We start from the raw sequence: 68,156 nt of genomic DNA on the forward strand, positions 1-68,156 counted from the left end.
TACCATCCAACTCTATGGTTCTGTGATCCTGTGGGTATAAGCAGGCTGATAATCAAGGTACATGAGGAATTTAGACATTCCTTCAAAACTACATGGAAATTTCTTTCCATTCTTGAAGTCAAGTTATTTCAATTTTCCCTCACCCCCCAAATGAATGAAAGGCTGGAATCTGGGCTCTTTTCTCTCTATCTCAACTTTGTTTTTAAAAAATTAACAGTTTTTGTTCTTTAAGAAGATCCCTCCACTTCCATTAATTAGCTAAGCAAAAGCCTCTTTGCTCTTTTGACACCCCCATCGTTCAGCTCCAGCTCTGATGGCCTTCTGGCAGTCCCCTCCCTGTGAGAAGTGAGGTTACAGGGAACCAGGCAGAGGGCCTTCTCGGCGGTGGCACCCACTCTGCAGAACACTCTCCCACCAGATGTCAAGAAAATAAACAACTACCTGACTTTTTAAAGACGTCGGAAGGCAGCCCTGTTTAGGGAAGTTTTTAATGTTTGAAGTTTTACCATGTTTTTAATATTCTGTTGTGTGCTGTCCAGAGTGGCTGGGGAAACCCAGCCAAATGGGTGGGGAATAATAATAATAATAATAATAATAATAATAATAATAATAATAATAATAATAATAATGGGACATCACGATGGGCAAGGCAATGGAGAAGCGTAACTCTTCAGTTACCAGAAGAAGCCTATCAGACCACACAAGAAGAGGGCATTCTTGGACTGCAGGGATTGCAGCGCCACACCCTCCTGTGTTTAACAGGTGAGACAGACAGGTTGCAATACACCTGTTTGGCAGGCAGCCCCACGGAAGTCGATGGGACTCCCAAGTAGACATGCCTAGAATTGCACCACATGCTACTTGCAACATCCTCGTTACTCTCACTCTTCCAATATTTATTGAGTGACTGTGCTAGTACATGGGTTTTATACTTAACAAGCCCAGAGCTAGCCCTGGTCTGAAAGCAAAACAGGGTGCTTGTCCTTTGATCCCAAAGAACCCTTTTGAGCTCTTGCGATTCCATGTATCAAATCTCACGCCAGCAAGCGGGGGGTGAAGCCAGAGGAAGGAGAACTCCAGAAACTCACACCAACGTTGAAACAACCCCTATGGCCTCTGCAGAAATCAAAGTGGGCCAGGCAATTGGGATTCCACCCCAGGAAAAAGAAAACGTGGGGCTGCTGCCCATCACGTGGCTGTTAAGAGCTGGCAAAAGAGCAGCAGCCCCATGTTGCGCTTTGATCGCACCATTTGCACAAAATGAACACTCTGCAGCTCTATAGGCTGCTGCTGGCATAGGCTGAGATTGGAGGCAGGCAGAGCGGAGCTGCCGAAGGACCACACTGCCCCCTAGTGCGCACGAGCGGAAGTCACAGCTTACCCCACAATTTAGGAACTTGGCAGGGCTGCTTTCTGATGGCTTCCGTGGCAGAAGCAGTAAAAGGCAAAAGGGAGGGCATTAAGAGTAGGTCCAGCTCAACCAACGAGAAGGTCCCTGGGGGCTTCAGTCCACAATTATCCACAAGCTGTGTGCAAACTGGCCCTCCAGCAAGGCGCTCCCTTTGCAAATGAAGCTGCACAGCGTACAGATCAGATGTGTAACAAAATCAGCAGTTATGGTTTGCAAAGTGCAGTGATGCAATGCTGCCTTGCATTAAGCCGTTTGAGAAGCCTTTTTACACTTGCTCTTCCTTGCAGGATTTACACTGTGCTGAGCCAAGACCCTTTCTCCTTGGAGAAAAAAGAAAGTGTTGTACAGGACTGGGGGAAATACGCATTTTCCTTTCGTTGAAGGACACAGGTCATTCAGCCCTATGGAATTTGGGAGCACAAACCCATCCATTTAGGAAGGGATTAGACCAGGGTTTCCCAAACTTGGGTCTCCCAATGGTTTTTTGGACCACAACTCCCATCATCCCTGACCACTGACCCTGCTAGCTAGGGATGATGGGAACTGTAGTCCAAAAAAACAGCGGGAGACCCAAGTTTGGGAAACCCTGGATAAGACAAATGAACGGAGGATAAGGCTACTACCCCTGGGTGCTTGTCAAGACGCCCCTGCATTTCCTCCATGATCTGAAGTAGCACACTTGCAAATACTAGGCGAGGAACATGGGCAGGAGGAGGCTATTCTCCTCCAGTCCTGCTTGGGGGCTTCCCATAGGCAGCGGGGAACAGGACAACTGGCAAGCAAAATGTTGTGAATGACAAAGGATGTTTTCGGAAGGAATGTTTGAATGGTCTTCCTCAGCTGCAGTCGTATACAATAATACATGCTTGGGAGCAAGCCCCAGTGGACTCGATGGGGTTTACCTTTGAGTGTATAGGACTGTACTGCTCACCTGTGTGGCGCCTATTGCATTGTACGCATGTTCCAAAGTTAGTGTCCACTCACTGCTTTTACAATGAGAAGTCATTCCTCAGACGAGGAAAACATTCAGCATTCAGTTCTTCAAAATAAAAGATCAGGCTAGTATTCCGGCTTTGATCCAGGCCTTGCTGCATAAAACAAGATTTTACAGTGGTGCCTCGCAAGACGAAATTAATCCGTTCCGCGAGTCTCTTCGTCTAGTGGTTTTTTCATCTTGCGAAGCAACCCTATTAGCGGCTTAGCGGACTAGCGCTTTTAGCGGTTTAGCGGCTATTAAAGGCTTAGCGGCTTAGCAGCTAAAAGGCTATTAGCGGCTTAGAAAAAGGGGGGAAGCGAAAAAAATCGCAAGACTCGCAAGACTTTTTCGTTTTGCGAAGCAAGCCCATAGGGAAATGCATCTTGCGAAGCGCATCGAAAAACGGAAAACCCTTTCGTCTAGCGGGTTTTTCGTCTTGCGAGGCATTCGTCTTGCGGGGCACCACTGTAATGTGTGACTGGTTCCAGAAAAACACAGGTGGTGGCGTGCAAAGCAGAATCCACAAGGAAGGGGTAACAGGCATAAGCCTGGACAGCTCAGTTGGTTAGAGATGGTGCTGATAGCGCCAAGATTGCAGGTTCGATCCCCGCATGGGACAGCTGCATATTGCAGGGGGTAGGACTTAGATGATCCTCAGGGTCCTTTCCAACCCTACGGTTCTATGATCTAACTCTGCCTCTGTTTATGAATCTAGATCAGGCCCACTCCGTTGAACGACAACATTGCTAGGGTCCACCAAGTGATTCTTAATTGCCTTCCTTGCTGCCTATACTATCACAATCCTATTTACAATTTTACAGAACAGGAGCAGAATTTTCTCCCTCAAGAGGCGGTGAGGACCACCAACTCCTCCACATGCAGCTGCTGGGTGACCTTGGGCCAGTCACACTTCTCTGAAGTCTCTCAGCCTCACTCACCTCACAGAGTGTTTGTTATGGGGGAGGAAGGGAAAGGAGAATGTTAGCCGCTTTGAGACTCCTTAGGGTAGTGATAAAGCGGGATATCAAATCCAAACTCCTCTTCTTCTTCTTCCTAGCAGGAGCCACATAGATTTCAATGCTGGCCTCTTCCCCTCCCTTCACAACTTCAAGTGGTAAAAAACTCTCATCCTTTTAAGAACACACAGTATTTTTCTTCTGCACTGTGTCTGGAAGAATTGGCTGCAGCAAGAGATATTTATGGCTCGAGGGAGAAGGAGCTATACTTGCTGGCGAGACCATTCGAGAAGTCTTCATTTTCTTCAACAGCGGTGGAGCTCCTTGTGTGGACATTTGTCTCAAGGAGACTGGGAGATAAATGGGTATGACACATGCCATCTCCTATCCCTAGGACGTTGCTCATATGAGCTCCCCAGATCATTGGATTCTATGAAGCTATACCACTTATTTGTCAAAGCCCCTCCAAGCCAGAAATTCAGGGGATCTCAGCCTGTCAGATGCAAAGTGGGGTTCGCTGCGCTGGCTGTGAACTTTTCCTACAGGTGAGCAGGGGAGAGGCTCTGAAGCCAGCAGTAAAAGTTCATTCCCCTGCTCTACACCATATCTATTAGAAATTCATAGCGTGGCTTGAACACACTCAACAGCAAGATGTATACTGCGCAAGCTGTGTTCAGAAAAATAATTATGCAGCACAACTTCCTCGCCCCTCCAAACAACTGTTTGTTCAGTTTCAGCACTGGAAACTGAATGAACATAACACAGCACAGAATGCCTGCTTCCATAAATTGCAATCTTTTTCCTGGCCTCCTCTGAGTCGACAGAGGAATGAAATGAACTAAGACTGCCCTGCTGGCCTGGTCCATTTCATCCCCAAGGAAGAGGAAAGGAAAAAGAGAAGAATGGTTTGAGTCCATCTTTTGCCGAGAAGTGGAGAGCAGCGTTGCCCTTTATCGTCTATTTTTAAGAAGCGGACATGAGCAGCCATGAGTCCCCTTGAGCACTACATGGGGGGGGGTGAGCTACTGTTCTATTATTGCAGCACTTGCAATCTCGTGCTGAGAATACAAGCAGGGCTTGCAGAGTTTGTTTTTTGTTTACTTTGTCCAGGAAAGCACAAGTGGAAAATAAGAGCAGCTCTGATGGATCAGGTCTCTAGCTGAGCACACAGTTCTCACGGGGCCCAAGCAGATGCTTATGGGGAGCCTTAAAAAAGCACCTGAGGGCAAGCAGACTTTCTCTCCACCCCCAATTCCCAGCCGCTGGCATTCAGAAGCAACACGGGCCCCGTCAGAGAAGGGAGAACATTGCCATCATGGAAAGAGAACTGATCTCCCTGGGCGCAGTCAGGGCCTCTAAAAGCGCAGCTCTTCTCTGTGGCTAAGCACTGGGCTTGTTGAGAAAAAAGAACCATTATCTATGTTCCTCCTAAATACTCAATTCTGCGACGAATGAACGATCCAGAGAGAACGGGCAAGAGGGAGCCGCTGAAATAAGCTCATTTCGTTTCGCACACAAGAGACAGCGGCAAACAACTTCTGCATAAAAGGTTATTGACTGAAAACTTTAAAAGCAATTTCAGCAAACTGAAATGGGGGAAAAAACAAAACACCAGACCCGGCTAGAACACAGTCTATCTACATAGGTGTTTGGAACAGTGGCACCACCTGGTGGCAAGCAGGAACACTACAACCAACTAATAAAAGATGTCATATAGCTTCGTATTTTTGAATTATGGTGCTGGAGGAGACTCTTGAGAGTCCCATGGACTGCAAGAAGATCAAACCTATCCATTCTTAAGGAAATCAGCCCTGAGTGCTCACTGGAAGGACAGATCCTGAAGCTGAGGCTCCAATACTTTGGCCACCTCATGAGAAGAGAAGACTCCCTGGAAAAGACCCTTACGTTGGGAAAGATGGAGGGCACAAGGAGAAGGGGACAACAGAGGACGAGATGGTTGGACAGTGTTCTCGAAGCTACCAGCATGAGTTTGACCAAACTGCGGGAGGCAGTGGAAGACAGGAGTGCCTGGCGTGCTCTGGTCCATGGGGTCACAAAGAGTTGGACACAACTAAATGACTGAACAACAACAACAGCTTCGTATAGAATGCTAGGACTGTAGTTATGTTATCGTTTATTTATATAATCAAAATCTAGGCAACCTCCAGGAGCTTACAGTAGAAATTTCATCCATGCATAAAGGCAACAGAGGAAGGAAAGGGAAAGGGTATCAGGGGATACATATAAGCAAATGCAGATGTGTTCAAAATCTGTGATTCTGTATGCGTGAGAGAGAGAGAACGTAGGGGTTTTTTTGTGAGAAGTGGCAAGACAGGGAGAGGAAACCCCACCACCACCAGATGTTGTCAGGCTAACTCCCATCATCCTTGATCACTGGATCCTTGACATGCTGACTGGGGCTGATGGGAGCTGGAGTCTTAACAACCTCAGGAGAGCCGGAGGTTCCCCTTCCCAGGGGGGCACAGAGGACAACTGCCGAGCGGAGTCTACAGAAAAGGTGGGTTTAGAAAAAGAACTGACAGAAGACAGGTGGAAACAGCACACAGGGGTTTGCAGGAGAGAGCTCAAGGGAAACAGGGGGTGTTTTGATGCTCGAGTGAGATTTGGAGAAGCGAAGAACACAGCGAGGTGCATGATGGGAAACGAGGGCAAAAGGTTCAGCCCTACTGAAATCAGCCAAGGAAAGCTGATTTCAAGCCCACCCATAAGCATGGGTCACTGGCCCAATAATATAGGCCTAAGGGCTTGATGCCTTTTGCCGCCCCCTTTGGTTCTCACACTGCCTTCCCAAAGCCAGCTCAGGAGGCAGTGGGCTTTGGGAAGGAGGCCTGAGGTCTCTGACAGGTACCTAGAGTTCTCCTTCCTCCTTCCCAAAGCCTAGTTATCGCTTTCCAAGCTTTGGGAAGGAGGTGGAAGGGCTCTAGGACTCTGACGCCTTGTTTAGCCAGCTTTGGGAAGGCAACACGAGGGCCGGAGGGGGGTGTATGTGTGTCAAATTTAGGCCTTTCTCCCCTCACCGGCATGACAAGGCAATGTGTGGCCTACAAGCACTTTTTGCGGCCTACCTCGTCTGAGAAGTTGGACCGCCCTGATCTAGCTATAGCTCAGCCAGGGCATGGATAAACAATGCTTTTCTTCTCTCTTCTGAAGTTCTTCAGAGCTTGCTGAGCGGTCCCTCCACAGGCTCTCTTTGGAGTCTCCACACAACCTGGATCTTGTGGCTCACCCTGTCAAGTTCCCGGAAGCCGCGCAGGCTTCTGCTATGAAGGTATTCCAAGAGGGCCGGCTGCAGAACGGTGATGGGAATGCTGAAGTTCAGGTGAGGGTACGTCACTCCTATGCTGTTATCCCTTGTGTTGCTGGCAACGATACCTGCCATTGGGGAAAAAATATTAGGTATTCCCAAACATCTGGAGAACCCAAAATCAAATTGCAAAGAAGTGGCTACTTAAACAAGTATTTGAGCAAGGAAGCGGGTGGAGAGGACCTTGAGGAAATCTTGTGCAACTAGAGTCTGTTATTTAAAAAGGGGATTTCATAATTCAGAGGAATAAAAGAGCTTCATCCTGCAGAGCTGCAACCTCTCGATTGCACATGGTTGAAATCGAGAGATAAAATCAACCCACAACAAACCTGCCTCCGTGATCAGATACGGTTGGCAAGAATAAAAACCTATCAAGAGCGTTGCTACACACAACCAATTATCAAAGGCTCAGTGCATGTGCGTGAGAAAGTTGTGTAATGTACTTTGGCTTGGCAAAGACAAATGAGGATTATGAATCACGCCATACCCAGGCATGCATCATTGGGGTAAAGACCCCAGCTCCTCCTTGCATTTGATTTATGTGGCCTTTTCTGTAGCTGGTCCTAGACTCTGGAAAGTCTCTACCACGAGAGACCCATTTGGCCCAGTCCAATTCCCTGGTCTCCACTACCCAAAGACATTTCCTTTTTGCGGGCATTCGGCCTATTGAACTGCTGCCTTTAACCTGCTGGGCATGTAAAAAGGGTTGTGTGAGCTCACATCTTTCTCTTCCCCTTCCTAAAACCCTCTGCAGAGGGTTAGAAGGCGCCCCCTCAACAGTGAGGAGATGCATTGTATGGGGCTGCACGGGGAATTCTCTAAAATTGGGTGGTGGGATTTCGCTCCACCCTCCTCGCCTTGCAGCCACCATGATGTTCCCTCCAAAATCTACTAGTCCCCCCACACTCCAGAGAAGATTTTGAGGGTGGGTGAGGGCTGTAAGTGGGAAGAGAGGAAGGTTCTCCACTAGCAGAAATCCATCCCACATACACAGAGACAGTTTTGAAGACCAATTTTGTTTAAATGCTAGCAGCCTTGAACAAGATTTCACCAAGTACTGCTTCCACGCTTAACCCAGCTCATTGCACACTAAGGACTAGGAACTTGCTTTCCTCACAGCAGCAAGTATGAGATTACAGGATTCCATACTTGGACCAATCCCTACACCTACATAGTGAGATCATGGGAGAGCAAGGAACAAGGAGAAAGAGGCTGTACCTAGGAGTTTCCCACTGTGCGTGGAGAAGAGGGCTCCCCCGCTGGAGCCACCATGAACTGCACAGGTTGCCTGAAGCATCACAGGCTCATCTCCCACAGTGATGACTGCTGACAGGATCCCAGATGTTACTGATGCGCCGCAGGCCTGGCCAAAGACGCCGAAACCAACGATACTCACATCTTCTCCTGCATGAAGAGAACAAACCAAAGCAATGAAAAACTGCACGAAAAGTCCAGTTTGTGTATCACAGAGAGATGGCAAAGCTCCCAAGTCTCTCCAAGGAAGAAGACCCACAAATCGCCCTTACCACCTAACGGAAGTTCCTGTTTCTTTGCAACGTGAGAAGCAGTTCTGAGATGCACAGTTCCCAGTGGGGAGAAACAAGACTAAATCCTACAAGAACCCTCAACAATAACTCCAGGAGAGCTCAGAAGCAAGCCACAACGGAAGCCAGCAAAAGACTCGCCATCAACACTTCATCCCCATCTTCCTTGGAGACCGTGATCCATGGTGCAACATTAGACTAAATCTCTTTCCAATCTGTTTCCAGTGACTTCCTAGACTTCCCAAAACAGGAGCATTATATTGCAAATCAGAGTTTAATTTAATAATTAATTGAATAACATTTAATAAAAAATGAATGAAGTACAGAAATCAACGGCCCTGCTTGCCACAGGCAACATATTGTATTGATTTTGGTCAGATTTAATTCGGACCATAGCTGGGATCTGGGGATGGAATCGAACGCTGATTTCAGATCCATGAAGGCCACGAAGAGTTTACCCTGTAGAGGCCTGGTATACTTCTTGGCTAGAAAGGGCAACATTAGACAGTGGTCTGATGTTGAATGGTTCTCGCCCAGGCTGCCTGGGCTTATGTTCATTTAGAAAAGTTGTCAGTTTGCTACTGAGGAATCGGGCATAGAGCTTCCCAATTATTGAAAGCAGGTTAATTGGCCTATAATTGGAGGGTACATTTGGGTGGCCTCTCTTAAAGATTGGGACTACTATAGCATGCAAGAACCAATGATCCCTATCTTTAAGTCTGAACAAAATGCTTGTTTAACCTGGAGGTAGACTGTCTGAATTGTGCATTGCTTTGTAACGATTTGTTGGGTCTCTGGACCATAATAAAGATTGACTGATTGATTTTGGTCACTTGAACTGAATCCACCATCTAATTCAACTATTCACAGAATTACAGAATCATAGAATTGTAGAGATGGAAGGGACCACAAGGGCCACGTAGTCTTAACCCGCTAAAATGTAGGAATCTTTTGCCCACTGTAGGGCCCGAACCCACGACCGTGACATTAAGAGTCTCGTGCTCTACTGACTGAGCTATCCCAGCTGTCCCTGTGTGGGAGGGGGGAGGCACAACGGGGACATATTCACACCCCAAAATGGTTTCAAAGCTTAGACTTTGTACTTGCTCAGCAGAGGTTACTCAGGGGAAGGAGTCTAGCAAGATTTTTTTTAATACCACTTTCAATAGAACAGCCCATATCAAAATGATTTAGTAGGCAGAATGTTATATGGCCTTTGGTTTATTCCCCACAATAAAACCACAAGACCCAATGGGCAGTGACCCAAAGGAGATGGGCGGAGTGTCCGGTTCTCACCTTTGTAAAACTCTGACGCCAGGGCGGGCTCTGTGGAAGTGGGCAGGTCATCTTCTAATTCTACCAGTGCCACATCATAGGGAGAAGAGTCCTTGGTAGCAAATACCACTTTCCCTTTAGCTGCAGAACTCCTAGGAGCAAACAGAAGGAAGCATTAGGGAGACAGCAGATACAGATACTTGCAATAAGCCAGGATTTTTGGCATTGCTCAACTGGCCTAACTTTTAAGATGATGCAATCCTTTGGGAAGGTCTCTTAAACAAGCGCTGTCAGCATAAATGAGAGCCACGCCACTATGTTTTTCATGATGCCCTGTGAAGTGTGTTAGAAACAAGTCTCACTGAGTTATCCACATGTGGGCGGATCTGCACATTCAGAAATAGTCAACTTACCTAGTGGCAAACATACATTTCCCACAACATGGACAATCCTGACTCCCCAGAGTGCATATACAGGGGTACCTCGGGTTACAGACGCTTCAGGTTACAGACTCTGCTAACCCAGAAATATTACCTTCGGTTAAGAACTTTGCTTCAGGATGAGAACAGAAATCGTGCAGCGACAGCACAGCAGCAGGAGGCCCCATTAGCTAAAGTGGTGCTTCAGGTTAAGAACAGTTTCAGCTTAAGAACAGACATCCAGAACAAATTAAGTTCTTAACCCGAGGTACCACTGTACTTGGAAGATGCACACTGCTGGAAATATGACTTAGCCATGTATGAAAGCATCGGCGTTATGGGCACACAAAAAGTGCCCCGCGTGGCTCTGTAAAAATATGAAGCAAAGAGAATTCCTTTTTAAAGGATGTGTCCACTGTATTGACACTCAAGTTTATTATCTCTTTCCAATTCACAGGTGATGGTTTCTCAATTTCTAATATAGTGCACTGAATGGGGATTCTAGGTGCTATGTGATTTGCTTCTCTACAAGATCAACATCTGGCATATACCCAGACTGCTCACCCCTGTGGCTCCAGCCCATTAAGAAACCCAGGTCTACCCTGTTGACTGAGCACCGCAGGTTTGAATGCTCAAGTGTCAAATCTTGCAGAGACTAGAAGATGCAGCAAAGCAAACAGAACTGGACCTCAGCATCTCTCAATACAGGCAAGAATCCAAACATACTTTCCGTGGCTGGGCTGCAACCTAACGCAGACACTTGTTGTGCCGTTGGCCACGTGTCGACAGGTCAACACCAGTCTTGAGTTCACGATCACGCCAGATCCCCAGGTGAGGCCCCGTTCCACCAGAACCACAGCAGCCAGCATTTGCTGATGTGGTCCGTCTCTGGCCACCATCTTTCCGTGAGACTTGGCCACAAGTTCCAAGGGGTTCAGCCACGTTTTCAGAGCCCGGTGAGGCCCAGAAAGGGCGCTCTGGATGCAATGTAGAATACTGTTGACGGCACAAACCAGAGTTAGACCAACCCATTCGCTGGATTTCCAGCAAAGCGGAGCTACGATTATCCCGACCAAGTGAAGGCCAGTTTCTGATAGCGCATAGACGCCGCCCCCTTCGGTGCCGGGCAAACAGCGAGCGTCGGTCAGGATTAGGGCGTTGCTTTCTCCGGATGTGTTGCTCACGATCCCTTTGCTGAGGGTGTTCATGAAGATGTCCGGGCAAAAGGAGCCAAACGGGGAGCCACAGGCAAAGACAGGGTCTCCCTTCCTCAGTGTTTCGGCCGCCACGCAGCTCACCCCGCCCACACCATGGGAATTGCCATCCAAGATTCTCAGCAGGGCAAACCAGGGCAGGGAACGCGCCTCGTCTTCCGGGGCGCTGGATTCCTCTTCAACCTCCATCTCTGTGCCAAAACGCCACTGTTCAGTGGAGTTGAAGAGTTTGGAGAAAGCATCCTGGAATGGCACACAGGTGAGCATCATGATGAGTTCGGCCTTGTGGCAGCGGAGGCCGCTGGGTGTCTCGTGCCAATTTGAAAGTGGGTTGAATTTCAAGGCTGGGGTGTTCCCCACCAGATCTCCACCTAGCCAGCTCCTATTGGGAGCTTTAAGACTGCATTCTGCTGGCCTAAGCACTTGGATCTGGATGTCCGGGGGGAAGCTATCAGGGAGCAGAAATCGGCTCTGGGCCCAGTTTTGGTGCTCGGCTGGCAGGAGGAAAGGAGAGAAGACGGAGCCATGGCAGAGGACAATGGCCGGGTCTGGCGTCAAAAGGACGCCGCTGCCACTCCAGGGTCCTTGGGGCACAGATCCGCGCGCGTGAGAAACACGGACGACACAGCCAGCTTTCTCTGCTATCAACCGCAGAGCCTCGGCCATTGCGGGGAGGAAGAACGCGTTTCCTTAGCAGCACCGGGAGAGAAATCCACTCGGCATGGTGCAAGAAGTAAGAGCAGCTTAGGAGGGGGACCAGAGTCTTGCAGAGGGAGGGCGAAGCTTCGAAGTTGTGCAAGAGAACTCGGGCGAAGGAGGCACGCGGGGACTGCCCCGGGATGATCCCCACACACCCCTGGGATCTGTTCGCTTAGCTGGAAAGAGCAGGTGCAAAACTCACGGAGATCCCCGTCTCCTGTGCGCCCTGCGTAAACATGGCTCTGCCCGGCGCAGCTCGAGGGGGCAAAGTCCTAAGGTTTCGAAAGCGCGCGAGTCAGCGGCCGCAGCCGGAATTAGTACGGAGCCGAGCGAGCAAGGTCAGGTGGGGCAAAGATCCCGCTCCTATTGGCCGCTCTGCTCGGGCAAGCGAGCTGCAGTTGGCTGCAGCGGCTCGTGCTGCGGACGTCCTCCGCGATTGGCTGCCTGCGGCTCAGCAGGAAGATTTCCTGGCAGGATCGGAAGCTGGTTTGCCTGCTCAAGGGCGGGGGCGGAGCTAGGGGAGAGCCTCCCAAGTAAAGCGAAGCTCGCCGCGGCACAAAGCCAGGATTTCGTAGGATTGGGGAGTTGGGTGGGACCCGCAGGGGTCATTTAGTCCAACCCCCTGCAACGCAGGAATTTTTTACTCAGGAGTAAAAAAAGCACATATATTTGCCATGCCCTTAAAGCCTTCTTGTTCCTTGTGTCACAAATGGGTTAAGTCAAGGGGGAGGGAGATTTAACTGGCTGCCTTTCCTCTCTTATGGGAGAGGCTGGATGGCAGCCTATCACGGCTGCAGCAGTGAGGTTTCTGCCTTGCAGAAGGCTGGACTAGAAGACCCTCAGAGGTTCCTCCCCTCCAACTCTGCGATTCTGCCATCATCCCACAGGTGGTGCAAGTAGACTTAAACTACTCTTGAATTTGTTGAAAATAAATTAAATTTATAATCATACGCAGGTTTATTTAATATTTTTTTCTAAATATTCTCCAGAAATTTTTAATGGTTTAGTTAAGCATGCTATCCTTGAGTAAACGTTTGTCTTTTCATAGAATTGTAGAGTTGGAAGGGGCCCTGAGGATTGTCTAGTCCAGGGGTCTGCAACCCGCGGCTCCGGAGCTGCATGTGGCTCTTTTACACCTTTGCCGCGGCTCCAGGGCGGATACTAGCGAGGGGAGGAGGCGCATTGTGCGCCCCGACACTCCCCACTGTGGCGGGTGCTGTTCTGGCTGTGATGTCGCATGGGGGCAGTGCATGCGTTAGTCACACACCGTCCCGACGTCATCTTCCCGCCCACCCGCTACATTGTAAGGGGCATGTACGCTGGTCACTGTATTGAAAGGGGGCATGTATGCTGGTCACTGTTTTGAAGGGGAGTGAAGAACACACACACACACAAAAAGGTAACTTGTTAATTTAATGTTTATTTCTATGAGGAGGAGTAATTCTGAGGGGTCAAACAAAGAAATAATAAAAAAGTGACAAAAAAGTTATTTTTTTATTGACGGTTTTTGCCGCTCCCAGGTTTTTTTTCTTCGGAAACGGGTCCAAGTGGCTCTTTTTGTCTTAAAGGTTGCAGACCCCTGGTCTAGTCCAACCGCCTGCAATGCTGGAATATGCAGCTGCCGCATATGGGGTTCGAACCAGCAACCTTAGCATTAGCACCACGCTCTAACCAACTGAGCTATCCAGCCATCAGATTTAGATTCTTTCTACCCCTTTAATTTTACAGAAAACAGGCTATAGGGACGCGGGTGGCGCTGTGGGTAAAAGCCTCAGTGCCTAGGTGTGGTTCGAATCCCCGTGGCGGGGTGAGCTCCCGTCTTCGGTCCCAGCTCCTGCCCACCTAGCAGTTCGAAAGCACCCTTAAGTGCAAGTAGATAAATAGGTACCGCTCTGGCAGGAGGGTAAACGGTGTTTCCGTGTGCTGCGCTGGTGCTGGCTCGCCAGATGCAGCTTTGTCACGCTGGCCACGTGACCCGGAAGTGTCTCTGGACAGCGCTGGCCCCTGGCCTCTTAAGTGAGATGGGCACACAACCCTAGAGTCGGACACGACTGGCCCAGGGGTACCTTTACCTTTTTACTGATAATGTTTAAAGCAGCACAACAGTTGTAACAATATGTTAAAGGGTAAGTAGAAATTTATCAGTTTCAGAGTCAGACCCATAAGTAGTAGCAGTTGCCAGGACATCACCATTTTTGCCTCTACATAGCTTCAGACATTATTGAAATATCGCAATGTTTATTTTGATGTTGAAAAGCAGGTATTGCCCAGCCCTAGTACTGATACATTGCCCGGGCCTAACAGCCACGATTCCCTCCTCAGGGACAATATTCAGCAGTCCTTTCCTCTTCACAAATTCTCTGGCCACACCTGCATCCCAGGAAGTTCCCTTGCTCACATCCACTGTCGACTGACGCTTCCCTGATGTTGATCCTTGAGAGCCAAGAACACAGTGGGTGGGGTTGAATCTACCAGTGCTGTAGGACAGCTCCCCGCGCAACAGCTTTCTGACTGTCAAACACAATAAATCGAGTGCGAGCTGTTGCGGGGTCCAGCATCACATTCTCATTTATCCACTTTTGTTCAGTCAAAGTCTCTCTCAACTTCCTTAGAATTCCTGATGCACTGCACTGAGCTCTGAAGAACTGGGTGGAGCTGGAAACTGAAATTTGCCCCTAATGCACCTGTTATTTCCAATATCCTGCAGCAGCCCAGCTAGAAACTCCTGACACTTCGGCTCCAGCTCATTGACTAGGGTGCTGATAGGGGAAATCTCAAAAGAGACGCCAGTGGCGCTGTGGGTTAAACCACAGAGCCTAGGACTTGCCGATCAGAAGGTTGGCGGTTTGAATCCCCATGACGGGGTGAGCTGCCATTGCTAGGTCCCTGCTCCTGCCAACCTAGCAGTTCAAAAGCACGTCAAAGTGCAAGTAGATACCCAGCGGGAAGGTAAATGGCATTTCCGTGTGCTGCTCTGGTTCGCCAGAAGTGGCTTAGTCATGCTGGCCACATGACCCGGAAGCTGTACGCCGGCTCCCTCGGCCAGTAAAGCGAGATGAGCGCCGCAATCCCAGAGTCGGCCATGACTGGACCTAATGGTCAGGGTTCCCTTTACCTTTACCTAGGGGAAATCTCAGAAAATTGCTCTTCCTCCTCCTTCCCAATCCAGCTGGGTTAACAGTTGTTTTTCTTTCTCAAGAAACTGGTGGAGCTTCTCCAATTCCAACACAAGCTTTTGCTTCTCAGCTTCGGTTTTTGCCAGAAGATCCTAACTTGGCTTCCCTACATCTAATTTAAATGACAAAACCTTGTGTCTCTCTTCTTCCAGAGTTTGCAAACAGTGATGTATATTCTCCTGGTGAACTGGAGCAGCTTTCTCTATAGGAATCATGCTGTGACCTTTATGAACCCTGGACCTGTTGCAAACCACACAGATGGATGTTTGATCGTTTTTCGCAGAGCTTCAGGGGTTCCTGGTTTCTCTTGCACAGCTTTTGTTCTCCTTTGCTTGCCGCATGCCGCACTGCATGGCCAACTCTTTGATATTACACAGGTGCCTGGTGGGCTGGAAGTTCTGCCAGGGAAAGCGCTTTCTGCAATGTAGACAGGCAGGCAGAACACATTTGCACTAGGCCTTTCGCAGCACTGGGCAATGCGGTCCCAGCAGAAATTGCGCCCGCAGTCTATGGCCATCATTGGGTTCTGAAAACAGATGGAGGCAGATGGAGCAGGTGGCTTCTCATTTCAGGTGTTCATGTTTATTTTACTTCAGAGGCTCATGCAGTGTCTTGAGAGAGGGGGAGATAGCTCAGTCGTAGAGCGCGAGGCTCAATCTCGGGGTTGTGGGTTCGAGCCCCACTTTGGGTTAAAAATTCCTGCATTGCAGGGGATTGGGACTAGATGAGCTTTGTGGTCCCTTCCACTTCTATGAGTCTATGAAATATAGACATTAGCTGCGGAGGTACTCTGAATCCACTCCCCATTTTAGGAAGAACTTGCTTTAGAGGCTTTAAGTCAAAAAGACTGTGTTTTATGTTTCCTCCCTGCATGCCTGTCAAACTGTTTTTACTCACCTCCCATAAATTCTCCTCCCCATCTCCTTTCATACTTGTATTTTTATCCCTTGCCTTGAAACTGTCACATTTCCCTGCCATTATTTAGTTCAGTTGCTAATTGTCTTATTAAAAATTATTTTATCTCTCTATACGTAATTCCTTTCAATGCCTCTGCTGAACCCCCTTTTTTTTGCAGAGAAGGGAGACCTCTCTGCCTCCTGACTTCTCCGACTCCATTACTCACCCATGCTGGCAGCGGGTCCAGCTGCAAAATTACAGCCCAGCCAGGCTGTTGCTAGGCAACACTGGTTTGCACCAAGCACGTGCACAACTTTCCTTATCCCCTGCATTGCCAAGCATTAGCTGAAAAAAACAAACAATTTCCTAATTTAAAAAAAATGCAAGATGTCACACTACTACTAGGAAATTAGAGCAGTAGACTCTATTCAAGATTCGCATAAACATGTCCTTTCTTGCATTTCCTCTTGCTCTAAGATATGCATGCTTTCAAGCAGCAGAGCAGGTTGGGTAATCTGTGTGCCATATCTGCCACAACAGAATATAAGGAGCTGCTTGAGGTTGCAAAACGTTACCGCAGTCTCTTTACCCATCAAGTTAGTTAAGGTTGGGGCAGGGAGATTCTTGTGCCAGCCTTCCCCCAATATGGCCTGGGAGAAAATGCAAAACTTTTAAAGAAATGCACAGAATGAGATGGTCGCAAGGATCTTACTCAAATAACATGTATGCGAGGAAGACAATGGCCTATTTAGACAGGTGATCAACTCTTTTCCTTGCTTTTTTACTAGGGGCTGTGCTCCTGCTTGCTCCCCCCCCCCATGCAACTACCAAGCTCTCTTTTCACCTTCCCTGCCATTTCCAGGCACCCTCCCCTCTCTTGTGCAACCCACACCCAGTACACAAAACAACTGGCATCATCAACTCCTGATCTTCCTCCCGCCCCCTCGGCTGCAGCTACTAAGCACTTTTTTCACCTTCCACCCAGTTATGAAAGGATGTATATCTAAGAGCAAAAGCTGCAAGAAAGAATACTTTTTTTGCATATCTTAAATAGAATCTACTTTAATTTTCATTTTTATTCAAATGGCCACTTAAGTAATAGCAACTAACTGAAATATACAAACAGAAACTGTACCAGTTATACGCTTGTTCAGGCTCTACTTCTGTGTTAACTTCTGAATCGGGCTTTAACCTGTTAATGAATTTTCAATCACGTTCTTTTTAAGCAACTCCACATGCAGAAAGGGCTTCCTTTTCCTTTATAGGTTTTCTTCTGAACCAACCAGCTAACTTAAACATGCTTCAGAGCTTCACATGCCAGAAAATATATTAACTCCTTCAGTTACGTAACTAAACATATTTGGTGGCTAACACTACTATGTGACATACTTTCTACTACCTTTAAGTCACATTTTTTTAAATTAAAACCATTTATCTAAAATGCCATTATAAATCAGGAACTGTACACCTTTTATCACTAGTTTATTTTGTGAGCATATGAACTTCTAACGTACTAGGATTATGGCCAGACTCAGTCCACTAAGTGTGATGGGTTGTTCTTGTTGTTTTTTTATTAAAAAAACTTTATTAAAATGTTTTGGATACAGACAAACCTTCTCTGCAAACATGCTTCACGTTTCCAGAAATGGGAAGTTAAAACATTTTGCTAACAGAATGACATGTTCTCTCGCCTTCCAATCTGTAATCCAGTTTCTAAAGTATATATTAAACTTTATATCCATACATTGCAAGGAGTTAAGACTTGTCTAATGAAATACATGGCAAGGCGGAGGGGGGAAAAGGTCAGAGCTATTCACAAGTACTTTCTCCAGTGGTTGAGACACCACCTTCATAGAAAACTATGCCTCTACTGGGCACAAATTCTATAGCTCTGTTCACTGGGGTCTTCCCTTTAAGCATGGAACTGGAGTATGTCACTTCTGGTAAGGGGTTACCAGGTTGCATATTGTTTCAAGAACAATTCCATTAGCATTCCTTGAATGTAACATCGAACAGGAGAACTCTAGGTGGTCAATACTGGAGATTCAAATAATGTAGTAACTGATCGGTTAAAGTCAAGTGTGTTTGCATGACCACTGTAGTTTGACGTGGTTCTATACACCTCCTTGGCCACACAGTCATAGGCACGGTGGCCTGGGGAGATATTTACAGATTGAAAAGCTTCTGTAAAATCAAAAGGCTTCACAGAGACAAGATTAAAAGAGAAATCAATGACGATGCTATATGCAGCCATTTTTGGTGAAGACACTGCAAACAGGTCAAGAATTACAAGTATTCTATAAGTGGAAAGAGAGCCTTATTGATCCTGATCAAACTTCTAGTTATGCTTTTCAGGAATAGTTTACTGTCACACGCTTCTTTCTAATGATGGTTCAGCTTAAACTACTCTGGGAGTACCCCAACTGTATTAAGCTTTACAAGTCAGATGCATCAACCGGTGCAATTTAAGTGTACCATGTTAGCAATACATTCTGTTCCTCTTGCTGGCAGAGAAAGTGTAAATTTTCCTGTCTTTACAGCTGCATTACATGCTTCAGTGGAATCCATTAAGTGTTTGGGTAAATAGCAACACATTTTGACACGCCCGAGCGCTGAGTGAATGTGGCAAAACTCAGAAGTTTTTTTTTAAAAAAAATTCACACCACCAGCACAAGAAACTGGAATTCCAAACTATTAATGGCTATGTTAAGGACTTATTTCCCTTTCAAAGATTTTGATGCAGAGACAAAAGGTGCTAGATCACAGGAACTAACAATCAAGTTTACCTAAAGTCCTAGCAACAGAGTGCACCTTTCAGCAGAAAAAGTGCCTATGGCACAAAAACAAGAGTTCTTCTGGTGTTTTGCCATTTTGCATTTCATCTTCTGTAACAAAATTTAGCACACAAGTCACCCCAAGAGTTTTCAGACTCTGAGCCACCAATCTCTTGCATCTATCAGTGAAATACACTGCCAGCGAGTACTAAAATAATTTCAGCTAAAGCCCCATCATACTCCTTTAAAGGAGACGGATGTCTACTTGTGGTTTCTTTAAAATGGAAAATGAAGATGTCTAGGCAAGTAATGAAATTTCAAACACAAGCTCTGTTGAATATAAAAGAAACAGGGTTAGTTTACATTAACAGCATTATGATATGCATTTGGTGGAAAAATTTAATGCTACAATAACCCAACAAAATAAACTCATGATTTCTACTGCATTTTTTCCAGCAGTTGCCTGCAATGTAGAACAAACCATATCACAAGCCTGAGACAACTGTTCCACTGCTGCTGCAGAGAAGGGGGATAAGAAGACTGCCGACAAAGGAAGTGGTGGTAACTTTGAGAGGTGGGCTAAGGTGATTAACCGCATTTCAGACTCCTATGCATAATGACATGGAAAGCTAGAACAAGTGTGTCTGCATGTGCGTTCCATTTCCCTCCCCAACTAAAACCCCTGTAAATTAAAGAAAACAAATCATTGCACAAGTCAGTCCCAATAGCACCATCTTCATGATCAAACAGTGTGACAGCACAACCATCTTACAGGGCAACTGAGCCCATCTTTCTGTTCACTAAGGATTATTAATATCATGATAGCTGGTTCAGTAATTTGGGATCTCTCTATCTAAATAACATTTAAATAGATTAATAAAAACCCTATCGAATTCTGGCCCAAACAAGATGAATGCTAACTTAAGAAATCTAAAGGGACACCGTTTACATTAAACACTTTCTTTAAAAAATAGAATTGCTTTTTCCAAAGTCAATTGGCCACAGTGGTGAGACAGGTTCTCTTTTCCAGCCATTCAGAGTGTTGTGTGCAGTTTTGCATTCCAACTCACCAGCCCCATTGTAACTGAAAGCCATGGTTTCCATGGGAAACAATGGCAACTGGAAGTGACAACAACCTGCACCAGTGTGTACAATGTTATCTCCCAGACAAAGGGAAAAGAATTGTGTCACCACTGTGATATTGGGTAAGTGAAGACAGGAGTCTCTCGGACATTGCCAGTATGCGGTTGGAGAGCCTTCCATGTTCTAATAGAAAAGTCCATAAGGAAGCTGTGAACAGGATCAGTCCAGGAGTAGATTTCTCTCCAAGTATCAGTCAATATACTGCGATAGCCAACGAAAACCTTCACCGTAGCCTTGCCTCTTCAGTACACTGCACATGAACACTTCCATGGGACGTGTGTTCAAGTCCTTCTGTGGCACATTCCCCTAGAGTCAAACAAGAATTCATTCACAGAGACTCAGTTGCGGAATTTTTAAAACAGTGAAAGAGTTACGCATGGATTCAAACACACACAAAACATTCTTAAAAATTAGGGGTAGGGAACTTCCGAGCTGCAGGCCATGGTGCACTGGGGTTTAAATTTGGCCTGCAATGCCATTTTTTAAAAACACACCCACTGCCAATCAACCGACAACACTCCAACAGGGCGGGTGGGTGTGATCACCTGATGGGCAACATTTGATTCTATGTTGGCTGTGTTCCCCTGTTGGGAACTGATGTGTACAGCCAAATCAGCAGGATTTAACTCACCCTCATCAGCTCGTGAGTAAGGTAAATTCCTCCCCAGTTTGGCATGCAGTCTGGTGCAGCCAAAGCTCAGTGTAGGGCTGTCTGAAACCCCTTTTGCAAACAGCTGAGCTATTTTTAATTGTAAACATTTTAAATTGTAAATTTCACAAGTATATTAAATTGTATTTTTGAATTCTAAATTCTACCTTGACTGAAACATAGTATGCAGTACATAAATGCAAGAAACAAAAATAAAATTTGCAGTATACCCATAGAGGTCAGGCAAGCATGAACATATGCAACACATTTTAAAATCTGAGTATAGCTATCAGCCAGCAATGTTTTTGTGTTTTTTACGTACAGTCTATGTAAAAATAAATGGAAACCAACTGGACAACAAAGATGGCAATATTAAGAAATCACTGTATGCAAAATTCAATCTCCTAAGGCATTACTATTGACCTGAAAGTTGCTATTCTCCAATAAAGGAACTTCAAATGGAGACTCAAGCAGGAAATGGTTAAATCTGAGAAGCTTGATTTGATTAGTTTAGGCTTTAAATCTAGATAATGCATGCCCTTTAGTAGGCATTCATTAACACAATGACTTAAGGCTTCCTATGTTATTAGTAACGATTGCTGTTGTGAATGATCTTGTATATATTTATGCTTCACTAGATTTGTCACACTAGATTTGTCCTTGCCCACTTTTTACAATTCTCTCTCTACACCCACATATATATGTATCCTCCAACTGAAGGTAACATTTCATGCATCTGATGCAGTAGACCAGGAAAGCTTATGACACAATAAATCTATTAGTTTTTTAAATGTCAGGTGATTTTGTTGTTCATCTCTTTTTGGGGAAGCCAGGGGTTCATATACTATACAAGATTGGTCATTTCTAACTGCACATAAGAGAAAGAATTCCAAAAAGGAGCAAATATACCAAATAAAGCTATTCTACGAAAGCGAGCTCTTGCAGTTCTCCTTGACCAATTGTACTTTTATTATAGATTTGACTAAAACTAGCCTTTTACTTAACAAATTGCCTGGTAGCCATTGGTGACCAGGAATTACATGGTGAGCAAGTGGGCTGGTGGAGAGGGAGGGATCTCTTGTTTTCTTCTTCTGCTAGAGTTCTTTGTTTCTGCACTGGCTGAGGAAGAAAGGCAGTCAGCCTGTTTCGTAGAAGGCAATTTTCCCCACTAGTCTTTAAAGAAGTTTCTCCTCTTCCTGGGCTAGCACAGAAACACAGCCTACTAACCTCTTTAGTAGGCTAGTAAAATTACTAATATTTGCATCACACACAGATGTACTGAAAGCCTGTTATCTGTCCTTTTCCAGTATTTTAAAAGCCATTAGAACTTCAGATTTCAAGACTTGGATCTTGAAATACCACTCGACTGAGAGAGCTTTTAAAAGGATATCAATCTTGCAATAGGGTATATCAATTTTCTTATTTTTATGAGCAGCTTTGACTTCTTACCTTTCCTGTGGTCTGCCCGTAAAGCCCAAAAATCTCTCGCAGCTTTTCCTCACTGATAGCTTCTGGTCTGTCAATTTTGTTACCCAAGATAAGAATTGGCACATTTGATATTGTTTCATCAGTCATTAGTGCCTAATAGGAAAAAGAGGATTACATGTGCGTCATAATGTATCTGCAGCAATGATTCTCGATAAATCCCAAACAGTTTCTTGTCTATTATCATACATAAAATCTTTGCACTACTGTACAAAGTGAGGCATCACGGTAGTTGCACTTGACTTACAGTGAAGTCCTACAGAAGCTTATTGAAAAGTATGTTCAGGCCTAAAACTGTTTCTAGAACTTAGATGTTTTAACTACTACTGCCTTGTTTTCATTCTCCACTTTATATTTATTAGATTTTTCTCATTATGACACCTCTTCTCTTTCACACAGTCTTAAGATCCAATTCTTCAGGTGACAGAAAGGAAGAGAGATTCTATACAGGCTCCAACTGGTTGTGTAAAACTGGGGGGAAGCTACATACATTAAGCTCCACTTTGGACTCCAAAAGACGTGCATGATCTGCGCAGTCCACTAAAAAGACAATCCCATTAATCGCTGGTAGATAATTCTTCCAAACACGCCGAGCTAAAAGGGAAAGAAAAACATTTTTATAAAGATAACACAGCCACCAGCTGCAATACCCAAGAAGGGCAGAATTTTGGTCACGAGTGTTTCTCGACACATTTTCAAATTCCAGCTTGCCATTATAATCAAAGTCAACAACGTCACTAGTAGCTACTGCATGTGCTTATCTTTTTCCCTGCAGTGCAGGGGATGGACTAGATGACCCTTGGGGTGCCTTAATTCCTTTAATTCTATGGCAAGTGCTCACTTCACACCTATGCTCAGTAATTTAAAAAGTATACATTATGTGAACTAGCTTCAAAATTTCAGTCCTTCCACATTTTCAGGGCCATTTCTTGAGGCCAACTTGTTCTGCTTTAAAAACCGAGCCACATTTTATCTCCATGTGGTTGTTTCTGCAAGAGAGCTGTTTCCATAAGGAGGATTAGAATGGCTATTAGCCACAATAACTATGTTCCACCTCCTCTACTGGAGGCAGCACCCCTGTGGATCCTAGCTGCTAGGAATCACAAGTGGGAACAGTGCACTCAGGTCCCGTTTGCAAGCATCCTGAGGAATCTGGTTAGCATGTGTGAGCACAGGATGCTGGGCTAGATGGGCTTTTGGACTGACTTAGCTGCAAGCTTCTTTTCATGGTGGATGTTGCTATAACTTCAAGTATTACGATATCCCCAGAACAAACAAAAATTGTATTTTTTTAAAAAATGCACAGGCTTGGCTTGTATAAAAATGTGTTGTTTCAAACTCCTCCCCCACAAAGGGAAGTGTGGAGTAAAGACCCAAAGGTTTATTTTGGATGTGTGGGAGTGGTGAAAGGGCACTCTTCGTTTCAAGTGCCCCCCCCCCCTTGAGAACAGGGGTTGTCATATCATTCAAAATCATGCAAGTGTGGAGCCAAGAGGGAAAAGTATGGTTTGAGGAGAAAAGCATGGCAACAAGAGGTACACAAACTCGAGCTTGTGATCCAAAATTCATGTAACAATAAACTGACAGCAAGGAAAAAACAACATAAATTGATGGGTTGCCATGCCAAGTAAATTTGGACTTTGGCAGGGGGCGGTGACCATACCAAAAAGGTTGAGAACCATGATGGCATCATCATGACCAGCTAATTAAAACTCCCAGTTAATAATTTGCTACATCAAAATAACCAACACCAAGACAGAAACACTTATCAATCGCAAATCACAAGACAGGAAATGTTGCTTTTACCTTGTTCATGGCCACCGAGATCAAAAGTTGTGAAAGTCATTCCTGCAATTGTCAGTTCTTCTGATGCTGCAGCAAAGAAGGAAAATATTTTATGAATTCCAGTACTGGTTGGTTGCACTGTTTCTCTCACATATAAAAATCCCTGCATCTAAGAGAAGCCATTCAGGACAAACCAGACTTTAAAAGCATGGGTGGCTAACCTGCTGCCATCCAGATGCAGTCCAATGACAACAGCAGCAGTTCCTATCATCACAGGCCATTGGCTGTTTGTGGCTGAGGAGCTGGACTCTAGCAATGGCTGAAGGGCTAAGACCCTAGCCTTAAAGCACTACCTAAGTCTAAAATTACTTCTTAAACTTTCAAATTCTTCAAATGACATGGAATTATTTTTAATTCTAGCTTATAAAAATTTATCAGGTATAATGTGCATTTAATGACACAGTTCCCTATAATCTCTTACTAGTTTTTTATAAAATTATTAATCGTTACAAAAGGCTTATATACAAAAGGCAATGAGAACTGCTATTATACAACTTTTTTAAAACATACATGCTAGGCTCTAAGTCAGGCATGGCCAAACTTGGCCCTCTAGCTGTTTTGGGACTACAACTACCACCATCCCTAGCTAAGAGGACCAGTGGTCAGGGATGATGGGAATTGTAGTCCCAAAACAGCTGGAGGGTCAAGTTTGGCCATGCTTGCTCTAAGTAGTCTAGTAACATACAGTAGCAATTTTTTTTTTAATGACCTTAATAGATAACACCACCCAAAGCTATGTAAAGCTTACTTGGATGCAGGGTAGGCACATGTTGACCCAACCTGTCGTCCTTAAGCATGTGCAGAAGAGTGGTTTTGCCTGCATTATCCAAACCCAAGAAAACTAACTTTCCGGACTTCTTGTATAATCCTGCAGAACAGAAAAGCAGCGTGTAAAAAGCAGCATGTTAAAAAATGGAATAAGATCACTGGATCAAAGTAAGCTGTATAATTAGAATAAATGGATCTTGAAAACTGTATCTTGAATATCCATGCTACCTTGGGCACATTAACAGATGCTTTTCTACAGAAAATTGCCAGTGCTACTAGTGGAAGAAGGGAGCATTTGTGGAAGGGCTGAGCTTTCTAACTTGTACAGAACTGAAATTAAGACAGACTACTTCCTCTTAGGTACTATACAAAGTAGAAGTCTTCTGTTTTCATTGAGTGTTGCCGCTTGCCCCTCTTACCCAGGTTTTTGTGCCCTTTAGTCTCCTAGAATTGTAAGCTATGGTGTCTCCACCCTTTCCTTGTAATTGTACAATTACTTCTATATAGGCTCCAATACATTTGGTGAAGTTAGCCAAGAGGGAAAAGGGGAGAAGGATCATAGCTCAGTACATGTGCTTTAAATATGGAAGATCTCAGATTCAATCCTTGGCATCTCCTGGTGGGGATAGGACAGTTTCCTTTCTTAAAATCTGAAGAACTGCAGCCAATCAAGTAGAGATGGGACTGCAAAGCAGTAGAGGCGGGTTAGGGGAGTCTGTAGAATTTTGGCACTGCACAGGGTGCTGCTGAAATTTGAGACCCACTGTAGGTAGCCAGTTTTAAGAAATAAAAAATTAGCAAGGTCTCTAGGACAAATGAGTAAAATGACACATTCAGAATTAGAAAAGCCAGAGGGGTGAAAATGGCATAATGTGCCACCACCTCTCAGTTCCTAGTAGCAGATTGTGTGAAAACCAGCAGTTCAGATGTTAACACTAAGCCGAAGAGAACTGTTCATAGGTGAACATTTGAAGCCTTACCTAGAAACTGCAGAACACTGCTGAAGCCATTGTAGATCCATTCAAATATGAATGACATTGTGGGAGATCAATTGCCTAGGAGAAAAATAAAAGCAATTGTTTGTCAATTCTGGCTATATACCAGAACATTTCAGCTATCATAATTTCCTATGAACTAGAAAGTTGCCATTTAAGAAGGACCAGCAGAAAAACAAAACTGAGTGGTAGCTATGAAGATAGCAGGAACAAATCAACACTTCCTCCCTCAAGCAGGGAATATAAGCTAAACAGTTTGCACAATGGCTCCTATGTTTTCAACTGACTCTCTGTACCAGCATATTTGATATGCATAGCAGGTTACTCTAACCCCATATGAAGTCAAGTTCTATTCTTAGTAGAAATGTTACGAGGTGTCTTCCTGAAGCTTCCAAATATATATTACTTCTTATGCAAGACTTTGAGTGACAGCCCCACAAATCACAAAAAGAAAATATAGAAGAGAAATTAAACTGATTTCTCTTGGTTGGGAGCCTTTCATTTCAGGTTTATGCACCAAAACAAGTCTTTACGGGTCTTTGTAAAGGGCTAACAAGTGCCACAACTACTATATAGCTGTGGATCCCCTGCCTTGTCACTGCATATGGTGAACACAAATAAAGGTTCTCCTTCTGCAGCGTGTGTTTAGGAAACACTCAAGTAAGCAAGGTACATAAGGTACTGGCATCCATTTCTCTCAGGATACAATGGAAGAATGCATGGATACACATACATCTTAAGTGAGGGTGGGAAAAGTTGTTCCTTGCTTTAGTATGTTTCATAGCAGGTGAAACATGCCCCATGAAACACACAATAACACTCACTATGCTCACAAATGTTCTTACAAAGAGTACCCATGGATACCAATATTAAGGCCGTTTAATTGGTGCTCAGACATCTTCTTCGGTTCATCTAATTCCAAATGGATAACTTTTAAATTTCTAATGTATTTATAAATTCAAAAGCATGGAATCCAAATATTACAACAAAACTGCTGCTTGAATTACAAGAGGGAGTGGAATGCAAAGCAAAGGCTACAGGGCGTACAATTTGGCTAAAATTGGGAGGGGTTAGGGTGGGGACATTTTCCTCATAAATTTGAACACTGAACAAGTTACCCACCAACTTTTCTGTCTAAAGTCTACCATTACCAGATAATAATCCTTCCTTATTTCAACACAGCTACACAAATAGGATGCCATGAATTCCAAGCTTAATCAGTCAGCGCTCAGCCCCATAAACAGACTGATGCCAAGAAAAGGTTCTGAAGTCTGAACCAGTTAACATTCCTGCATTGCAGGGGACTGGCCTAGATGACCCTTGGGTTGCCTTCCAACTTCTGTGATTCTGACAACAAAACTATTGTCAGCATTACAGAGTGCATTTGCCGTTACTACTAATAAACTAAATGAACTTCCATGACTTCTAGGATAGAGGGCATGAATTCCAGAAAGGCTTATGGCTCAAAACATTTTGGTTATTTTAAAAGTTAGCTGTCAAACTATTCAGTTACCTGGGGGGGGGGGGGAGTATTTTTAACATAAATTTACAAAGGTTTCACCAGGGGTTCCTATACCTGTGTCTCCAGCAGTTTTTGGACTACCAATTCCCATCATCCCTGACCACTGGTCCTGCCAGCTAGGGATGATGGGAGTCGTAGTCCAAAAACTGCTGGCGACCCAAGTTTGGGAAACCCTGGGTTACAGTACACTCCCAAGAAGAGAACAGCATCACTCATCCCTTTATCAAAGCTCACATAAAATCCAAATGCCAAGTCTGGGTTGCCATCTTTTACCCCTACCCCTTGTAACTAACCAGATTACATAATAACCAGAAACCCAACAGGTGAACAGAATTCACTTGCCACGAATTGGGAGCCTCCCATATATTTCTTTAAGGAATGAAAGTGCCTATGAGCAAAGGGATAAAGTTGGCAATCCTACAGAGAGCAAGCTGCCTTCGGGCGAAGCCAAAACCAAGGATGAGTAGCGGGTGGGCGGAATATACTCCTAGCAGTTCCGGCTATTCAAACCAACTATAACCTTACAACCCAAGCCAGCAACTAGTTGGAGGATAACCAGGGTGGCAAGCCAAACACCCAGGCCTCTCCCTCCCGCCCCCCACAAAAAAATTGCACAGGTGTCACCCTCATTCTCAAGAGAGGGGCACAGATTGCCATTTTTTGTGTGGGTGGGGGAGAGAGAGGTCACTACTCCACTGTTTCGGCACTCCCGCTTCCCATCCCCGATTTTTACAACACCAGTTTAGCATTACAACACCATTATTAGTATTCATACCCCACCTACCCTTTTTGTTTTTTGAGGAGGGGAAGGGTGGAAATGAGAAAGGTGGGCTGTCAGCAGCTGAGCCTTGGGGACTCCGGGGACCCCAAAAACAAATAAACTAAAGGAGGACGACGGAGAGAGTTGAGGAGGAAGGAGTTGAAGAGAGAGAGAGGGAGAGAAGAAAGAAGAGGGAGGCAATCCCGGCAAGCCACGTAAGAGAAGGAAAAGGCTCTCTAGCTAAGGCCGAGTGAGAGAGAGAAGCGGTGAGCCGGTCCCGAGAGGTCAATGGACAGACGGAGAGAGACACAGGCACAAACACAAATCCATTATATTACAATAATTATAATATATAATAAATATAATAAAAAATATAAATTATCCGTGGGAGAGAGAGAGAGAGAGAGAGCGAAGAGCGGCTCCCTCCGGCTTCGGCCTCCTCAGACCACTCCTCCCCGCCCCCACCTCGCCTGCGTGTCACTTGCTCGCTTCCCTCCCTCCCTCCCTCCCTCCGTCTAGGCCGCCCGCCCGCCCGCCGGCCCAACGCCCACCCCGCGCCGCAGCCCCCGCGTTCCCCCGCGGCCTCCCTTCGCCCAGCGGCGCCTCCCTGTTACCGGACTGGGCGGCGGCGGCAGCAGCAGCAGCAGCAGCCTCGACCAACGACGGCGGCAAGCGGCTCCGACGGCTCCCCCTCACCGCTCCGCTCTCGCTCCTCAGCCGCCAGCGACACGCCGGAACTACGTAGCATCTCCTCCCTTCTCAGCGGCAGAGGCTACTTCCGGTGAGGGGGGAATGGGGCGGAGCTGGAGCGGAAGGCGGAGACGCCGCCGCCGCGCTGGCCCTACGCGCTACGTGTCATGCGAGAGACGCAGTGACGTCAAGGATGGCGGCTCCGCCCACCGGGTGTCCAAGGCTACGAATCCTAGAATGGCAGCGTTCGAAGGGATCCCCGTGGTCATCTAGCCCAGTCCCCTGCAATGCAGGAAGCTCCAACATCCCGTCCAATGTCTGGGGGCGGCGGCGGGGAAATAACATCCCATCCAATATGAAACCATACCGGGCTTTGCTAGCTGGGATACCTCAGTTGGTAGAACATGATGAGTCGCTTAATCTTACAAGACGTGGGTTCAAGTTTTGTGTCGGGCAAAAGATTCCAGCATTGCAGGGGTTAGACTAGATGACCCCCGGGGTCCCTTCCAACTCTACGATTCTATAATTCAGTTCGGCTGACTATGAGAATGTGAGGAAGGTCCCTGCAGCTCAGTCACCCTTCCATTGCGGCATGCTGCTCTTGCGGTCGCCGCGCAGGTGGGAGCAGGGCATGAGCGCAGTAGCTGTCTTGCCCACTTGCGACCCCCACCCCAGCATTGGGTGTTTCCGAAGCTGGACGCAGCCACTGTGGCTAGGGGCCACTGACAGGCTTATCCTCAGTGAGTTTTAAGCCTGTTTTAAAGCCTTCCCACTTGGTGGCCATCGGTACCTCTTGCAGTAGCGGATTGCTTGATTTATGTGCTGTGTGAATTTCTGTTGTTTCCCTCAATCTTTCAGTCTTGGAAGGCTGTGGATTCTCCATGAGAAAACTCAATATTCGATTAGAAAATAAAGATCTGAAGCTTTCTCTCTTTTTTGGCCTGGTCGATTATCTAGCATCCATCCATTTGCTTTTTGCAATGATCCTGCACTGTGCGTCTCAGGCCTCGCCAGCCTTCACATACACAGCAAATGCTGTTCTTTCATATTCACTATCAAGTTCCACTCGAAACTGGATCTTTAACAGTATCAGGGCTTGGCCACACTTTTGCTTGTCTGAAGCCTAGAAAGCATGAGTCCAAGCAGTTTTGCCTTTGCCCTGCAGCTTCCCCCACAAGCCCAGGCAAATCTGCTCTTTAGTACTAAATTGGGACAAACGGCTATCTGCAGAAAACCCAATTGCTAACTGTTCTGATTCAACACTAAACTGTAGGCTTTCGCATGAGAAAACGGCGGGACAAGATTTGGATGAGCTCTCCCTCTACATTTGCTTAGGCAGAGGGCCTTAGTGGTGCCCACCCTGTGGGAGGCCCTCCCATCATATGTTAAGGAGATGAGTAATTACATAACATTTGGGAAAGATCTGAAGGCAGCCCAGTATAGGGAAGCTTTTGAAGGCTTTACTATGTTTTTATATATGCTGGAAGTCGCCCAAAGTGGCTGGAGCAACCCAGTCAGATGGGTGGGGTATGAATTATTTTGAACTGCATTTCCCAGTTTAATGCCCACTCACCCACTTTTGAGAGATCCTTTGGAGTGCCTCACAACTCACCCCAACTCTAGGTCATTTATGAATTAGTGGAAAGTGAGAGCACCTTATACCAATCCTGGAGGGGTGTCAACTTTCTACATCCCTCTGTGGGAAGAAATGCCCATTTATTCCTACTCTCTTCCCGTTCCTCAACCAGTTACTGCTCTGTAAGAAAAAACGGCTGTGGTGTCTTTCTCTTCCATCTCCACTGAGCTTGCCCTACACCACTATTTACTTTTCTTCAGCCAGTTTAAGTCCTGCTTACGTAGGCTGTGTGTGTCAGGGGTGGGGAGAGGGGTAAAACAGGTTATGCTGCATCACAACTCCATTTCCCAGTCCTGCCCCCATTGCAACTTACACTACCAAAAATGTAGTTGTTAAACAAATTCACCCGCAGGAGTCAATGGAAGGGCAGAACAGTAGGCCCAGGAACAGATGGTAGGAGCCAGGAGTTCCAGAACAAGGCATACTTTAAAAATTAGGGTAAGGAAAGTACTTGAAATGTACTTTATCGCTTGAATTCTTTTATGAGACTTCAAGAGCTTATTCTCTGTCAAGCGCTCAAAATGTTCATTGCTAAGAGGACTGTCTGCTTTCCCATACAAGTATTCATAATGATCCCAGTGAGAAAATCCATCGTCTTCAAACCTCACCTCATTACTGAAATTTTCATCCCGTCTCCAGTACAACAAAAGACATGTACCATAATGCCATAGCCATTACAATGCGGCTGCCAGGAGGGAAGCCTTTTTTTCTTATTCTGAACTATACAAACAGCATTTTATTTGGAACAGAATAGTGTTCTGTCCAAATCAATGAAACAGATCTTTCAAAAACAGAAAGCACCTACGGCCTCAACAGAAGTTTTTATGGAACAAAAGCCATGCTGCATTTTAACACCAAAACATGACCTCAAGGAAGTGCGTGGCAAATCCTTTTGAAGAATTTCAAGTTCTGCATAGAACAATCAGTGCCAGTGCCATTGATGGACACACATTTCCAGAAATTCATTCCTATCAGAAAGTAGCCTCAAGTTCTGCATGAGGGGCCCAAGGCCCAGTGCAGGCTAACTGGCACTTCTAGTATAAAATGCAAGGCTGACACTCCAAAGTAGTCAACACCAAGCAAATTACAGCTCCCACCATAGAGAAGCAGGGATGGGGGCAATTGCCTGTCTGGCATGGCCCTGCTGCTCAGACTTAGCGTTCACTCTCATTACAAGACATTCAAAGCTACGTATCATTTTAGTATTGGTATTGACTATATTTTTGCATTAAGGGAGCTTTCCAGATCACCCTTTTTACTACCAAGTAGAATATGCCAGTCTACTGCTGCCAACAAATGTAGCTTAGCTGGGGGCCTGTGTGGTACATGTAAACCTGCCAGAACTGCCATCCGAATGATGGCAGCCCCACTCCCACCCTGTGCACATTCAGTGTTAAGAGCATAGGTGCACAGGCCAGAAACTCCACTCCGCATTAATGCTGCTAAGCTACCCATCCCCAATCCCCACAGGATCCAGTGGGGGGCAGCAGCCAGGCAGTGCTATGCAGAATTCCCGGCCTACATGTCTACTCTGTTTTTGCCAGTGCCACAACCTGAAAGATATGTTCCTGACATATCTGCATCAGTGTAGTATAGATGATGGGGGCAGTGAACAAGGGACAGGCAAGGAGGCATGGAGCATGCCCACCAACTAGGAAATGGCAAGTAGTGGGTGTCATTATCCCCCCCTTCAACCTGTCAATGGCAGCTCTAACTACCAAGCACTGCAGTGAGGAAGTTGTGGCCATAATTTATTGCGAGATGAGAGGGTTAGGAGACTACTCTTAGTCATCAGAGCTACCAAACCAGCCATAGCTAACACAAGAATTGCTTGAAAAGTGTTGTACTTCCGCCTCATCTCAAGCTGGTAAGGTTAATGACAGGGAGAGGCATCTCTGGCTTCCACAATTATGTTGCTGTTTTTAAAACAGAATCCAACACTTCTTTTTTACTTTTCCCTCCATCTTCCATTACGCACGCTTCTCCCTTCATGATCGCATGAGATTTCAAAAGAACATGAAGGAGACAAGACTTCAGAATGAGCTTCAGCAAAAATTCTTCATAAGCAACGAAAGGGGTATCTACACACAACTGGGTTATGCAACAGTGATTTGCCATGATGTGCAAGTAGATTTTGAAGACTGTCAGGCTGGTGTTTTACACAAGAACTGCTCCGATGCTAGGATCTTGATATATTTTGAGCATATATTCCAAGCACACGTTACTGGTAGGTATGCAAAAATCTGTTACATCATCAAACTATTTTACATGTTTCAAAACAGGACTGCTCTTGAAATCGAAGTTCCCGCTTCTCATCTAGTTGTGCACAAGTGTTTCCTGGTGTTGTGGTAGCAACTACGGCAGCATCTGCTTCTGTCACTTCTCATAGAAGTACCACCTGTCCACTGGGTTTTAAAGGCAAAGAAATGGAAAAAGGAGACAAAAACTTTAGCATCATAAAGTAACTTGGAAAACATTCTTTATAAGGCATTGCAAATCAGTATTTCAAAATGTGAAGCAAACTTCATGCACGCCGGTTATTCATTGCTAATTTCAAGCGCTTCGGAATTCAGAGCGTGGGAAGCCAAAACAAAAATTATTACAAATTGGAAGACAATTGGACTTTTTATTTTATTTTTTTACTTTTATTGGATTTGATTTGATGTGTTAATTAGATTTTTTATTGGAAAATTAATAAACGCTTAAAAAAAATATTCATCGCTAATTTCCATATAATTTATCCTGGCTTCTGTTCTTAAAACTAGAGGTTTTAGAAGCAGCTAGAGAGCAGGCAAACAAATGCCTGTGTCCTTTGTACTGGCAAGTGGACAGGTACCAGGCATTTGGCTAGAAGGGCCGCTGCAAGCTTTGCGCCTGGAACTATGTCTTGAGCTTATACTGCACCATTTGCATATTAGAAAGACAGCCCTTCAACATTTACTGGTAACTCAGAACGTGAAGAGAAAAGTTGCACTGGATATAATTCCTGGGAAACTGGGTCATAAAGTGAGGGTTGTCAAATATTGATGTTAGACCTCCTGTAAGCATTAACAGATCTTTCAAATGAAGGAAACCTGGCTAGTGCAGTTTCACCTAAGGCACTGCGTAATAAGCTGCCCTTGTCAGAAGTGCTACACAAATGATAAAGAATGCAGGAGCTCTAATAGTGAATTGTTGGCTTTCCCTGGTCCAAGTCTTGCAAACAAAATATTTAGCTCTAATAGGGTAGTAGTTTAAATGTAAAGTTCAGTGCCAAGCAGGTGAGGATGCAGAAGGAGAGCTCTTAACGGAAGGTTCCCACTCTCCAAGAACATAAATACACATACTTCTCAAATTCACTCTGAATTAAGGTTACCTTCTGGTGGTATTGGATCAGCAGGTCCGCAGGCAGGTGCCTGGGGGAAAAAGAGGAGAGCATTAAATCCAGGATTCCTGCTAAATTTAAAAATTCAGTTTCTCTTTCACATCAGTACATAAGATTTTGCAAATAAATGCAATTGTTATAATAATTTAAATGCCATACAGTTATTTCCCCTTCTGGATGAAAAACAAGAACTCTTCTGATGCTCCCAGTAAAACTATACATCTGAGGAACTGTAATCAGACTAAAAAGATAACCCTTTCATGTGTCCTAGAACCAAGTGCTGGCATTCTGATGTGGAGCTGGCATTCTGCAGTTGCTGCAGACCATGAGTTTTCGGTCATTACACTAGGCAGCATCCCATTCCATTCCTTGCGTAAGAGCAGAGAAGGAAAGGAGGAAGAGTAGAATTTGTAAGGGGAGGAAGAAGAAGAGAAGGGGGTGGAAATTTTGGAACAGGAGGGAGATAAACTGAAATTACAGAGTTATGAGAAATTGAAGGTTAAAGTACGAGATTGGCTCCATTATTACCAAATAATGGAGGTTTATAAACAGGACAGGAAAATTGGCTTCCAGGTGGAGAAATCAAAACTAGAAACAGAACTGTTAGAACCCAATACTAAGAATTTGTCAAGAATGTACAACTTGTTGCTGAAATGGAATACACAAGATGAAACAGTTAAATCAGCCATGATTAAGTGGGCACAAGACATTGGTCATAACATTATGTTTGATGACTGGGAACAGTTGTGGACCACCGGCATAAAATTTACGGCATAAGTCGGCAAAGTAAGGTTTAAGAAAAAAGGATTTGAAATTATACATGTTTGTTTATGTGTTTGTATGTTTGTATTGTGTATTGTTTGTGTTTATACAAATTGTGAAAAACCAATAAAAAATTTATAAAAAAAAGAAGAAGAGAAGGGGGGTGGAAGTACAGTGTGCTCTCTTTGCACAGTAATACAAAAAACAGGAGTTGATACAGCCTGAACAGCCTTAGGACTAGTGAAGGAAGCTATGCCTCTCCTTAGCACTTGCATGGACGTTCTTATGAGGGCTTCCCATCATTTACAAAACATTGGTTTAGGAGGAGATTTCTGCCCATGGTGTCAATGAAGTGGTATTACTGAAACATACGGTAGGGTTGGACCTGGAAATGGTATTAGCATTTTTTATAATTATCCAGGTAATCACTAATAGGCACAGGCTGCACTACTCAGATTAGACAGTCTCTTCTCTCAAAATGATGGCTGTGCAATAGGAGTCACCATCCCAGGAGCAGAAGATGCACAACATTCAGAACTGGGTGTAGGCTGTGCTTTAAATAAATAAAATATACACAACACCCAAGTTCTGTACCATGTAGAAGGCATAAAGCAAGCCTGCTTAATGTGCATCCCTTGTTCATGAGGATATAGGTAAATGAAATATTTGGGACATGGAAAGACCCACCTTTGGACCATGACAGGTTTTGCCAGGCACTTTTTTTGCCCACCCAGACAGCCATCTTCTTTTAAATAAGTTGAACAGAAAGATTTCTAAGATGCCGAGTTCTGCAGTCAATGCCACATTTGGCGGCTTTTCCACCTTTGCATGAAATGCACACAGCCATGCAAATTAGAACGGTGTCCTTGCATGTCCTGGGCATAGAAATTAAACAGATCTGCTTACCTCTCCCACAGTAGCCCCCGCAGATGTTTGATCACAATGGCAAGGGCTGTCTGGCAAAGATGTATTTGTGCTAGAAGAGAAAGTTCAGTTATAGAAGTAGCCACGTTTTCGCTCCCTGCATATTTATTCAATATAAAAATACTGAGATATATTCCTAACCCTGACATATTTCAAAATGATGCCTGCATTACGAGTGCAAGTGCTAACAGTAACGTTTTTAGGCATCGGGCGAGCCATATGATCATCCCTCTCATTTAATTCCATCTCTTTAAAAGCCCAAGACTGGAAGGAGAAGAGTAGCAACTTACCAGCAAATTTCTCCACCTGTTTTGTTATTTACTAGAGCCTTCCAGTAATCATGGGTGTCTCCGATAATCTTAATTGAAAAGTCCTATGAAATAGAGAACAGAGCAAGTTCAGTGCTTCTTCTCAATATCTGCAATTATTGAGTGCAACAAATGCCTTGTGTTTAGTGCAACAAATACTTCCCTAGTCAAGAGAAAATCTAGGCAATAACAGCACAAGCCTGCATTATGTCCCATCCTAGTTTGTCAGTGGCATTCTAGTATTAATCTGTCCATTTCATTACGTGCTGCATTCTCAAGGAACATGGAAACAATACATCTCCTTTTAAAAAATAATGTTGAAGTGGCACATTTCTGGATGGCAACGAGTTTTTAACAAAGGCTGTACTCTGAAATGGCATAGGATGGAGGGCCAGCCAAAGTTTTGCAACAGTAAGACACAGACAAAGGGCTCTTCCAGCTTGGCATGAACAGCAGCAGAGGTTTTGACTGACTCCTTCAGCCATTCCACTGCTCACTACTGCTTATCAGTGTATTGATTTGAACACAGAAACGTTAAAAGAAGAAGATAAATGCTGCAGCTTCACCTCTAACCAAGTGGCAGGACAGAGAAATATAAATAAATGTGCTTGTTGAGTCTTCAGTGAAAAGAGAAAAACAAGAAATGAACCGTCAAGGTTTATCAAGCAATAAATATACAGCCTAACAGATGAGAAGGGGAATTAAAAGCACTTTGCCTATGTCTCTCAATGAGAGAATGGCTGAGCTGTTACAAGTAAGTGTGTGTGTGTGTGTGTGTGTGTGTGTGTGTGTGTGTGTGTAAACAAACATATGTCAGAATACAGTGGTACCTCGGGTTAAGTACTTAATTCGTTCTGGAGGTCCGTTCTTAACTTGAAACTGTTCTTAACCTGAAGCACCACTTTAGCTAATGGGGCCTCCTGCTGCTGCCGCGCCGCTGGAGCACGATTTCTGTTCTCATCCTGAAGCAAAGTTCTTAACCCGAGGTACTATTTCTGGGTTAGCGGAGTCTAACCTGAAGCATATGTAATCTGAAGCATATGTAACCCGAGGTACCACTGTATGTACATTTGTCTGTTTAATAGGTTTTTAACTTCCAGCTAAAGGAAATGAAGCACTCATCAGGAGCTACTTTCCCCACAGAATGAAGCATGAGGAACTCTGGCTCCCCATGATATTGTCAATTACCGAAAAGGACATTGACGGATATCCATCAAGATGCAAACATACCTTGTCTTTAAATTCTCCATTGAATGCAAATTGGTTTTCCGGCTTCCCGTCAGGTACTTTGTATCTTCTAAACCAGTCCACCGTCGCTTCTAAATAGCCAGGCTTCAACGTCCTGACATCATTAATATCTTATAAATAAAAATAAGAACCATGCCTTCAGAACCCAGTTACGAGTATTAGTTACAGGACACTAAAAGGACATGCCTTAGATTCAAGAACATGCTTTACTCCTCAACCCTGACACCATGTCCATTTTCCTGCCTAGTTGCAATTGTTCTAACGTGGATTAAAGGTTTGCCGAGAGCCTGCAAACAGATACAAGAACCTAGACAGATAGAACCTATCACTTTGCACGGGGCACTTTTTTTTCTGAACCACAGCCAAGATCTACAACTTAGCACAGCATTATTCTTATCTTTCTCAGTGGACTCTTGTTGCAAGGGCAAAGTTGGCAACCCCACTAGAAATCCACTCCTATACAGGGAAGAGGTGAATCTAAGAACTCCCACCAAACTAAAAAAACAACCAACCCATTGCCTTAACTGGTGTGTAGAAAGTCGAGAGGAAATCGCATGCAGTGAAGAATAATTCAAAACTAGGCTGGTGTTTTATAAAGGTACTATTTCTTGTGTAAACACCGAGACCTGGCAGTTTTCCTATCCATGACTCATAAAATATGCCGACTTATGAAGTTCTGACCACACCTTAGGCTCCATCTAGGCACAGACTCCAACTACACCACGGGAGAAATCTTCCTGCTCTTTGTAACTGGGTCTCCAAGCTACAGATAAACTCCACATAGCAAAGTCTCAATACAATGCTAGCACTTCCTTCTGTAAACAAAGCAACTGTTGTTTCTGGCACTTAACACACTCTCATTACTATTACTAAATTTATTAGTCTTTTTTTTTGCCCCAGGAAACTTAAAGCAACTTAGAAAACAACAACATTTGGTCCAAATATTTATTGCTCATGCTATAACCAGTAGTATAAGTTTCACCTCTTCTAAATGAAGTGGAACCTACAAAACTTTGATTTACTCAAGAGTTCAGTCCCTTCAAGGCAAGTAGGATTACCATTATTACCATCCATGAGATTTGTGCAGTAGTGATGTTAGCGTCCTGCTAAAGGTTTGTTAACAACCTGCTACATATTCCATGGATCTAGGAATACATTGTTCTAGAGACATAAACAGCATCATATTACCTGTGCTCTACACAGATCTCACCTTTCCTTGCTGGGCATTTGAAGGGAGAGGAAGGAAAGTTCTGATCACTTCAGTGCTACTTACTGTTCAATTTAGCAGCATCAGGGTCTTCAGTGTTGATTGCAATGACCTTCCAGTCTGTTTCAGATTCATCAATCAATGCCAGGACACCCAGCACTTTCACTTTAATTATTTCTCCTCTGCTGCACACCTGATTGAGTAGATGTTCCTCGTTAATTAGATGGAAAGACCAAAGAAAACAATTCAAATAAACCATAACAGTTAAATATTGTAGCATCTCTCACCGATTGCTCAGCAAATAGGCCTGAACCACTTATTTTGCCTAAACCAGGGACAAACACTCAGCAACCAAGGTATTTGTGAGTTGGTGTAAGGTTTCCCCAAGGAGCTCATCTTTCATATTTTTATTTTCAGATTAAAGGTATAACTACAGATGTTTGTAGAGAGACTGAGAATATGGGAGATAAAAAAGTCTGATGTTTCACATGTCATGATATTAATTGTATCAAACTTTTTCAAGGGCTAACTCAGGGGTAACGGTTTTAAGACAATACTGCAGCATGAGTCTAACTTATATAGGCATCTATTAAATAGTATTTAGAGACCGTGTAGAAATGTAAGCCTTGGCATTTATTTTAGCCCCACTCTTTATAAACTTTTCTCTGCGTAGCAATGCAGGCATATGTTCCAGCTGAGAAGAGCATTTCCTGCATCTGACTAAGTAAGTTGTAGTCCATTTAAGCTGATGCCACAATAATTCAATTTTATGGTACCACAGGACTCTCTGTTTCTGCTACCAAAACAGATACATTCTGGAATCCATTATGAACACTATATTAAATCAGTTGAAGCAAACAGACACACTTTAACAAGCCCTTAATACATTTCCAGTACGGTTGTATATGCAGAACAAGTTACCTACTGCTGATTTAAACTCATTGCAACCTTACCATGCCATGATGCAAAATTATAATGCCCAAGTTTGAACGGGGCAACTAGCTGAAAAGTCCAGTTCAGCAAGACATTCAGGTGTAAAGTTTCACCAATGTGGACAAAAAGAGATTGAAACAACAGTTTACAGCTCTAAACACAGACCACCACAACTTCAAAAAACACGTTACCTTGCTTCCAATTTCACAAACGTCAATTGGATCATTATCTCCACAGCAGCTGGTATTTTCATCTTTATGCTCTGGGTCTTCCCATGTCTTTAAAAAGAAGACGAGGTTATATGTGGCACACATACACAGTTACTTTGCTAATGGGCTGCTTATACGGCATTTGCAGTTTTACGTCTTTTAAAAAGTATTTTCTCTTGAAATGCTCTTTAGGCAGCCAACTTTGTCCACTGACAGCAACAAGAGTATGGCTGGCGGTTGTGATATATTTCTTACAAGAAAATTCAGGAATCAGAGGAAGGAGTCTGCTTTGCCTAGCTGAATCTAGGCCATTTGTTTGACGCTTTACCAAATCCACAAAGCACTGCATTTTCCTGCATATGAAAGGAGCAGGGAATTTTTTAGATCTAGTTATGAAACCTCAACTTGCTGTTAGATCTGTTGCATTAACCAGAACACACTCGCATTAATTCAAGTCGAAGAGACTTCCACGTGCGTGCATTTAGCTACCTTACACAGAAATATGGATGTGTTGATAACACATGCCAGAGGGAAGTTGCCATTCAGACTGCTTTAATAGAAATTGACCTAACTTCCTTCCAGGTCAGAAGCAGAGTTATTAAAACCCCGGCAAGGGCAGGGCTCCGGAACAGTTTACATAATGATGCCATAGCATCCCTCATGCTGGCCATCTAAAGTTTAGCTGGAACAAATGCTGCCAATTTGGAAAGTAGAAGTTACCTCAATAGATGTTTAAGATTAAAAAATAAAAATAAAAATCTTCGAAATGATTGAAGAGAAGAACACACGATTGGGCAGAGGCAGTCTATGTAGTTCTGCGGTCAGAGGGAACTCAGTAGGACAGGTCTGAAGTCTAATTCAGAAAAGGTGGAAGAACCATAACCACAATGCCAACTGGGGCAGGAGGAAGTGTCTGACAGTATGTCGTAGCCTCTGTACCACAGGAAATAAGAGGATTGATCAGTGTGGCACAGGATTGATCAGTGTGGCACAACAAACTGACCAAAGGGAGGGACTGATGCTAGCTGGAAAGCAAGTATTGGAACTGAATTAGCTGAAGTAGGGAAAAGAGCAAAATGTAAGAGTTAGTATTACAGTGATAAAACTATAAGAGCACAGCTTCCATAGCAAACTCTCACCTTCTTCTTCTTAAGAAGTCTGGTTAGTGCACTGTAATGCCATGTTTCTAAAGTCTTAGTCATATGCATTCACTATCCCCTGTGACTTGTGCTGGATTTTTCAGGGTTGAATACAGGCAGTGACCATTTCAGGCACGTCCGATATGTGCACACATGCTCACATTGCGCCAAACCTGGAAGTGGCCTCGAAATGGGATGTTTGCAAGCTTTTTCAATTGTGTTTCAAATATACACAATTTCATTTAAATGCGTTGGAATGCAACACCTACGTAAATTGAGGGGTTGCTTGTGTACTTTTCAAGATGACCCTGATATGTGAATTGTGATCTGCAAAGCCAACTGATTCAGTTGCAGCACAATCAGCTTCCATGTTTACAACATAGACTTTTCTCCTGAGATTTTGCCACCCCGTTGTCCATGCAATAGTTACACGTTCTTCCTCATTAGTGTTTTGCTCTTGCTATAATGTTGCTTTGCTAAAATGTTTGCACGGAAACATAGCACTTCCTGGGGCAGCCTAATGAACATTTATGCTCAGCAATTAAAAGACCTCTGAAAATAAAGAAAGCTAGACAAATACCTGTGGAATAGCACCGTAATTCCAGATGTATCCCTTGTGGGGAAAGACATTAGCGACATAACGTAGTTTTCCTTTCTTCACATCCTGCTTAATTGGGTTTAGAGGATCTTTGGTTGCAATCTGAAACAGAATTAGTTTAAGTTTAGCATTAACAGAAGAATGTACAAACAATCCAATTTTAGGACGGTATTTTCCCTAAAGGTGCTTCAATTCACATTTTCAAAGTACCGTATTTTTCGCTCCATAAGACGCACTTTTTTCCTCCTATAAAGTAAGGGGAAATGTGAGTGCGGCTTATGGAGTGAATGGCACCGCGCAGAGAGGTAGAGCTGTGCAGTGCCCCTTCAGTAAAGCGGGAGGAGGAACGGAGCCCCTTCTGTTCCTCCTCCCCCTTCAGCGAGGCGCCTGTCCTGGAAGCCGGAAGGGACTTCTTTTGTTCCTTCTCCAGCTTCGCTTGAAGGGGCGCCTCCTTCGCAGGAGAGGTGCTGCGCAGAGAGCGAGAACAGCGCAGTGCCCCTTCAGCAACGCGCCTGTCCTGGCTTCTGCCTTAGCCTCTTCCGGGCAGGGGGAGCCTTCATCCCGCAGCCCTGAAGAGGTTTGGCGCGTTATCCCAGAAGCCAGAACAGCCACACAGTATCCCAGAAGCCAGATCCCTCTTGCTGTTCTGGCTTCTGGGATCCAAAATCTTTTTTCCCCTTGTTTTCCTCCCCCCAAAACTAGGTGCGTCTTATCGTCTGGTGCGTCCTATAGAGCAAAAAAATACGGTAAATTAAATATCCAAATTGACAGCAACCATGAAAACTCAGAAGTCCAATAGGGCTTGCTCACGAATTGTGTGCACAGTCCTGCAGATTTAGAATAGCTGCCCATTTCTTTACTACTAACTAATCAGGAAATTTCAAATTTCAGAGAGGCTGACGCAGAATGGCTTTATCTTTCACGGATAAGCTGATTTTAATGAAGAGGCAGCCACCAAGCCAGGAACTACAGCTTTCCAAATATAGAATGCCATTACCTCCATCTTAGCATTGGTCCATCGAGGTATTTCCACAACCATGTTGAACACATCCTGAAAAGAATAAGAAACCAGAGGTATATACCATATCCATGTAAATCTAGAATTGAACATTTAATTTTGTTTATTAAAATTATAACTGTCTAGATAATAGATCTTAAGTAAAAATAGCAAAGCCATCGGGATTCAAGTAATTTCCCCCCCTAAGTGCTGCAATAAAGGAATGGGGTGAAAACTATACAGCTTTCATGCATTCATCAGTGGGGGAGACAATTTTGTCTTTTGACGCTTTTGATCCATAATGGAAGCAAAAAAGACCAACCACCTGGTATTTCGTTGTATAACTTGATATTCAATGGAGACCATTACGCAAGAGACTATTGCACAGATGCAAGAACACAATCAAAAGTTCAATGATTGAAGATCACTATCATGCTAATGCATTTTGCTTTCAATGGCAGGTTAAGATTTTACATGTCCAGATTTTCTTTTCTTTTTTTAATCAACTGCATTTACATAGCAGCCACAGAAGAGCAAAATCCACCCTGGCAGAAGAAAGGATAACATCATTTAGGATTATCCATCCAATACAGGAATGAGCAACCTGGCTGGCATGACGTATCAGGGACACTTCTCACAACAATTATTTCAAATGTGCCTTTTTTAAAGCTAGAATTCTGACAGGCATTTTGAGACCTGCAAAGGAACCTCACACTGCAAATCCTATGCAGGTCTACTCAGAAGCAAAATGGAGGTTACTCTTAAGTATGTGGGATTCTGGACTAAAAACCTTTATTAGGTAAACACATCACGCCCACAAATACCTAGCTCATATCTCAGAAAATTATCTAATCAGACTTCAGTTTCCTAACACCGTTCGAAGAGTGAATTGGCTTCAATTTTATCAACAGCCTACTTTGAGAACGAGGTGGGAGGGGACATCCCTTCTTCCTTCAGAAGGAAAAATAGCTTCTTAAGAACACAGAATTAAATGTGCTAAAAATTATGCAGGCATGAGTCAAGTGGATTGGAACCACCATGGAGCCTTGAGGCAGTATCCAAGGCTCCTGTTCCCCTAACACAAGAGGTTTGTACTAGCGTAATACAACTTTCCCCTTCTGTCCCCTGCAGCTCTCAAAATCAGCTCCAGAGGCTTGAAGGACCCTTTGGGGAAGGTTTTGTGGAGTGCGGGGGGGGGGGGGGAAGGAAAGGAAAGGAAACAGAAGCGCAACCGCATCAGCAAAACGCCACTAGTACTGCTCTGGATGCAGCCCATATAAATTACAAACCAGCCTGCAAGTATATTAAAATAATAGTGGAAATATTTATGACAGAAGCCCAGACAGTTCTGTAGCTATTTTCCTGAGGCAAAGAGAGCCCCTCACCCTTTTCATACATAAACATAAGCAGCATTCCAGTTTGCCATGCCCTGGCAAGCACGGAAAGGTACAACGAGGCCATATACATTTAAAATACGACGAGGGCAGCAGCCCAGGTGCTGATAAATTTAGAACCTCTCCAATCCTCTCAAGATCTTAAGAATACGAGGATTAGGAGCAAGAGCTGTAGACAAGACTGGGTAATGTAACCTTTTGCCCTAAACTGGACTCCCTATCTGGGCTGCTACTGAAGCTGTGGAGAACCCAGGAGAATAACGAGGAGAGCCATCCCTGCAATAAAAACAAAGAGAAGCGAAGTCTGAGAATCAGTACTGCATTGTATTGTTTAGCTTCTGGGACAATAAAATGTCTGCTTATTCTTACTAACTTTTATACCTGTGTCTCAAACAGATAAGCAAGGGGCATAGCACATTCAAATAGGCAGCGTCTCACTGCACACAAAGTCCGTTCTGCTGCCACAGGTGGATTCTTTTAAAAAACCACATGAAGCCCCTGCCTCTACTCCTTGCTCCACTGATGGCGGTGGCTGAATTTGCGGGGTTGTTTTCAGCTGTATTTGAGGACTTTATAACTGAAGATGGAATATAGTAGACAAGGGATACCATGCCTCAAGTGACAGCCAAATCCCATTCCTTCTGTTGCAAGAGTTATCGCTTGCCACATGGGGTAAATTGTGCCCAAGAGACCATTTACAGTGGCCATTAGTTATCCGATTTGTACATGCCTAAAATTAGCCAAGATTCTACTTAAACTTAAGTTCTCCTTTCAATTCTAGTTTTCAACCCTGCTATTCCTTTTGCCCCCTCAGACCTTGGCTTTTACTCTAAGGCAATGTCAACGAGATTAGATTTCCATTCTACTGTTTTATAAACTAAGCTGGTTGCGCGCGCACACACACACACAGAAAAACCACAGGGTCATTCATGCAAAATAGTTTACAGTGTTTTTCTTGTTAATGCTGCTCTGATTGTTGCTAACTAATGTGGGTTTCTTTAATAGTGAGCTTTAAAAATTTGGTACGCTTATGTGCTGCTCTTGTTTGGTTAGCCAACCTGGAGTTTTGATATTTATAGCCCAAAATTTGAATCGTAATGATTTTTTTAAAATGTGTCTCATGACCTGACAGTTTGGGCTGCCCAAATAAGACAACACTATTTAACTTTACAGTATTTCCAGAAGCCAACATGTGAAGATTTCACTGCATCAAGTTATGCCTCTAGGCCTACTTGGAAACAAAAAAGTGCTGGAACAACAAAAGCTATAGAAAATGTGAAACAAACATTGTTCCATTTCAGACTTAATGCTCTTGATCCAAAAAACTATAGTTAAGACCTGATTCAACCCTGATCTGCTTTAATGCCCATAATATATGTAGTGGTGCATTACATTTATAGAGCATGATCTTTTTGTCTTTGTCCACTGTTGCAATATTATTCTGTCTGGTTTTTTCCCTTGTATCAGCAATACAAAAATTTATAAAAAACACTTGAGCCAATAAATGATGGTTTATTGGGTTGATAAAACTCCTTGTGCCTGAAGTGCTCAGCCCTACTTTGACGCGCTTGTTCAATCCCTGCTTGCAAACCATTGTTTCCCAATTCAGATACAACAGAAAACTGAGGCAAAAACAAATCATGATATAACTGCCAAAGCAGAAGATGTGAGGAGAGAAGGAATAGGAATGTGGTGAGTAGGCAAAAAGTACATTTCCAGGCCCCGAAAACTTGATTTATCAGATTGAGATTGTTACATTTTGAAGCTGACCATTGTGTACAAATATAAGTTTAAGATAGGTTGCTAAGAATAATAACAACCCTTCAATATCAAACAATTTATGGGGAAGAGTACTATCATGGATATAAAAAAACTGAATTTCTAAAATCTGGAAAGAAGGATGAGAAAGAAAACTTCTGGGGGAACCTAACACAGCTAAGAAGTCAGCGCCAAGGGATTTTCATTTTGGCAACATCACACTGTATAAGTTGGACACAAAATGCAATGAACCAGCTTCCCCAGCTTCCCTTTAAGAACATGAAAATGCCAATAATATGAGACAGTTATGTATTTCCTCCTGCTGGGAGAGTCAGCCAGTTGGAAGCTTTTTTGTGGAGTGGCTTTTACCACTTGAAAACTTTTGAGGATTTTTAGTAGACCGCTTCGCAATTTTTCTGCCTGTTGTATCAATTGTAAGGCACTGTGCTGTTTTAAACTGTGTTTTCACAGACACACCATACAGCACCTAAATGAAGCATGTGGACCACTGGTGAAGAAGAAGAAGAAGAAGAAGAAGAAGAAGAAGAAGAAGAAGAAGAAGAAGAAGAGGAGTAGTTTGGATTTGATATCCTGCTTTATCACTACCCGAAGGAGTCTCAAAGCGGCTCACATTCTCCTCTCCCTTCCTCCCCCCACAACAAACACTCTGTGAGGTGAGTGGGGCTGAGAGACTTCAAAGAAGTGTGACTAGCCAAAGGTCACCCAGCAGCTGCATGTGGAGGAGTGGAGATGCGAACCCGGTTCCCCAGATTACGAGTCTACCGCTCTTAACCACTACACCACACTGGTGGTCTGTGGACCAGTTTAGGAACCTCTGTTCTACAGCTGAAAAGAGAAAAGTGAGCGTTGGGCTGAAGCAGGCACTAATGACTGTATACTGTATTCTGCTCTGGTCAGACCTCACCTGGAGTACTGTGTCCAGTTCTGGGTACCATAATTCAAGAAGGACACTGACAAACTGGAATGTGTCCAGAGGAGGGCAACCAAAATGGTCAAAGGCCTGGAAACGATGCCTTATGAGGAACGGCTAAGGGAGCTGGGCATGTTTAGCCTGGAGAAGAGGAGGTTAAGGGGTGATATGATAGCCATGTTCAAATATATAAAAGGATGTCACATAGAGGAGGGAGAAAGGTTGTTTTCTGCTGCTCCAGAGAAGCGGACGTGGAGCAATGGATCCAAACTACAAGAAAGAAGATTCCACCTAAACATTAGGAAGAACTTCCTGACAGTAAGAGCTGTTCAACAGTGGAATTTGCTGCCAAGGTGTGTGGTGGAGTCTCCTTCTTTGGAGGTCTTTAAGCAGAGGCTTGACAACCATATGTCAGGAGTGCTCTGATGGTGTTTCCTGCTTGGCAGGGGGTTGGACTCGATGGCCCTTGGGGTCTCTTCCAACTCTATGATTCTATGACTAGTGAACAATGGTAGTAAAGGGAAAGTTGCACCCCTCCACCCCAACTTAAGAACAAAAATTAATTTACATGCACATGCTATGTTAAAGATTACTCCGCCCTTCGTGCCAAGTTTTACTTAAGTAACATTGGTTAATAAAGCTAAGGCAGTTACCTTAAGTTGTCAAGCACGGACCAGAAATTAGGTTGAAGTTGCTTTGAACACACACAGCTTGTCCCCTGTTAAGAATAAGCAACTCTACATCGTGTGACTGGGTCACCTTTATACAGTCTGCAGGGTGAATCCCCACGAAGTTCTGCTCAGTGTGACCGCGAGCCTTACCTTGCGAGCATCTGGATGTATCGGAATGTCATGGAACGGAGAAATGTACTGTCCCTTATGGTTTTCTGAAAAACAAAGGAAATGTCCAAGTTTTTGATTATCTTTAATGCATGCAGTAGTAAAATAAAGCTGACAAAGTACCAGGGATAGAAAGTTTAAAGAATGTGAATGTCTATAAACAAAGACAAGTTGGCACAGTCCTATCAATTGGGTTTTGTTCCAATGAAATCATTGCAGCAGCAAGTGTGCTGCCGAGTTCCTACCCGCCCTAGTTTCTCAGAAGACAGCACTAAATGTGATAGTGGTTCGTCACAGATTACCCCCACCATCCATGTGCAGCTTAAAGCTCCCATCGCTAACAGCAGTGCTTCAGATAGCCTATGCAGTCTCCAAGGCACTTCCACAGTAGTCAGAGATACCTGTAGACTGTGACCTGCAACAGCCAGGTAGCCAAGCCCAGGGCCCTTTCTGCTGCTGCTTCTGTGCTCCAGCATAGTGCGTTCAGTTTTACGAGGTATCTCAGAAGGCGTTCTCCCTGAAGTGCAAACTACGGGAGCCTCTGGAAACAGCAAAACCTGTACAAGCAAGTGGACTCCAGCCTTATCAAATGACAACTGAGGCCGATATGAAGTTGCCCTGAAATGGTTTAGCTTATATCTCCAAAGATGGACAAAATGATTTCCTATTCATCATATTGCACAATGATAAGGGTACTTGGATAGATGTCAGTAGATGTCACAATCCCATTACTTTTAGACCCCCCTACACACCTACATGGCGTTTCTCCAAGGAAATTATCACACACAGCAACACAGTGCATGTGTGTGTGTCATGGACTGGGTAGGGGAGAGAGAACTGCAGCCATGTGCGCTGCACCCTTTTCCTGCACCTTTCCACCCAAGCAGAATCTTTCCCTCTCATTGGGGGAGCTGGCGGGGGTGGGAAAGACCCAAATAATTGCCCCCATGCATACATTTGCTATATTTACCCACACACAAGTACAGTGGTACCTCGGGTTACATACGCTTCAGATTACAGATGCTTCAGGTTACAGACTCCGCTAACCCAGAAATAGTACTTCAGGTTAAGAACTTTGCTTCAGGATGAGAACAGAAATCATGCTCTGGTGGCGCAGCGGCAGCAGGAGGCCCCCATTAGCTAAAGTGGTGCTTCAGGTTAAGAACAGACCTCTGGAATGAATTAAGTACTTAACCCGAGGTACCACTGTATTGCCATGGAAAACTTGCTCCCTTTTGGCATTCCACACTCCTGAAAAGAGGACCTAGTAAGTTGCATGTGGGTTTAGGGTCACAGCTTAGCAGCAGAGAATATGTTGTGCAAGCAGAGGACCTCTAGTTCAAATGACATTGGGCAACAGGACTTGGAAAGAACTCTGACTCAGTCACTGGAGTCTCCCTTGCTAAGACTCGAAGGTGGCCAGTTCCCTGGTATCCTGTGATGAGAAAAATCACCTCCACTACCTGGACTTATCCATCTGTCCAAATTTATTAGCTGAGGTATGTCTGGACTCAGAGGCTCATTTAATTTTGGACTCATGGCTTTCCTGGATTAACAGGCAAGGTTAACTGCCAGCAAGCCAAGCCAGGCTTCCACTACAATGGATGACAGCAGGGTAGATACCTTCATGTACTTAAGTCACTTTAGGAAAAAGTTTTTCCCAGCAGTCGCCAGAAACAAACTGCAAGTTGCATTTCTCAATCTAGAAGAGTATGCATCTTGGAGCATTACCTTAAAAAGGAATCTCCAGTCAAGGCATGGGATCTAGCACACCTTGTCTCAGTGTCTGCACACATTGCTCCCATCAATGCCTCTTTTTAAATGGCTGGTGCCCTGCTTTGGTATTCTAATTAGTCCTAATAAAGATATTGCCTGGGTGTGGACTTAGGAGCCTCAAGTAAAAAGCATGGCAGTCTCTCACTCCAGTGGACCTGTTTTATGATTCAGCTTTTTCAGCTTACCAGGAACATCAGTTAAGAAAACTTTGGATAATCGTCATTTCTTTGTGCAGCAAAAACTGAAGCTGTTTTGAGGTGGAGCACTACCAGGAAGAAATGAAAATCGCCTTAAAGGATTATACTGCAGGAGGCTTTTCATTTTACAGCCACCTTCACTGCCCATATCCGACAGTCTGGTTCAGACTTTAAACCCAACAGCTGTTTGCTCAATGGGGGAGGGTTAGAGGAGAACAGCGCACCAGGAGCTCACCTGCCAGTTATTGGGGCACCAAGGAAGGCAAGAAATTTCAAAACAGCCAGTGGAAAGCCAGCAAGCAACTCTGAGCATATACAAAGAGTACTTAAGTACACTTAACTATTCTGAAAGGTGAGGGTAGATGGAGCCAGGTGAGCTACCTTTGTAATCTCCAAACCACCTGGGTCAGATGACATAGCAAGTCAGACTCCAGCTTGTTTCATTTGTGGCACAGCAGCAAGAAAGGACTGCCTTAGGAATGTCTGAGTCGCATGCTGCTCAGTTAACATTACACCATAGTTTAAAAACAAGCTATGGTTAATGTGACATGCAAACTAGGCCATAGCCACTTAATAGGGCATTACATGGACAGTTAACGCCATGATCAGTCATCCTAAACCTCACCACACACACAACTTTTATGACAGCATCAGTCCCATTCTAGTACCTTGGGCAAGGACTTTCTCTTTCTCCATATATCAAGTTCTCTGTCACAGCGTCCAAGGGCAGCTGTATCTCGCACTTTCATTTCCTTCCAATTGCTTCCCTTCCCCCATCTTCTCTCCTCCTTCAGAATAGCTAAATGCTTTCAAAAGTACTCTTCTCACACAGCTAAATGTATTGTATGCTGCGTTCCATGTATTTGTTGTTCTATTTTCTGTACTGCATCCTTCTGGAGTCAAAAGTGAGGGTTGGTAACTGGGGCTTAGCAAAGAATCACAAAAGTGGGGAAATCTCAACTGCCATTCTATAATAATAGCATTACAGGTTGTGATTTCATGGCTGGAGCAGCCATCCCTGAAAGTCCACATGGGAAGACAGGTGTGTTTGTATACAAGAGTTTGGAGGGGCACTGAATTCAGGTGATGCACCCAACCCCAATTCCCCGTCCCAGCCCTAGATTTAAGGGTGACTGGGATTGCAGGAACACACACCCATGCGCCAAGCCTAATCCTCCACCCCACCCCAAATATTAGGCCTTGGAGAAGCAGGGAAACTCCCATGGCAGCATGACGGCAGTGCTGGTGCATTTGGGATCCCTTCCCCTTCTCTCTTGTGAAAAATCCCTGCAGAGCTATATAAAAGCTCTCTGGACAGGCCCGTTTCACGCTGACACAGCGGGCTGGCACCAGGCTACCCACGAGGGGAAACTGCAGCAGCGTCCGCAAACCCCTTGGCGCACGCTCCGGCACTGCACGAGCCTCACAACAACCCTGCGAGGGAGGGCCCCGCGTTAGCGCCTCTGTCCCAGATAACCAGCCGCTTGCAAGGGCGCAAAACGCAAACTCGCTTCCAAATTAAACCCGCTCCCTGACTGCGCCGCCAAGTTGGACATTGCAATGGCAACTTTTTCAAAAAAGCAGAGCGCCGTGGAAAGGATCCTGGATCGAGCCTCGCCGTCTATCAAAGCAATTACACGACACGATTCCAGAAGCGGAGGAGAAGGCGTCGAGGAACAAACGGAGCCCGGCTGTGGCTTTTTCCTAGGCTGCCTGTCTGCCCCACAAATGCCCTCCCGAGGGAGACAGACGCACGCGCGCGCGCGCGCTCGCCTCCCTCTTTCATTCATCTCCCGCCCTGCGCGCTCGCGGGCGCCCCGCGCACCGGGCTTCTCCGGCAGCCCCCCCCCCCGACTAAGCCCGCCCGGCTCCCCCGGGGGAGAACTCACTGAAGAACAGCCTGTAGCCGAGGCTGTTGGGGCAGCCCCGCTCCTCCACGCTGTAGCTGGCCATGCTGCGCCCTACCGGCTCGCCCGACCGACAGCAAAAGGAGAGCTGCTCGCTGCTCCTCCTCCCTCGAGGCGGCCTCTTATTAGCCGACGGCACGCCCTCCCAGCCGCTTCCCCCGCACTGCGCAGGCGCCCGGCCTCTCCCCTCCCTGCGCTCCTCCGAGTTTCATCATCCTCCCCACGCCGCGCCGGGCTCGGCCCCGCACTGCGCATGCCCCGTAGTGAAGAAACAACGTCCCGCCCCCTCGCAGTTCTCCCCGCCCCTCCGTTTTTTCTTCAGCAAATTTGATTTGGGGCACCTTTGACACCTTTAACGCCGCTTCACTGGGAGTAACCCCCGTTGAGTTACTTCTGAGTAGGCAAAGCCTTAGGTGCCTCCAAACACTTTACTGAGCTGGTTTGTTGTTGCTGCTGCTGCTGCAGGGGAATTAACAGGGCTAGTTCTGTGGAAATAATAAATAATAATAATCACCGACACTGGAGAAAGTCTAGACTAAGGTTTCCTCAAATTTGGGACTCCAGCTGTTTTTGGACTACAACTTCCATCGTTGCGAGGGACATAGGCGCCGACTCCATGGGGCTTGAGGGGGCCCGAGCCCCCTCAAAAATTCGTTTGGGGGGGCTCAGCCCCCCCAATAATCTCGAGCGCCCCTCCAGCAGAGCGCCGCCGCCGCGCTGGCTCTGCCTGTCGACGCTTGGCGCGTCCGCGGCTTTTATAGGGCACCGGCGCGGCGGGGGGCGCCGGGCCGGGGGAGGGGGGCGGCCGACCTGTCTCCTTGGCAACCCCATTGAGCAGCGCCGGCTCCCCTGGGAGGGCCATCCCCCCGCGCCGCCGATCGCCAACACCGCCGACGCTGTGGCTGCCCGAGCCCGAGCCAAAGCCCGAGCCCGAGCCAAAGCCCGAGCCAGAGCCAGAGCCAGAGCCCGCCAGTCAGGAAGGAAGGAAGAAGGAGAAATGGGGAGGGAGACGAGGGAGGAAAATTGCGCGCAGGATGAAGAAAGGAGAAGGGTGAACGAGACAAGCTTCCAACCCAAAAAAGGGCTGGAAGACTGGGAGGATGAAGGATCGGGAAAGAAAGCGACGCCTTCCCCGCCCGCGACGTCGCCCGCTTGTCATTGGCAGCGCAGCGGGCGCCCAGAGGGGCTGGGCACCGGCGCAGGGCCGCTCCGCAGCCGCGGAGGACAGCTGCGCGGCTAGCCCTTGTGTGGCCCGGTGGCCAGGCAAGCTCGGGCGGGGACCCCCATGCAAATCTAAGACGGGAGAAGAGGGCTGAGCAAAGGGGGTCCCTTCCCTAACCTCCGGCTCTGAGACTTCCCTGCGCCCCAGAAAAGCGAAAGGATTTTCTCTCTCTTTTTTTTAATAAATATTTTATTAAGTTTTCAAATACAAAGTTAGAAACATACACTGAAGAAAAAAGTAAAAGAACAAGAAAAAGAAAAAAAGAAAAAGAAGAAAAGAAAACCAACCATTCAACACATTTTTTATATAACTAACTGGACTTCCTCGCATCTCCCTTACCCTGCATTCTTTATAATAAAGATATCAGCAAATTATTACCTTGTTTCGTACCTTATTTTGTACTTTTCAAATACTATACCTCTAAATTTAACATACTTTTCATCAGTTACTTATATCTTAAATTAAACATAGTATTACCTTAGATTTTGACCTTTTCTTACTTAACATATAATTTCCTGTTTCCCAAATCTAATTGCTGAAGCTATAGTTTCCGAATCGTGTAAATTTTTAACATTCATACAACTTATATTGTTTTTGCAAATAGTCCTTAATTTTTTTCCAGTCCTCTTCCGTTGTTTCTTCTCCCAAATCTCGGATTCTGCCAGTCATTTCAGCCAGTTCCATGTAGTCCATCATTTGTGTCTGCCACTCTTCCAGTGTGGGCAAATCTTGTGTCTTCCAATATTTTGCGATGAGAATTCTTGCTGTAGTTGCATACATAAAGAAAGTTCTATCCTTCTTTAACACTTTCTGGCCAACAATGCCCAAGAGGAAGGCCTCTGGTTTCTTGGGAAAGGTATACTTAAATACCTTTTTTAACTCATTATAGATCATTTCCCAGAAGGCCTTCACTTTTGGACAAGTCCACCAGAGGTGAAAGAATGTCCCTTCAGCCTCCTTACATTTCCAACATTTATTATCAGACAGGTGATATATTTTTGCAAGCTTGACTGGGGTCATGTACCACCTATAAATCATTTTCATAATATTTTCCTTCAAGGCATTACATGCCGTGAATTTCATTCCGGTGGTCCATAACCTTTCCCAGTCCTCAAACATGATGTTATACCCAATATCCTGAGCCCATTTTATCATGGCTGATTTGACTGTCTCATCTTGAGTGATTTTCTCTTCAACCTGCCCTCCATCCTCTTGCGGAAAACTCTTTGCCTGCCCTGCCCGTATCTCGTTTTTGCTTTTTAATTCCACACACGCACCCTTCGGACTTCGTGGCAATCGGGCGCGCGGGTGCGTTTCCTAAGAGAGTGAGGACCCCCGCCTCCTCCCCACCTGCTCCCTCACCAGCCAGCCAGCCGCGCGCCCTAGCCGGAGAGCCCCGGCCGTCCCTGTCGCGCAATCGGCTGGATCTCCCTTCAGCAGGCCGTGCTCACAACTCGGCCCAGGGACCCCCAGCAGCGGATCTCCGGCCCAGCTGAAGAATCCGGCAACAAGCCCCCTCCTCCCCAATCGCTCCGCCGAAATACGCTCCAAAACCCGCCAGATAGGCCGCCGGCCGCCAAGTCTCGTGGCGCCCTGAGCGAGGGTCTCTCCCCAACACCGCCACCTCGAACTGCGTTCTCCCGGCTACCCGAGCGAACCAGCGGCAGGACCCCGGTATGGGCCCCCCCAATATTTTTTATAAGTCGGCGCCCCTGGCGAGGGATGATGGGAACTGTAGTCCAAAAACAGAAGGAGAGTTTGGGAAACGCTGGTCTAGTCTCTCAGTTGTATATTCCTCCCGTAAATAAATTAGCTTTATTGGGTTAAGCCAGATTCTATATGGCAGCGCTATCCAAAAGGCAATCTTAAACCTCAGTAACACCCCCCCCAAAAAATAATCTCTGGCAATATGGGGGGGATATTAAGCCTGGACTGGACTGTAGAGTGGCTGTTCTTTCCCAGCCCCACGCCTGAACAAAACCCGTCAGCCTTGCCTTTCCCCTTTTTGCAATAGAAAAATGTCACAGCTCATTGTTCATTTCTTGCTATGTAAAAAGAGCCTGCTGGATCAGGCCGAAGAGCCACCGACTCCAGCATCTGCCTATCACAGTGGCCCACCAGATGCTTATGAGAACCCCCCAAATCCAAGGGACAAATGATGAGTGTTGTAAAAGTGCTAGCAGTTTTATTGCTGGACAGCTAGGAGTGTTGCTTACAGAGGTTTGAATGACAGAACTGGACAGGGACCCTGAGGGTCATCTAGTCCAACGCCCTGCAATTCAGGAATCTCAACTAAAGCATCCATGACAGATGGCCATCCAACCTTTGCCTAAAACCTTCAAGGAAGGAGAGCCCAACACCTTCTGAGGGAGTCCTTTCCACTTTTTTTTTTAGTCCTTTCCACTGTTGAACAGTTCTTGGTGCCAGAAAGTTCTTCCTGCTGCTGTTTAGTTAGAATCTCCTTTCTTGTAACTTGAAGCCATTGGTTCGGATCCTACCCTTCAGAGCAGCAGAAAGCAAGCTTATGCAAGCACAATGCAGCTGTGTGCGATAATTGGTATGGAGAAATGATGAATGTAGGGGGCCTAAAAGTACAGTGGTGCCCCGCAAGACGAAATTAATTCGTTCCGCAATTTTTGTCGTCTAGCGAATTTTTCGTCTTGCGAATCACGAAATCCCATAGGAATGCATTGAAAATCAATTAATGCGTTCCTATGGTCAAAAAAAGTCGAAACAAAGCCAAATTTGGTACAACAACAGTTTATTAACTGCTCTTTAAAGTCACACATACTGTAAAGAGCAGTTCAAAAATTGAAGGGAAAATAAATTAACTTTATAAACAAAACATGTCTTTGTTTTTAGACAAAGGAAACAAAGCCGCGAGACATTTTCGTCTTGCGAAGCAAGCCCATAGGGAAATTTCGTCTTGCGAGGCAAATCGAAAACGGAAAAACCTTTCGTCTAGCGAGTTTTTTGTCTTGCGAGGCATTCGTCTTGCGAGGTACCACTGTAATGTGATTGTGACATACTCTAAACTCCCTAAGGGCCCTTAACATTTGGCCAATATGACATGTAGGAGAGCACTTTGTTCATCTTTGGACATATAAGCTAAACTGTTTCAAGTTCACGAGGCAGCTTCCTTCCTCTGCCTAGAAGCTGGCCGACCCTAAATGCAACAGAGACTTGCAGCAGCAGCAGCTACAATTATCATAATTTAAAGCATACAGCAACAGAGAGTATCTTTTATTTCTGGTACATTGTCAACAACTGTGTAATAGCATCATGACCACTTTTACAACACAGGACTGCTAATTTACAAAAATGGCAATAAAGAGTTCTGGTAGGTATTCTTTAGTCACAGTGCAATGGAAGTGCAATACAGTGCAATACAGGCAGTAAACACTTTGATTCAGCAAATGAATTCTCTTCTTGGGTTTGCCTTTGAGCTTCAATGATGCTTTCTTATACAAACATGCACACCCTCCATTTTCTTGGTTTTTTTATTCTTTAAAATGTAGGGTTAATGAAGGATACAAGCCATGTATTTGAAATGAGTAGAACTGCCATTTTATTTTATTTTTATTTTTTAAAAAAGGTCCCTGATCCAGTGCCTTTCACAGCAGCTTGATTTGAAACCATGTTTTTCTTCCTGTTGCGAAGAGCTTCATCTGCTGATTTCTGTAGATCAAGCTGCTGTCAAAAAGCAGGACAGTCTCTTTATTTTATCATTTGGCAACCTCATGTGGTAGAAATGCATCCTTTCCTGAAATGAAATGAGGATGTCATCTCCTCTCCAGGGTGGAATCTACACACATATGAAAAAAGTTTTGAAAAATACATTGAATTTTGCATAGCTCACTGTCGCCATCTAGTGTCATATTTGTATATTACACTTTACAGCACAGCTATATCCCCTGTGTAACAATTAAGGAACAACAAGCTACTCTGCAAAGTTGTGTGGAAGGTGGGCTAAACATTTAAAGTCAGCATAATAAAATTAACGGAACACTGCCTCAACACCCCTTCGAGATTTTTATTTTTTTAGTGTATCAACACCAACAAACATGCAGGTAGAGGTAATCTGACAGGTATTATATACCTGGACTTTCAAAAAGCTTTTACAAACTTTCAGCTAAGGTTCCTAAGGAGACTTAGTAACCGTGGGAAAAATAAACAGATAAAAGTACAGGTAAGTCCTCTAATGCAGTGTTTCCCAACCACTGTTCCGCGGCACACTAGTGTGCCGCGAGATGTTGCCTGGTGTGCCGCGGGAAAAATTAAAAAATTCGAAAGATTTTTTTTTTAAAGTCAAATTTTCGATTGGGGCGCTGTCACTAGATGACCCCTGGGGTTCCCTCCCTCCCTCCCTCCCGCTCTGCGCCTCCCTCCTCCTCCTCCTCCTCCAGGGAGGCCCTTCCTGGCTCTCGGCCAAGGCTTGGCGGCTGCCACTCACTCACTCGCTCGCCCACCCGTCCCTCCATCCCTGCACCTGGCCTCTCCCCTCCGTCCCCGGTGCGGGGGCTGCCGGGATCCATAGTCCCCTCGCCCTTGGGCTCCGCGCCCGCGCGGGGTGCGCGAACTACGTTTCCCAGCGTGGCCTGGCGGGCCGGGCGTTTTGTTTTAAGCGCTCTTCTCCCGGCCATGGAATGAGCGCAGCGGCGGTGGCCAGGCGGGCAGGGGCTCTTCCGCACAGACCCCGCGCAGCCTGCCTGCGCCCCCGCGGAGATCGGGCGGCAGGATGGAGCCCGGGGATCCCCGCGGAGGCGGAGCGGCGGTGGCGGAGGCTGCCCCCCAGGTAGGGCTGCGTCGGGGTTTTTTTATTTTTGCAATGCTGCATCCGCGCCGGAGGGGACGCATCGGACCGCGGTGAGACCCCTTGGCGGGCGTGCAAGGCAATGCATGCGTGCAGGCGTTGCATGGAGTGCAGTGCAATGCAATGGCAACGCGGTGCCCTGCATGCATGCATGCAACTTCCACCGGCGCTCCGGACTTGGCAGGTGAGGGGGGTCCCCAGTGGGCGGCAGAGAGAGCCGGGAGGGCGAAGGGGAGCCGGGGGGGGAGCAGCGCTGCTCCCTGAGCCGAGCCCGGGGGAAAACTTCGGCGTCGTTGCGCCGGGTGTTGGAAGCAGAGGCTGGCGGGGGCCCCTCACCTGCAAAACCTGGTCGCCTCTCATATATTTCGTGCATTGCATTCATCACCTGCTTTCTCCTCCAAGGAGCTCCCGGGGGCGCATGTGGTTCTCCCCATGTTATCCTCGCAACAACAGCCCTGCGAGGTGGGTCAGGCGAGTGGCCCAAGGGAGCACCCAGGGATTGTCCTGGCCAGGTGGGGTGATTTGAACCCTGCTCTCTGCCCGGTCTTCGTCCTCATTTAGCCCCCACATGTGCATGACTGTACATGACTGAGGTTTCCCCCCCTCATCTTGGCTATGGTGTGAGTCTGTGCTGTTAATTAATGGGGTTCTGCCTTCGGAGAAGATGAGCCAGCCCTCAAGGAGGTGATTATGTAATTTGCTAGCAATTCATGTCCCTCCCGGCGTAACGCTGCGCGCTGACGTCACGGGGCTGTAATGGTGGTGTGCCTCGAGATTTTTTTCATGAAACAAGTGTGCCTTTGCCCAAAAAAGGTTGGGAAACACTGCTCTAATGGGCATACACCAGGAAGCAGGGGTTGTGAGGAGATAGATAATTTCCTTCATTGTTAAAACTAAGAGACACATTCCTCTAAGAATATGTTTTGGGGCTGGTGTTATTTAGCTTATTCATAAATAACACGGAGTCAAGGCTGAGCAGTGAGGTAGATGACACCAACTTGGTCACAATCTGTCCAAGAGGGTGAATGGGCAACAAATTGGCCAATGAGATACACACATCAACGGCATTCAAGTTTAAAGTGATGCATACTAACACAAAACATCCCAACCAAATCCCTGACAGGATATGGCTGTGCTGCCATCATTTAAACTTAGCTCCTGGTGACATAAATAAAATGGGTACCCCACACCCACCCCAATAAGCTGGGAACATAAACAATGTTCTCTGCCAACACTGTAGGTTTTGAAATTGCTTCTCAAAATTTAATATATGCTAGCTGGGAATCTCAGGTTCCAGAGACACCTTCCTACGAAAACAAACAAAACAACAACAACCAAAAAAACCCCCCAAAACCCTGGCATCTGATCACATAGAAGCAGCAACCGTGACACAGCAGTAACATTTGAATCATTCTCGGACAGTCTCACAAAAGTTAATGGATCAATTATGGGGCTGATATAGAGTAAGTGAATGGTCTGCATGTGTGTGTGTGCTCTAAATACTGTATCTTCCTGTTTCCTGAATGGAGGCTTTTCTTCCTCTCACTTGTCACTCTTTCCTTGCTTTTATTGTTGAGGTAGCACAACAAGCAGTCTCCAACAGATGAGGTTGCTGACCAGTCACAGTCAACTGCGCTTCTATTTAGAAATCTAGTTCAGAATAATTGGTCTGTCTGGTTCCTCTTTAAACACAGGCAGGGGCGTCTTACCCATAGATGTTAGTGGCGCGGGGCCCCAGGGCGCCAGATTTTGGAGGGCGCCACAGGCTGAGTGTCCGGGAAGGAGAGTCAGGGCGTGCTCCCTTCCCCGCTCTGGGGCAGCCCTCTCCTCTCCTCTCAGCCACCCATTGGAGCGCGCTGTGTGCGGCTCAGGGAAGCCCCTTTGCGTCCCCTCCTGCTGGGGCTGCTTGGGGGCCTGACGGGTGCAATCGGGGTTGGGCGCGGGGCAGGGCAGGCATGTCTCTCCCGCCCCTCTCTGGCTGCGTCACTGCCTGCACGCCTCCCTGAAGAGTCTGCAAGTGGAGCAGGGAAGCACCCTGTGTAATCCCGGTGCCGAGGGAGGATGGGACAGCCGACAAGGCACCTGATCTGCTTGCTGGCCTTCCTGTTGTGCGGACTTCCCTGGACAGGGGCAGGTAAGGGGCGCCGGGCATTTAGAGGGAGGCTTTGTGGGAGGCCGTCTGGGCTGTGATCCGGGCGCCTCTCACTTACATGCAGCGCCGAGCACGCGTTGGGGACCACGCGATGTAAACGAGCCGGACCGAAGTCCCCCCCCTTTAAAAAAGGTCGACAACTCTGTGAGATATGCTTAAGACGGCCCTGAAGACAGGCCTGAATCCCAACACCTCATTTGGAATATATACAAGGTTCTAAGGGGAGGAATAAGCATTTATAAATTGCAGCGCTTTATAAAAACTGGTGTGTGTCATACCGAAGTATCAAAACCCAGGATAAGAAGAGGAAGTTCCACAAACGTCAAGTCCTTTCACTTAGATATCTACACCGACAATGGGTTTTGGTCTTGAAAAGCTTATTGGAAATGGATTTGGCTCACATGCTGTGAAAGTAATGTAACGATATATTGTATAATCAATCCATCAGCATCTCAAATATCCTTAGGTATCCCAAGCTGGGATACTGACAGTTTTGGGGGAGCAACTTTTGCTGTCAAAGTCCTCCACCATCAGACCATGGTGAGCTACCCTTCCGTTCCTTGCAGGATACAGCCCTGTTCTCAAAAGGCTACTCTGACCAGACTCAGAGGGCTGTGCTGAGTCACTGCCTTGAACTTCGACAAAAATCCGATTGCGTCCCCCAAAAAGCAACCCACTGTTGGTCCTGTCAGAATAGGTGTTTTTGTGTTCTGTTTCCATGGAGCAGAGCTGGACTTGGAAGGCTTCCTGGAATCCTCTCCGGAAGTTCTCGTTGAAGTACCCGTAGATGATTGGGTTGATGCTACTGTTAAAGAAAGCCAGCCAATGGGCAAAGGGGAAAAAATAAACCGTGACGAGGTTGAGCTGATTCTCAGTGAGGTTCCCGTAGTCTGTCAGCAGCAGTAAAGTCCAGAGGGGCAGCCAAGAGAGGGTGAAGAACAACGCCACAATGATCAACATGTTGATAACTCTGATTTTCCTCTTGGACACTCTCCTTCCCTCGTTCTCCTCCGACTGGGAGCCTCTAATGCTTGCGGATGACTTGAAGAGTTTGAAGGCAATCCGAGCGTACATAATCACAATCGAGGTGAGAGGAGCCAGGTAAATGTGAGAGAAAAGAATGGTTGTGTAGATCTTGCGCATCTCCTTGTCCGGCCATGCCTCCCAGCAGGTGTAGAGCGGGTAGGAATTGTTGTAGGCATCTAGCATGAAGTGGTACTCATCCCGGGTGACGGTCAAGGTGACTGCAGAGGGGCACATGATGATTAAGGCTAAGACCCAAATTATAATGATGGTGACTAGAGCTTTCCTTAGAGTTAGCTTCTGCCTGAATGGGTACACTATACAGCGGAACCTAAGCAAGAAGAGGGAAAAAGCAATATATTCAGATACAACACTGGAAAAGCTATGAGAAACAAGCATTTCCTTCATGGTCTGCTGAGAGACTTGTGGGATGTACTGTACCAGAACACAAGGGGTTTAAAGGGCCTTTTATAAGCGACATTTTGAGAAGGCAGTTTTCCTGCATGAGGGAAAACTGCATCTCAGTTGTGGCTTTCTAGCTTTTCTAAAAGGAGATAATAATTTCAGGACAAAACGCCATTAAAAGGAAACATATGAACTAACTTCAATAGACCCCCCAAAGTTCTCATTAGCAAAAGCAAACACGAGCAGCTTGTGAAACTAATGCTGCAGCCAGACCTCAGTCAGGGGAACCTGGGCTCAGACTCTTGCTCAGACATGATATGAGTGGCCAATCAGCCCAACCTACCTCACAGGGTTGTTGTGCTGATAAAATGCAGGGAGGGAAAACTATTTCTCCCTGATGCCCTTGTTGGGAGAAGGGAGGTGTTATTCTAATTTCCACCCCACTTTTCTACCAAAGCATTCAAGGAGAGTTGCAAGAAGTTAAAAACAATGCAATGTGCAATAGATCCTCAGAGGCAGTGGGTTATAGAGAAGGTAGAAGCAATAAAAATGTTAAACATAAATAATAAACGGATAAAATGTTATCAAAATTATATATGGCACCATTGTAACATTTCCCATAGTTGACAGAGAAGGTTATTTTGGGGCTCTGCATATGCCTTTGATGGGGGTTTGAAAATTGTTGCTTATTTACTGTGATGGCTATTATTTATTATTAATAATAGGTAATATACTGTGTTGCCGACAAAGGTCCGTATAGTTAAAGCCATGGTTTTCCCAGTAGTGATGTATGGAAGTGAGAGCTGGACCATAAAGAAGGCTGATCGCCGAAGAATTGATGCTTTTGAATTATGGTGCTGGAGGAGACTCTTGAGAGTCCCATGGACTGCAAGAAGATCAAACCTATCCATTCTGAAGGAAATCAGCCCTGAGTGCTCACTGGAAGGACAGATCGTGAAGCTGAGGCTCCAATACTTTGGCCACCTCATGAGAAGAGAAGATTCCCTGGGGAAGACCCTGATGTTGGGAAAGATGGAGGGCACAAGGAGAAGGGGACAACAGAGGACGAGATGGTTGGACAGTGTTCTTGAAGCTACTAACATGAGTTTGACCAAACTGCGGGAGGCAGTGGAAGACAGGAGTGCCTGGCGTGCTCTGGTCCATGGGGTCACAAAGAGTCGGACACGACTAAACGACTAAACAACAACAACAACAACAAAATATACTGTGTATATGCCAAAATGGTTTTGAAGTCGTTTGCAACTATAAAATCAATAAACAAAATTCAATGCGTAATGAAATACACAGAGCAGCAAAACATTCTCAATTAAATTATACCGTAAAACAAAAGCCAGTTAAAAAAGCATGACAATTAAAAGTTTAAAAACAAATCAGGGAGTTCAAGGAAATGTTTGTCTAAACAGGTAGGCATTCAGGAGGTAGTGGAATGCCATTAGTGATGGGGCCTCATATTTCAGCAGGGAGAGCATTCTGCAAAACTGGTGCCCCCAGTGGCGGGGAAGAGGGAAGCCTCCTCTGTGTTACCACAAGCCAATCATCATTGGGTCATGACAAAAATATCTGGGTTCCCAAAACTGGTTGCAAGGCTGGGCAGTGGAGGGTAGCCTTGGTCCAAAGTTAATTAGGACTTTGTATGTAAGCAGCAGGGACGCGGGTGGCACTGTGGTCTAAACACCGAGCCTCTTGGGCTTGCCAATCAAAAAATTAGTGGTTCAAATCCCCGCAACAGGGTGAGCTCCCATTGCTCCATCCTAGCTCCTGCCAACCTAGCAGTTTGAAAGCATGCCAGTGCAAGTAGATAAATAGGTACCACTCCAGCGGGAAGGTAAATGGCATTTCCGTGTGCTGCTCTGGTTTCAGTGTTTCGTTGCCCCAGAAGCGGTTTAGTCATACTGACCACATGACCCGGAAGAACTGTCTGCCGGCTCCCTCGGCCTATAAAGCGAGATGAGCGCCACAACCCCAGAGTTGTCTGCGACTGGACGTAACTGTCAGGGGTCCTTTACCTTTACCTTTTTTTATGTAAGCAGCAGAAACTTAAGTTGGCTTGGTGGCTAGAAGGCAGCCCAGTACAGATCCCTCAGTGTTGGCATGGTATGGGCCCGATAAGGAGCATCACCCAGGCTGTGGTGTTCTGTACTATCGGCAGGTGTCTGGGCAAGTTGCAAGGGAAGCCACACATCAAGCACACTGCAATAGTCCAGATAGGAGGTTGCCAACATATGGGTCGCAATGGCCAATGACCTGACCCATGAAATCACACCCTGTTTTTTTCTGCATGAATTCCTGTTTAATTTTTTTTTATATGCTGTATTTTTCCTGTTCTTATATGGAATGTTGCCTTTGTGTTAATGATACCATTTACTGTTTTTATGCCGCATGTTAATTTGAGGTTTTTAAAAACACTAAGCGGTTTATAACCGCTTTGAAATAAATAGAACAAACCTACCTTTCCACTGCAATGGCCACCAGGGTGAACACGGAAGAGGAGACAGACATCCCTTGCACCAAGCCACTCATTTTACACATGGTGATGTCAAATGGCCAGCCTGGAATGATATGCAGAGTGTCAACTGCAGTGCATTTCTTAACATTCTAGACCTCCTGAGAGGTAATATAGCAAACACACAGTGATCGAACCCGAGCCTTCTCTGAGAGCTGCTAAACCATGTCTAGTTTGGACGCCAAGAATCGGAAAGGACTCTGGCATCATGGGATTGACTCCCCAAACATGCAACGATATTGTAATATTTATTGGAAACTGTGGAAAAAAATGTTTTCTGGGAAACGACCTGCAACCAGTGTAGCCTGACCAATGTGACATATAACCATTCATTGACAAACACAAATAAATGTCTCCAAATTATTCACAAGTTGCAAGTTAGCATCAAGTCCGTGTGGGAGATCCCATGCTCATGGGAATCACCATTCGGCCGCGGCAACCCCATCACGATTTGTTTCTTTTCAACCCAACGTTTATCCATGTTTCTCTCTTTTTCAAAGATGGGGATTTCATACTAATTATAATATCCTATTGCATCGCTCGGCCAACAAATTTTCTTTTCAGTTTCCCAGGCTCAGATCCAGCAATAACAAAGGTGCCAGCAGACCCTTTCAGTGGCTTCCTCTGCATTTTCATTCAGCATAATCCCATTTCCCATAGGGACACCATTCCCTGTGTTTATGGTGTCTACTTTAAATTATGTTTTGAAAAAAGCATACACATTTTGTCTTCAATATTAGCTTCAACCTTCTACACTACAGGGTAGTTTTGTTCCTTGAGGTGGAGTAATTTGGATTATCTACTTTAAATGCCCAAATGTCCTGAGGCAGGCCTTATCTATCTTCCTGTAGCAAGCAGGACTGTGTTGCCCTTTAGAAATGTACCTCGGGTTAAGTACTTAATTCGTTCCGAAGGTCCGTTCTTAACCTGAAACTGTTCTTAACATGAAGCACCACTTTAGCTAATGGGGCATCCCGCTGCTGCCGCGCAACCTGAGCACGATTTCTGTTCTCATCCTGAAGCAAAGTTCTTAACCTGAAGCACTATTTCTGGGTTAGCGGAGTCTGTAACCTGAAGCGTATGCAACCTGAAGCGTATGTAACATGAAGCATATATAACCTGAGGTACCACTGTACTCCCAAGCCTGTAAGCATGCTGCATTCGGCCTTTAATGTTTTCAGCTTCCTCTAGATGTCTCCATTCACCATACGATCACAATCCCATTCATTTCTGAATAAGTCAGATTTGTGCAGGGCACCAGAGATAGCTGCATGTGGTATCATTGCTATCCATTTAGAACTTCCTACTGTCAAAAAAGAAAAAGATTGACATCTCCTTCAAGAGAATGTGCAGAACACTCTCCTGCTCACACGCACTTGCTGTTCCCTTCTAACACAGGTGTCTTATATGATGGGAGATATTGATTGATTAGACATACTCTGATCAGTAGAGAGGATATGGGCAAAGCTTTCTTTTCTTGTTTGGAAAGAATTTTCTAGCCCTTTGGACTGAAAAGATTTGAATGTGCAGAGGCAAGCCTTAGCAAAATCTCAGAAGCAAAAGGAATTGCTGCGTAAGTGCAAGGGGGCAGGATCCCAGCGCTGCAATTGCACCGCTCCTTTCCATGCCTAGCAGAATCAGAACATATGCATAATGATGCTACTAATTATTATTTGTATCAGAAATTATGCAAATGTGCTTCATTTTCATCATATATGCTGGCTGCCAATTGGAAAGACCGGTGTAAAGTTTTGCAGGAAACGTCAGAGAGCAGATAGTAAAGAGAACTAGCTAAATAGGGGAGTGAGCCACACATTTAAAAATATGTTCAGAGCTTTTGCTGCAAAATCTGCACTTGTTTTGAGAACAAACCTCTTTTTTGCTCTACCGATGTCATGGCTCTCTATTGACTTCCTCAGTGGCAGCAGAGTGAATCCTCAAAGTTACTGGTGCATTTCTGCCCCCCCCCCACTTGACAGCTGTAAGTGCTCAAGGTGATAAGAGGGTAAGTGGATAGTTGTCACTTGATGAGGAGGGGAAAGGTATACTTAGAGGCAACATACAGACCATCGCTCATTACAGGAGGGGTGGGGGACAGAAGGAAAGCAGGAGAATGGACATAATATTTCACTAATCTCTATCTCCAAATGTCAGCTTTTAGACCCAGAATGTTCAAAGAGACAGATGTGCTATAGGAACATAGAAAGCTGGCAAACTTTAGGCCCCTCCAGCTCAGTATTTTGTCTCTAGGGACTCCTTGTAGGCCTCCAGAATCTCAGATGCGTCTCTCTCAGTCATACCTGGAGGTGCCAGGGGCTTTTTGACATGCAGAGCAGGTGCCAAACCACTGCCCTACAACCTTTCCTTCCCATAATAAGCTGCCTTGTCAGACCACTGGTCCATCTGCCATGACATTATCTACAGGATAATGTCAAGCAACTCTCCAGGGGTTTGGAAGGTTTTTTCCCCTCAGCCGGACCTGAAAATACTGGGGACTGAAACTGGGTAGATATTCTATCTGCATTGCTGTGGCCTGTAATTGGGAATAGTGCTAGTCACTGTAAACCCCAAAGCTCAAATTGCTAAATTAAAAAGCATTCAAGAAAAATCATTCCACTGTGTATTATTTTATTTACTATAGACCACAGGCTAAACACAGTGGAGTTCAAAACCTATTTTTCTGTTAGCAGAACCGTCATGTTGGATCGACTTTCCTCAAGGGCAGTTTGTCCACGATGGATCATTTTTTTTCATTGCAGTCCAATTCACAGCCTTCAGAGAACACAGGCTAGTTCCTGCAGTGCCCTCCCATTTCACATAAGGCTTCACATGTGAACTTATTGCGCACCCAATAACATTTCCCAGAATCCTCTGCAAGGTGTTACTGTTGAATGGTCAGTGTGAACCAACGTGGAATAGGTTCTCTGAAGCCAAGAAACGGGGAAAGGACTAGGGGAGACTGATACGGTAAAGCAGGGGAGGTGAACCTGAGACCCTCCAGATGTTGTTAGACAACAAATCTCATAATCTGTGACCACTCGCCGTGCTAGCTGGGGCTGCTGGGAGTTCTAGCCCAGCAACCTCTGTTGTAGAAACACAAAGACCATATAAATAAAGGAAGAGCTTCGACATCTACAAGGAAGGAACCATCGTTAACAGCAAGTGGAGGTGGCGATGGGGAGAAGCTATTTGACTTTCCACAGATCAAGAGCAAATGAAGATGTCACCAAGCCCAGGGGAGCTTCTAGCTGAGACAACTCACACTCAAGACTGGGGTGACTTTTTAGAGACAGACGTAGCAGCCTAAACAACAGAGCCTCACTCAAGGTACATATCACCACTTAAATGTGTTTTGTTTTTTTAATTCTCCAGTAAGCCAGGGGACCTAATGGCACCACTGCAGGGAATTTGAATTGGTATCCTGAATTTCCAGATCTTAATGTGTAAATAAAAATGTGTAAATTAAACCAGGTATTCAGTGCTAATGTTACTCAGAGTGCACTCACTGAAGTTAATGGGCATGATTAAAGTAGGTTCATTGATTCAAATGGGCCTACTCTGAGGAAGACTAGCATTGACTACTACCCATAGACAGCTGGATACATAGGGTGGAATTCAAAGAAACCTTTCTTTTGCTCAAGCATTCCTGCTTGCCAAAGTGAACTATCCTCTCCCCCCCACATGCTATTCTGGGGGTTCTCCTGACCCCTCCCAGAGATAATTTCAGGGGTGTGGGTGACATGGGGGGGAGGGAAAGCCCCACTGTGCAAGTGAAAGTCCTTGTGCACAGCTTCCAGTAACAGGGCAGGTTAGGTGAATCCCATCCTTAATTCACTAAAATCAGAGAGGGAAATTGAAGCTATCCTCCCCTGGGAGCTGGGGAAGCAGTAGCAATCTCGTAACTGGCATGTAGCTCATTATTCTGTTGATTAAAAGGATACAGTGTGGAATGGGGTCTTTTAGGCACAGCTCTGAAGTGCTAATAGCAGTTCAGAAACATAAATATGATTTTAACAAATTAAGGTTTTCAGCCGTTGACAGGGCCGCCCGGCTGAGTCGGAATGTGCTTGCCTGCTCTGCATAATAATTAGTCAGAAATCTGATCTTGTTTTAAGTACAAATTAGCTTACAAGAGTGCAATGCCAGGGTTACCTACTGCAGCAAAAACAGAGATAGAGGCAGCCGGTAGCGTAATATCCGTTTCCAAAACTCCTTTGTATCTTTTTGTGCTCATCTCTCAGACTCTTAGCACTTGCTGCTTTCCGTGGTGAAAATGGGTCTGCCTTTGCTCCCTTTCGTATGGAAAGCAGAAATGTGAATCATAACATAATTTCGGAACGGTGTTTTTCGAACACACATACATGGAGCATTAGCTTTAAGCATGCAGCTTGGCTTCTTTCCTATTGCTGCTTTCAGGATTAAAAACAGCAATGGCTCAGTCCTGCAATCCAATCCAAAGTCCAATCAGAACATCCTTAGATTTGGCATTAGGCAGAGCTCAGACTTGCCTAAAGAGAAATATTCAAGGGTCATTTACAGTGAGATAAGCTCCACTGAGGCCAATCAGATTTCTCCAGTCTAACTGATCAATGAATTGCCCCCTAACTGGTTTCTGGCATGCTGCTATACTGACATGCTCCACTGGAATGAGGAATTATGCTAATAAGGTATTTGATGTTTGGGCAAAACATCTCAGGCATTTCCATATCTTAGCGTCAGTTCTCCATAAGTAGTAGCTTGCATCTTAACCTTTCATTATCACATTTCCTCCTCCTTGCTGGTTAAAAGGGATAAGAAAAACAAATCGCTTGCTGACAGCTATCTCCCAACACCATTTCACTGAATATCCCAGAGTCTAAGGAATATTAGACATAGTAAGGTCTATGAAATATCGGCTGAGATTCAGAGATCTGCATAGGCTTACACAAGTGACTTGCTTCAGCCTGGCAGAATTGGTGGCTCCTTCTTTGAATGGGTGATGGTCATGCCTAGTATGGAATAAGAAACCATTTTGGCTCCGCATGTTCCTTAGCAGATGTCAGACTCACAAGTTAAATTTGACATCAGGTGATTGAATGCTTTGAACTCCCAAAGTTGGGTTTTCAAAGCACTATGCAGGACTTTTAAAGAAGCCCGAGCAGTGCTTTGAAGCACCTGAAGCTCCCTATTGTTATAAATATTCGGGGGGGGGGGACTAAACCCTAGAAATTAATAAATCATAGGATTTTGATTATTTCGGATATGAAAGGAGAAATACAAACCACAGAGAAATTCTGGAACTAGTGTATGCAAAATGACCTGGCCAAGTTAGGGCCATTAAGAAACAACACAGGACCATTGGCAATGCAAGAGAACTGTCCTTTCCCC

At 45.3% G+C, this 68,156-nt stretch overlaps 4 protein-coding genes and 1 pseudogene across 6 annotated transcripts in view; all 5 read right to left on the reverse strand.

The window, feature by feature from the left end:
* Positions 1-5,460: 5,460 nt before the first annotated feature.
* TYSND1 (trypsin like peroxisomal matrix peptidase 1) lies at positions 5,461-12,144 on the reverse strand. Its single transcript, XM_081189684.1, has 4 exons — positions 10,633-12,144; positions 9,509-9,639; positions 7,887-8,072; positions 5,461-6,736 (listed from the first exon to the last, which is right to left on the reverse strand). The coding sequence occupies exons 1-4, from the start codon at positions 11,784-11,786 to the stop codon at positions 6,519-6,521; spliced, it is 1,689 nt and encodes a 562-aa protein (XP_081045810.1). The 5' UTR covers positions 11,787-12,144; the 3' UTR covers positions 5,461-6,518.
* Positions 12,145-14,000: 1,856 nt separating this feature from the next.
* On the reverse strand, positions 14,001-16,122 carry LOC308586153 (zinc finger protein RFP-like; annotated as a pseudogene). Its single transcript has 3 exons — positions 16,119-16,122; positions 14,965-15,554; positions 14,001-14,637 (listed from the first exon to the last, which is right to left on the reverse strand). The product of its transcript is annotated as a zinc finger protein RFP-like (transcript).
* Positions 16,123-18,976: 2,854 nt separating this feature from the next.
* SAR1A (secretion associated Ras related GTPase 1A) lies at positions 18,977-28,601 on the reverse strand. The gene is made up of 7 exons (XM_081189846.1): positions 28,448-28,601; positions 25,537-25,611; positions 24,537-24,656; positions 23,750-23,815; positions 22,434-22,537; positions 21,908-22,039; positions 18,977-20,115 (listed from the first exon to the last, which is right to left on the reverse strand). The coding sequence occupies exons 2-7, from the start codon at positions 25,592-25,594 to the stop codon at positions 19,999-20,001; spliced, it is 597 nt and encodes a 198-aa protein (XP_081045972.1). The 5' UTR covers positions 25,595-25,611; positions 28,448-28,601; the 3' UTR covers positions 18,977-19,998.
* A 3,597-nt stretch (positions 28,602-32,198) lies between these two features.
* PPA1 (inorganic pyrophosphatase 1) lies at positions 32,199-50,790 on the reverse strand. 2 transcript variants are annotated; one of them, XM_081189805.1, is made up of 12 exons: positions 50,633-50,790; positions 46,753-46,817; positions 43,438-43,518; positions 41,849-41,902; positions 40,834-40,953; positions 39,097-39,183; positions 38,039-38,165; positions 36,748-36,875; positions 35,500-35,582; positions 35,192-35,261; positions 33,515-33,554; positions 32,199-32,564 (listed from the first exon to the last, which is right to left on the reverse strand). In XM_081189805.1, exons 1-12 carry the CDS (start codon positions 50,694-50,696, stop codon positions 32,536-32,538), a joined length of 948 nt encoding a protein of 315 aa, XP_081045931.1. In that variant the 5' UTR covers positions 50,697-50,790; the 3' UTR covers positions 32,199-32,535. The 2 variants fall into 2 exon arrangements, with proteins under 2 accessions (XP_081045931.1, XP_081045932.1); XM_081189806.1 differs by lacking the exon at positions 43,438-43,518 and having other exon boundaries at positions 50,633-50,789.
* Positions 50,791-59,244: 8,454 nt separating this feature from the next.
* NPFFR1 (neuropeptide FF receptor 1) overlaps positions 59,245-68,156 on the reverse strand; it is a 17,868-nt gene continuing 8,956 nt past the window's right edge. Inside the window, exons 3-4 of the mRNA XM_081192025.1 lie at positions 62,736-62,835; positions 59,245-60,191 (exon numbers count right to left, since the gene is read on the reverse strand). Coding sequence (XP_081048151.1) covers positions 59,300-60,191; positions 62,736-62,835 — 992 coding nt within the window. The 3' untranslated portion in view covers positions 59,245-59,299. The remainder of the gene's footprint in view (positions 60,192-62,735; positions 62,836-68,156) is intronic.

This window comes from Podarcis bocagei, assembly GCF_964188305.1.
Source record: "Podarcis bocagei genome assembly, chromosome: 4".
Lineage (NCBI taxonomy): Eukaryota > Metazoa > Chordata > Lepidosauria > Squamata > Lacertidae > Podarcis > Podarcis bocagei.

Bases quoted from the DNA above. Each gene is read 5' to 3' on its own strand.
- SAR1A (XM_081189846.1), bottom strand. From the start codon at position 25,594: ATGTCATTCATATTTGAATGGATCTACAATGGCTTCAGCAGTGTTCTG. The intron at 23,816-24,536 runs GTAAGCTTTACA...TCTTTGCTGCAG, and splicing joins TGTGCCTACCCTGCATCCAA to CATCAGAAGAACTGACAATT. The intron at 20,116-21,907 runs GTAAGAAGTCAA...GTTTGACTCTAG, and splicing joins ACGGGCAGACCACAGGAAAG to GGGAATGTGCCACAGAAGGA.
- PPA1 (XM_081189805.1), bottom strand. From the start codon at position 50,696: ATGGCCAGCTACAGCGTGGAGGAGCGGGGCTGCCCCAACAGCCTCGGC. The intron at 43,519-46,752 runs GTAAGGCTCGCG...TTTTTATTGCAG, and splicing joins TACATCCAGATGCTCGCAAG to GGATGGCTCTCCTCGTTATT. The intron at 35,262-35,499 runs GTAAGTTGCTAC...TTTCTCTTCTAG, and splicing joins ACAGGTGGAGAAATTTGCTG to CACAAATACATCTTTGCCAG.
- TYSND1 (XM_081189684.1), bottom strand. From the start codon at position 11,786: ATGGCCGAGGCTCTGCGGTTGATAGCAGAGAAAGCTGGCTGTGTCGTC. The intron at 8,073-9,508 runs GTGAGAACCGGA...CTCTTCATGCAG, and splicing joins GGCGTCAGAGTTTTACAAAG to GAGAAGATGTGAGTATCGTT. The intron at 6,737-7,886 runs GTACAGCCTCTT...CCCCAATGGCAG, and splicing joins GCACAGTGGGAAACTCCTAG to GTATCGTTGCCAGCAACACA.